At 34.2% G+C, this 72,089-nt stretch overlaps 5 protein-coding genes, 1 long non-coding RNA gene and 1 pseudogene across 6 annotated transcripts in view; 3 read left to right on the top strand and 4 right to left on the bottom strand.

Annotated features, from left to right (window-relative positions):
* Positions 1-2,626, bottom strand: part of LOC132607016 (transcription factor ORG2-like) — a 7,898-nt gene extending 5,272 nt beyond the window's left edge. Inside the window, exon 1 of the mRNA XM_060320799.1 lies at positions 2,229-2,626. Coding sequence (XP_060176782.1) covers positions 2,229-2,546 — 318 coding nt within the window. The 5' untranslated portion in view covers positions 2,547-2,626. The remainder of the gene's footprint in view (positions 1-2,228) is intronic.
* Positions 2,627-7,212: 4,586 nt separating this feature from the next.
* Positions 7,213-8,314, bottom strand: LOC132608253 (transcription factor ORG2-like; annotated as a pseudogene).
* Positions 8,315-17,526: 9,212 nt separating this feature from the next.
* Positions 17,527-39,253, top strand: LOC132605379 (uncharacterized). Its single transcript, XR_009569163.1, has 2 exons — positions 17,527-18,367; positions 38,976-39,253. It is a non-coding gene; the product is annotated as an uncharacterized LOC132605379 (long non-coding RNA).
* LOC132605378 (uncharacterized) lies at positions 20,076-21,828 on the bottom strand. The gene is made up of 2 exons (XM_060318544.1): positions 20,500-21,828; positions 20,076-20,401 (listed from the first exon to the last, which is right to left on the bottom strand). The coding sequence occupies exons 1-2, from the start codon at positions 21,392-21,394 to the stop codon at positions 20,370-20,372; spliced, it is 927 nt and encodes a 308-aa protein (XP_060174527.1). The 5' UTR covers positions 21,395-21,828; the 3' UTR covers positions 20,076-20,369.
* Positions 22,571-26,858, bottom strand: LOC132607015 (O-fucosyltransferase 19-like). Its single transcript, XM_060320798.1, has 8 exons — positions 26,122-26,858; positions 25,059-25,131; positions 24,889-24,959; positions 24,697-24,785; positions 24,468-24,600; positions 24,042-24,274; positions 23,309-23,785; positions 22,571-23,206 (listed from the first exon to the last, which is right to left on the bottom strand). Exons 1-8 carry the CDS (start codon positions 26,668-26,670, stop codon positions 22,951-22,953), a joined length of 1,881 nt encoding a protein of 626 aa, XP_060176781.1. The 5' UTR covers positions 26,671-26,858; the 3' UTR covers positions 22,571-22,950.
* Positions 39,254-59,200: 19,947 nt separating the features above from the next.
* Positions 59,201-63,310, top strand: LOC132608252 (uncharacterized). Its single transcript, XM_060322307.1, has 3 exons — positions 59,201-59,761; positions 61,409-61,576; positions 61,736-63,310. The coding sequence occupies exons 1-3, from the start codon at positions 59,201-59,203 to the stop codon at positions 63,308-63,310; spliced, it is 2,304 nt and encodes a 767-aa protein (XP_060178290.1).
* Positions 63,311-66,197: 2,887 nt separating this feature from the next.
* Positions 66,198-72,089, top strand: part of LOC132607013 (protein DEFECTIVE IN EXINE FORMATION 1-like) — an 8,444-nt gene continuing 2,552 nt past the window's right edge. Inside the window, exons 1-8 of the mRNA XM_060320795.1 lie at positions 66,198-66,487; positions 67,795-67,905; positions 68,367-68,449; positions 68,685-68,802; positions 68,884-69,041; positions 69,719-70,293; positions 70,385-70,455; positions 71,222-71,478. Coding sequence (XP_060176778.1) covers positions 66,354-66,487; positions 67,795-67,905; positions 68,367-68,449; positions 68,685-68,802; positions 68,884-69,041; positions 69,719-70,293; positions 70,385-70,455; positions 71,222-71,478 — 1,507 coding nt within the window. The 5' untranslated portion in view covers positions 66,198-66,353. The remainder of the gene's footprint in view (positions 66,488-67,794; positions 67,906-68,366; positions 68,450-68,684; positions 68,803-68,883; positions 69,042-69,718; positions 70,294-70,384; positions 70,456-71,221; positions 71,479-72,089) is intronic.

Here is a 72,089-nt window from a genome sequence, read left to right as displayed (position 1 = left end):
CAATTCCTCCTATTTTAATTCATTGTGATAGCACCGCTGCAATTGGTAGAGTTCAAAACCGTTATTATAACGATAAATCCAGATCTATAAGAAGAAAACACAGTACTGTGAGATCATATTTGACAAGTGGTACCATCAATGTTGATTATGTCAAATCTTGTGATAATCTTGCAGATCCACTAACCAAGGCATTGGCAAGAGAAAAGGTCTGGAGCACATCGAGGGGGATGGGATTGAAGCCCATAAATTCATGAGTCGTATATGAGGAAACCCAATCTGGGGACTAGAGATCCTATAAACAGGTTCAATGGGAAAAACGAATCATATGATGACTTGTTGAGAAAAATGCACTATTTTATTTATTCCCTCCCTATGGTGTAAGTGCATTATTCTGTAACAATTTGTGGAGGTTGAGTTTATAAACTCTTAATGAAACTCTGTAGCTCGTATGAGTGGGGTGTTAATTTACAGAAGCACTCTTGACAGATTTCACCTATGTGAGTGTGGAAGTAGGCCGCTTTCTATGAGAATTGGGCTCATTCTCAAAAGCACTCATGAAAAATGGGATAGCACAAGGCCGTAATGTGCTGGCTATTAAAGCTCATGTCAACACCTTGATTATATGTGTAAGCGGTAATTCTTTATTTCCCTAAAGCAGTCATAGTTCAAGTCTGAGGCCACTACGGCTCTGGAGTAAAGATTATTGTTTTGCTAAGTGGAGGTTCAATGTAGAGCACACCTTCATTATGCATATTAATCTACCTTCAACTGATAAACTCTCTTATGTTAATATTAAAATGAGTGGGGGATTGTTAGGTTTTGAGCATTTTAATATTGCAAATATCTTTCACATTTTGTCCAAATTCCTCACATGTTTTGTGCCTTGCCATGCAATTTTATTTTCATTTGGGTAGCCACAAACGTTGACCATATCTTTCACATTTTTTGTGAAAAAAAATGTGAAGACCATGGTAGCCACCATATGAACATATTTGGTCTTAGTTTCACATTGTTTTGTAGTATAAAATGTGACAATGTTTTTCACATTTTTTGTTGATCATGATTTTCACATTTGTGTTGACCATGATTTTCACATTTTTTGTTGAACATGTTTTTCACATTTTCATCCATTATAAAAGGATGAATTATGATTCACCAATTTATACATTCAAGAAAAAAATAAGTTCAATCCTTAACTTGTGGGTGTAGAGAGGAAACGTGAGGAAAGTGAAAAATAAAAGAGTTTATTAGTTGAAGGAAGGTGTTCTTTTGGTGGAGCTTTGGACTCAACATCTTGTCCAGAGTTCGTTGAGTTATACGACGTGTTCGGACTGTTGTATCCTGGAGGGGACAAGTCAGAAAGATTACTGCTGGACCGGTAAATTTGCTGCAGTGGGCTTGAATCTCCTTAAAGAGAGCGAGATATCCGCGCCTCAGCCATAAAAAAATTTTATTACTTCATTGCTATTTTTCAATTGTAATTGTAATTTCACTGCAAGATCACCAACAGTTATGTTGGGTGAAAACAATCTAAATATACTCTTAACATGGTGTGATATTGGTCAAATATGCACGGTTTTTTCCAAAAGGTATCAATCACATCATTAAGAGTATCATACATATACTCCATAACTTATTCTTTTTTTTACAAGCTATCAATGTGAGATTTTGTTCGCACACTCTCCCCTAGAACTAAGTTCCACATGCCCATCACCAAGATTTATGGCTTAATTTGGAATTCACTGTGTACCACCCATATCATCTGAGTATTTATGATCACCAAAGCCCGCATGCTTCTTTTCGTGTGTAGGCATTTATAAGCTACGGGTAAAGGTAAGTAACCTGACCCGTACACGAGCAAAGGCAATAAGTCGGGCCTCACGGCACTATTCTGCCAATTTCATAAGTCGGGCCTCACGCCACTATTCTGCCAATTTCATACTCGTCTCATTGAACCATTGGCGCTACGATACTAGTTATCGGGCGCTAACACGACCTAAAGACACTTTTAATAAGATGTGATATTATCCATTTTTGAACCAAAACTGCACAATTTTCCCCAAAAGACATCACACCATTAAGAATATCCTTCAGCTTATATATACCTTTTTTTCTTTGGATTAGTTTGAACCCTACTATTATAAAAATGTCACAATTCCCTTGTTCCTTTTCTCCTGTAACATCCAAATAAACAAAAAAAAAAAAATGAACAATTGAAAAAATCATACCGTATGTTCAGAAGCTGGAAGCAAAGAACGAAGAGAAGAATATAAGCTATTGATTTTTCTTCTCCTATCACGCTCACTTGCATTATGATTAAGCTTCTTCACCGTCTGATCAGGTTGATAATAATTATCATCACCTATAATAATCTGATGATCAAATTTGTTTGAGGAATCACAGTGTTGAAGACTTTTTTGAGATGTTGAATCTGATGTTTCTAAAGCAGTAGTGTTTAGTTGTTGGCTCATAATTAGATCCTCTAATTGCCAGCCATAGTTATAATTAGAAATCAAAGGAGAAGATGAAGAAGAAATGGCTAGCATTATTTGCTAATTAATACTTTGTAGACTAATTAATTTTCTGCTTTACTAATTTCTAATCAAGACAATGTTGTAACATGACATTTATAATGAGAATCAATATCAATAGCTTCGATCAGGACATACCTCATCATAACAGTGAAATAAACTTATGTTAAGTTATTTTAATTGTGTTTAGTCATTTTCTTTATTTCTTATAAAAATAACAAGCAATATAGTACTTGTGTAATTCCATGGACAACGTTTATTTGCATAAAATATGCATACACTTGTAATGCGCAATGCGTGTGGAAAGCATGGCATGCACGAGCCTTATGTGGGATTTCACTTATAAGCTCGAGTATCAAGTGGCCATTACACGTGTAAGTACCATGACAAACTCAATGTATATCTAGTTAAAAAATATTAGATTTTCTTTTGTTGTGTTTGTACTTATTGTCACAAAAAAGTAGTGATAGTGATATTCTACATCTGCTGAATTAAATTAATTCATGAATCCGTCTTCAAACTTCGACAGAAGTTCTTTTCTCAACTTAATTATGACTATGGTTTAATTTCGTCTGTTTCTTGGATGCTTTTGGAAGTCTCGAGATGACTTGAAAGAATAAATTCTTTCTAGATTTGCTATGTGTTTCCGAAACAAACAATTAATTTATTGACGGGTTAACCACAGGGGAACCGGCAGAGCTGCAACTATTAGGAATGGGCGATAGCCTAAGATTAAAAACGCCGACTATTTATGAAGAACTGGGATCGGAATGCAAATCGATGAGATAAGCCTAATAAAGATTTTAAGTACTTCAAATCTATGTTGCTCGGGCTCTCTAAAATTGATATCGTACCCGTGTTGAATTCTCCAAAAATATATTACTTTTTGAGTATTCGACAAGCACCCGCCGATAAATTGAAGAGTCTGAGCACATAGCTTCACATTATGATGACTGGCATACTCCACTTACCTACACAAAGTATAGGGTTGTGACAATCATTAAGTCAACTGCCATTAGAGGGAAAAAGAAGAGGCCGGAACCAAAAGGCACTAAAATGCTGAAAATAAACCAAATGGGTGCTCCTTTCCACAGTATACCAAAAGGGGTATAACGTGGAGGGGCCAACGTTATACCCAAAAAAAAAAAAAATCACCCTGTCAGACTTAAAAAAAATAAAAATAATAACGTTTTACAAAAATCAATTCTTGTAAAACGTTGGCTGGCCAACGTCTTACAACAATTAAATTTTGTAAAACGTTGGCTGGCCAAGGTCTTACAAGAATTGATTTTTGTTAGGCCAGCCAACGTTTTACAAAAATAGTTTGTAAAATGTTGGCGAGTCCAGAACCAAAAAATCCCTAAAAAAGTGGGGTTGAACCAAAATACCTCAAAAAAAAAATTGTGATGAAAATACCTTTAACGCAGTGTTTTACTGCGTTATAGAACCAGTAAAAAAAAATTGGTCAACTTTTTTTTTTTTTTGCAACACTTAGTGTTTTTTTCAATATTTTGACCAACGATTAGTCGTGTGTCAAGACTCCGAAACGTCAATATTTAATATAGAACATGATATTTTTTTCTGCGTACAATAATGTAGGTTCAATACATCAAGGATACGTAAACGTTCGAATCGTCATTTTAGGGGTTGAAAAGGTGCCCGAAGTAAGTTTTGTTTGAAAACTTTAGGTTTAAGTGTTCTATTTTTATAAGGTTATTTTAGTCAACTTTATATGTCGAGAAAATTAGTCAGCTTTATTTTGAAAAATTGAAACCACAAAAGTGAAATTGACGTTCACAGCTACATTGCCACGGGATTTTTGCATTGAAATCTATTGCGTATCATCATATTATAAGTAAAGAAAACTAAAAACTTCACGGCAATTTGGGGGAAAATTGAAATTGAATAGGATAACAGGTGTTTTTTTTTTTAAATCGGCTCGGCCAAATCGCCTTGCAGCCATTTGTCCGCGTAGATCTCGAAAAAATATGCAAGATAAAATAAAATCGCGTAAACGGACATCCGAGCGCAAAGTTATGACGATCTAAAGTTTGACCACATTACAACTAGCTTTTCTCCCTGTATTTTTTAAATACGTTTTTATCTAATTGAATTAGATTTATATTCAAAATAAAGTTATGTCTTGATTAAAAAATAACACGCTTAAATCAGAACATTAAAAAATAAAACACTTAAACCTAAAGTTTCCAAACAAAACTTACTTCGGATACCATTTCAACGCCTAAAACGACGATCCAAACGTTTACGTATCCTTGATGTATTGAGCGTACATTATAGTACACAGAAAAAACATCAGGTTCTATATAAAATATTGACATTTCGAAGTCTTAACCCACGACTAATCGTTGGTCAAAGTATGGAAAAAAATACTAAGTGTTGCAAAAAAAAAAAAAAGATTTATTAAAATAAAATGTTGCGATCTTTTTATGGAAAAAAAAACACTAAGTGTTCCTTAAGTGTGTTATTTTTTAATGCGTAACTTTATTTCGAATATGTTGCAAAAAAAAATCGCGTAAATCGGACGTCCGAGCGCAAAAAATCGCGTATCTGTCTAATGTCGTGGACTGAGGAACAATTTGCAATATATATATATATATATATATATATATATATATATATATATATATATATATATATATATATATATATATATATATATATATATATATATATATATAAGTAAAACGTGGACTGATCCACGTTTTACTTATAAATATATATTTTTTTTCTGATAGTTTGAAAAAAAAAATTTGGGTATAACGTTGGCCTCTCCACGTTATACCCCTTTTGGTATATTGTGGAAAGGGGCACCCTATTTGATTTATTTTGAGCATTTTAATGCCTTTTTGACTCCGGACTAGAAAAAGAAACTGCCATTATATATTATTTCTAGTCCCTAAAGAGACAAAAGTACTTGAAGTACACTCATAGAGCAGTATCAAGTTATGCTGCAAAGGCCAAATTAAAGGGTCCGCTCCCAAATTCCAGGAAAGATAAGGAATCCAAATATCACAACAGTAAAAGGCCATGATCTTCCAACTTATTTTATGAGAGTGACAATCTTCTTTTTTGTAATCAATTTAGAGCCTTTTCTTCATCTGAATGACTCTATATATGTAGTAGCTCAATGTGATACAGTGAAAAAAATAAAGGAATAAATAAATCATCTCGATGGCTGAAAGTATTCTTTTACATCTCAAAAAGGCCAGTGAGTTTGGCACGAGACAATTAATTGTCACTACCCAAGTTCATAGCATATGTTGTCTGTTTTGGGCTAAACAGATCTCATTGATTTGTTCATCGGGCTGCGCCATCATCGAGCCTAAAAAGCTCGCGTATAACACGTGTACATGTGAATTTGTTTTGTCCTTATAAAGCTCTTTACTTCCCTCTCTCCCATTCAGATATGAAATTCGTGTAAGGTGTCATGTACAACTTGGCCCTTCTTTAGGATTTTACCGACCTACAAACCTTTCAGTTCTTCTCTTTGACTCGGCCTCATCGGCGCGCTTTCCGTTGGGCGTCACAAAATCTCTATTCTCAATGCTTAAATACGAGACCTCTGGTTAAGTGTGGTAAAAACAAGACCATCAAATTAAGAGGAAATAGCATTTCGCTTAGTGGATGTGATATTTCAAGATAGAGAAACTAACACCCAAATTAAAGTGAAAGAAATATACAAAATCCGTAATTATAACTAGAACAAGTGAACAACTGAAAGAAAATAGAAAGGGAGTGCAAATGACTAAAAGTCCAAAGCGTTTTAAACCTTGCTAATTAATATGAATAGTCAACATGCCTATGATTACAAGATATTGCCTGTCTTGAAAATGAAGGCATTCACAATAACACGGAAAATAAAATAAAAAAAGCATTTTCATTTTCTGCTGATCCTAACCTACGAAAACAAGATGGGGGCCAAGAAAAAGTGCGAATACAACGTCTTTGTTATAATTAGAGCTAGAAATTCATTATAATAATCTGTCATCTTTCTCAAAATATGTTGAAAGCTTGTCTCTTAACATGTCAACTTCAACTACCATTGTTCCTTCAACCTGATAGACCAAACGGAAAAAAACACCAATTACAACTTTGAAGATAAATATGAACAAAAACTAAAAAATATATGGAGATTTTAACATGCACGGTTCGTTCGATAAGTCTATACTGTTAATTAAGAAATTATTAAGTTGCTTAATTAGTATCTGTGGAACTTAAAAAACATAGAAAGTACGTAGTTTTATTTTAAGAGTTACAAGCTCATGCCCTTTTTGGATTCTACTCGAGGTATTTTATAAATGAAAATTACCTTTTCCCCTCACCCCTCACTCACCACAAAAATATAAAAAAGATAAGCATAAAATCCTATGTTGGAACTAGAAAGTAAACTAAAGAACAATATATATTAGGGTTAACGAAGAAAGAGAAGAAGTATTTTCATTTGATATTTTATATTTTGTCTAGTAGCAAGACAAAAATTATAATATAAACAAGACAAAAATTATAATATAAAAATAATTGCATATTATTGGTAAATTTTGATATTGGTACTTGTAATACTTTACTACGCAATAATTAAAATGTAAAACTTTGTTATATTTTAATTATTTGTTAAACTTATACTACCAACAAATATGGAGTAACAATATCTGAATAATACCTAAAAATGCAAGGTATGAAAGACCCTATCTTCAAAAGTTTCAAAAGAAGATGCATTTAATAGAACAAGTCCTTCATCCTCTAATTCTAATATAGCCTCACCAATTGAACCTTTATTGATCTTCAAAGTAGATATTTGAAACACTATTTCTTTTTCAGCTATTTGACTTGCTGAAATAACCAACGAAGAGCTCTCAATTCCACCTCTTCTTCTATTTTGCTTGTTAAAATCAGCTGAATTTTCTTTACTGGAAATAGTGCTTATGTAATTTCTTCTTTCTTCTGAATCAATCTTTCCACTTCACTTTGTATCTCTGGTATGTACTTGAGAATTCTTGCTATTGTTGATGGAATACTTAGTTTTTTCTGTGAGCATCAAAAAATGATGAAGTAATTAGTGAACATAATAGTTAAATTGATGAGGAAAAAAGAGAGGAAAAGTTTAGGGTATTTATATATAGTATTTACAAAATGTTAAGACTTCATATATTTTTCAAGAACTTACTAGTTACTATGATATTTTTGCCAAAATTTAAATCAACCCGTGTTTTGTTAAACTAAATTTGATTATAATTCAAGTCTCTATTTTTTTCTAACTTCAAATTCTCTTTTTTCACTCCCAAAAAAATGAAAAACTATAGGTTGAATTTAAATTTAAATAAAAAAGACATACGGTATGTTCCGTAGCAAGAAGCAAAGAACGAAGAGAAGAATATAAGCTATTGATTTTTCTTCTTCGATCACGTTCACTAGCATTGTGATTAAGCTTCTTAACCATCTGATCAGGTTGATTATGTTAATCACCACCGTTAATAATCTGATCAAATTTATTTGAATCAGAATGCTGAAGGCTTTTTTGTGATGATGATGATGAATGAAGGCCAATAGCTGAATTATCTGAAGTTTCTATGGGATTGTAATTTATTTGTTGGCTTATTGGATCCTCCAAAAGCCAACCAAAATTATTATTATTTGTAGAAGACATAGGAGGAGAGGAAGAAATGGCTAGCATTTTGCTAATTAATAATCTAGGGACTTTAATCGTCTGCTTAACTTGATGTTGCTATGAATAAAAGAAAGGCACTCTCCAGGTTGGAGATGACTAAAAAAAAAAAATCGTCTGCTTAACTAATTTGTAAGGCAATGTTAACATGATGTTGATGTTGACAATATATACCAATGTCTTTCAGCAGGTGACACCTGTCAGCATAATACTCACATAAATGAATGTTTAATCACTTTAATTATATGAGATTATTAAAAAAATGGGTTAACAACATTTAGGTCCCTCAATTATTGGTAAATTCTAATTTTGATAATTGTGATATTTGATTAAGCACATTTAACCTTCATTGAACTGAAATGTGCACTTTTGATCCATTTGCTTGTAAATTTCACAAATTACAATAATTACTAGTCATTCCACCACTTAATTACTCATGTATTATGTTAATCTTGTATTGTTACTCATAGTTAATGGTAATATAATTTTTAAAGTAGTTCAAATACGTCATACTTCTTATATAAAGGACTAAAAACACATATTTCAAATAATTAAAGGTGAAAGGTTCTTTATCAAATGTCACGAGGTTCAAAGTTAGAATTTACCAAAACTTCTATTATCCCTTTCATCATTAATATACAAATGGCAATATTTATTAAAAAATGTAAAAATTGTAAGGCGTGCGGAATCCAATGGCATGCACGAGCCTCAATTAGATTTCACATATAAACTCGAGTTATTAGTGGCAATGTCACGCGTAATCACGTTTAATTAATTAATTATGCCACCTCTAGCTATTTGAGGTTAAAAGATTATACAAGCTTCTTCAAGTTGATTGAAGATCCATAGTATCAAAGAATATGCTACAAGTTGTTTTATTTTCTTATTCTTACATAGTGTGAAGTTACTAAAATAAGATGCTTTGGAGTAGTGGTCCATGGTTCGATTCAATTAATTATTTCAAGAAATTTATAGTATACCGACTTTTCAGCTACTATATTGTGCATAATTGGATTAGTCTTTTTCAAGCTGTCTTAATCATTTTGGTTTCTCTTCCGACTAATTTGTGATACTATATTATTTTGGAAACGTTCAAATATTAACACTAGTGTTGCTAGGATTCTCATTTGTTTCCTGAAAATTATAAACTTTCAATTCTCATGTTAAGAAATATTTGATGGAAATGAGCAACACTAACTTTCAGATATACCTACTCTTTAAAAAGAAAATATTTTTTTGTCACGTCATTTTCGGCTAAACATTTCTATAACTTATGACTGCTGTTTACATTATTTCTTTTAATTTTTTGTAAAAATATAGTGTTGAGACAATCATTGATTAAGTCAACTGCCATTATATTTTACTTTATTTCTAGTCCCAGAATATTAATGAAGTACAGTCTCATAGAACAGAATCAAAATTATTCAAGCGGCAAAGGATCTTCCCAAATTCCAGGAAATTAGATAAGGAATCCAACTATCACATATGTAAAAAGGTCATTATTTGCAAAATTCTATCAGAATGATAATCTTATTTTATATAATCAAATTTATGAGACATTTCTTCCTCTAGAATGACTATGCTAAGCAGTTTTTGATAGGCGGAAGTATGAAACAAAGTCTTTTAGCTAGAATGAAACCGAGTGAAATCTCTTGAGTTTTTATTTTTTTAGTAAAAATTACAAGAAATAGTGAAAATATTTTCAATTTACTCCTCACTTGAATTAGTATGGTAAGACCTGAACCCTATTACTTGTACTTTTCTTTTGAGAAACTGTCAAGTGGTATTTATCTTATGAAATAACTATAATATTTTTTAATGGGTCCCGACTTGGAATTGAGGCATAATTATTAGTGTTGTTTTTATTATTTTCAAAGAGGTACAGAAGAACTTTTTAATATAACAAATGAAAAGTATTTTGGTGTCATAGAGCTTTTTCCAAGCAAAAAAGTCGCGAGAGCATATAATCTTTTATTACTAAAACCGAAAAGGGTTATATTTGCCCCCTGCTATTAAAAATAAGTTATGTTTGTCGTATTAAAATAAATATATTCCTACAATTATATTTTAGAGCTATACTTATCGCTCACCCATTAAAACTAGCTATTTATCCATTACTGTTAACACATCATTTTCAGCTTTAAAAAGCCACGTTTCATGCTCTTACAGTCAGCCCCATTTTTAATCCTAAATCGGCCCGACCCACTTTTTTACCCACACTCAAGCACTGTCATTTCTCTTTCTATTCTGAAGATTTCGTTGAGCCTGCAAAATCAATTGGTGGTCCAAAGCTCCCTAATCTATCTTCTCCGACGATTCCTTCATCTTGTTCTTATGCAACAAAATCAAGTTTTATTAGATATATAATTTACTAAATAAGTATAAGGTATAATTCATTTAATTATTTCTATTTATTAAATATTTTTTGAGAATTGAGCAGTATTATAAAGACCCACTTCTTTAATGTTATGGATGTGGTAGAAAACAGTTGTCCACTTTTAATCTTAAATTCCTAAAGTGACAATTATTTTGAGTTATAATGATAGTTGAAATTGATGGAGGGAGTATTTATATTTGTTGGGAGGCGGGTAGATATATATGTTGATCTGTATTTCTTGAAAAGTTGAATAAAGAAAAGGATACATTAAAAATAATGAAATTAAATCTCACATAATTTCAGTTATATAATTACCTCTTTGGCATGATTTAAAAAATAATGTAGTGAAGTGTCTTACTTTTAATTCTGGATTGTCTCAAAATCGTGCTATTTCATTCCGTTTTCAACGTTCTATTATAATGGTGGAACTCTATTTACTCTTTAGGGCGAGGGATAAATATATATCATGATTTTTTATTATTATATATGTAGTGAACTCTATAAAAATGGAGTTATTGTATTTTTTATTTTATTTTTTGGTTCAACAAGAGCATGACACTTGATTTTTTAAAGCTGAAAATGAAGTACTAGTTTTAACGGGTAAAGAGTAAATATAGCTCCAAAGTATGACTGTAGGGGTATATTTGTTGAAAAAAGTATAACGGATGATAAATATAGTCCATTTTCAATAGTAGAGCGGCAAATATGACCCTTTTCCGTTATCAAAATGTCAAAAAAAAATTTGAAAGAAATCTTTTTGGATTATTTGTAGAGGTATTCATTCTTGGGAGCATAACCTATATATACATAAGAATAGGGTATATTTACACAATATGACGATACTTTTCAGTTTACAAAACATACCAATAGATTTCTTACAAAACATATACGAAAATTTTCGCTCAAGGCTTAAAATTTTCGCTCAAAATTTTATGTGTGAAAAGTGTATATCTCGCTCAAAGCTTAAAATTTTCGCCTAGAATTTTGTGTATGAAATGTGTATATCTCACTTAAGGCTTAAAAATTTCATTCAAATTTTCGTGTATGAATAGTGAAATAGGTATGAAATATGTATATCTCGCTTAAGAATTGGAATTTCGCTCATATGTTTATGTATAATTTTTGGTTAGATTATATACAACTTTCATACAATATTCATGCAAATTTAATACAACAACAAGAACATAGGAAACTTTAAAAAACAATTTTCTAAAACATAAGTCATGATTCTACCATCATTCATACAGTTTTATGCTTTACATAATTCACGATTCTACCATTATTCATACAATTCATTACCCAATCTCCTAAGAACTAAACTCAATAAGGAAGGAGAACGAGGGCAGAACTTAATATCACATGGGCAGAACTTATGCACTAGTTGAATTGAAATTCAAATCAGACAGGTTTATAGAAGAAAATAAGGGGAAAATGACAGAGAATGGGTCAGGCATTAATTTACCAAGGTCTTGGTGGTGAAGAAGATCAGGAAGAAGAAAATATTGAAAAAGTAAAATAATAGAAGCCGTCATCGTAGTCGCTATCAGAGAAATCTTCATCGTCATCGAAGACCATTAGAAATCTTGAATTCACTTAAGTAGGGTTTTCTGAAGCTCTCAATCATCGGAGGAGAACGAGGGATGGAAGGAATTTTTAGGTTTAGAGGGATTGGAATTTCAGCCCATAATAAAGGGAAAAGGGTGGGCTTCTATTTTTTTTTTCTTGAAGATCTAGTATGTTTTGTAATTAAGTTGGTATATTTTGTAAATAAAGAAAAGTATCCTTATGTCTTGTAATGTAAGACCTTAACAAGTAGAGGTGTCAAAATGGACTGGCCCAGCCCAAATCAACCCAGCCCTAAAGGGCCAAAGAATTAAATGGGTTAGGACGGGCTGACCCTTTTAGTTGAAGGGCCTGCAAAATGGCAGCCCAACTCAACCCTAAGTGATTTCAGTCTTCCGAGATAACATTTTCTAAGTGATTTTTGGTACAATTTGAAATTGAAACTTTTGCAATATCAAACAGAATCTTCTACCACCCATTCTTGCGCAAATCCATATCATAGAAGAAGAAAAAATTCAAGAGAACAAATATAAATTATTATTTTTGATCACTAATTGAGATCACGTTCAAAAGAAATTAAACATAATATAAATTCTAAGACTAAAAAGTAATTCTCGAGTTTCTAATTTACTACTTAATGGTAAGCACATTCTTTTTTCTTATTACTTTTTATCTTTTTTTTTTTTTTTAAATTTACTTATATTTTTTAAAAAATTAATTAATTTATTATTCTTTTCTGGCCTCAAGGACTGGTTTCAGCCCAACCCTTGAGGCTGGCGGGCCAAGAAGGCTGGGCTTTTGAGCCGTACTTCTATACGGGCCAAAGAAATCTTACCCCAACCCTACTTAAATAAAGGGTTGGGTTAGGCCGACCTCGCGAGCCAAGCTCATATTGACAACTCTATTAACAAGTATTACTATGCCATTTTCCCTTGATTTTTAAGGAGGATTCAGGGGCCCAAATAGCCCCAATATCTCATTTGTTGGAAAAGCCTCCAGATTTCAGTTTCCACATTTAATTTCTGAGATCCAACATTGGTTGGAGAAGCCTCCAACTAGGCCCAATAGTGCATTAGTAGATAAATTGATTTCTAATAGTTCCTCTCAAATGTCACAGAAAGGTTCAAACATATGATTTAGCATCTTAAGGATTTCTTTCTTTGGTTTCAATCATATCAGGAAAGATAAAAAAACATACTCTAAAGTGAGGCTAGTGTTTGACTAATAACATATGTAAAAGAAATTTGAAAAACGTGGTAAATTATCACTCTAAGCTTGGCTGGTTCTCAAGAGATTACCTCCTTATTTCAAATTAAACCACAAAGCTGAGGTGTCAAATGGGCATGTTGAACTGAATTTAGGCAAGTTAAAGCGGTTGATTCAATAAATGGAGTGGTCATCACCTATATTACTTCGGCTGAAATGAGATTTGTCAAGAAGAACTAAACAATGAGGCATAGTTCAACCCGTCCAACTATTATCAAGTTTTAGTTTCCTTCTTTGTTTTCTTGTGATTTGTTTAATTAGCTAACAAAAGTTTCATTCTTTAAGGATATATCTAGCATATCAGACCAAAAAGCTTTTCTTTGAAATATTTTGACAAGCTCTTTATGGATCGATTTCGGCTATATATTTACATTGAATAAGCCCAACTTTTGGATGAACTGACTTGAGTGTCCAAATTTGTCCCGCATAAATATATGCTCATGTCGACTTGCCTATTACTTGGGCAATGTTGGGCAAGTCACACTTTCATATTCACTATTGTCATCCATGTCTCTTTCTCCACGCCGATGGAAAAAACTTATAGTAACACTTAATATTTGCACCAAATCACAGTGATTTACAATAGTTACATAATTTACAATAGTTACATAATTATTTAGGTTAAAATACACACTATTAATTAATCGTGACTAACAAAATACAGTAAGTAATAGCGGTGCATGTAAAAAACAACCATGTTATTATTTTTATGGTTTTTGATGTAGTCACCGAATACAACTTGTCACCTGCTGCTCTTTTAATTCATGTAGAGACATAATTTTCTTAAGCTTTAATAATAGTAAGCTTGATAAACACCTTCAACTTGCATTACTACAAGAATTTCCTAAGCTATAATGATGGTAAAGCTTAATTACTATTCTCTCCGTCCACTTTTACTTATTCACTATACTAAAAATATATATTCATGTTTTTATTCAATTTAGAAAATCAAGAAATAATTTATTATTGTATACTTATTTTATTCTTATTATTAAGTATAAGTACTATAGTTATTTCCAACACATAACAAGTAGGGATGATATAACAAAATTAACATTTTATTTATTGCTAACATGGACCGAGGGAGTAATACAGACTCTTTATTGCACCACTACAAGAAAGTATGTTGACTTTTAAAAATGTCACAGTGTATTAAAAGCCTTTAAAAGGCACTAATTCTTTATTTGATTATCAGCATTGATTAGGAGTCATGTCACACTTTCTCCTCAACAAAGTAAATTTAGTGACCCCACTAAATTGTAGACAAATATAAAAGGATAAGTTTGATTCTCGTGACAACTCGACAGTGAAAGAATCTAAACGTGGAGTAATTCAACAAAAAATTTATTTACTAAACCAAAAGATCTATCCACAATAAGGATAAGTTTGAGTTTAATAGTATATTTTTCCTTTCGAAATTATAGGTTCGTTGTCTAAATAAGACAACTTTTATAAAAGAGTCGTTTGTCGTTGTATTAGATAAATAATATTTGCCTTTGAGCATAATATTCAAAACTATAATTATATACTTCCACGTGGTAATGTCTAGATAATTCTTCGTCAAGGCGAAATACAATTTGCCTTCTTTTTAAATATCAAAAATTAAAATTACTCCTCCACTACTAGGTGTAAAATTATTTTCCTTTGAGCATAATATTCAAAACTATAATTATATACTTCCACGTGGTAATGTCTAGACAATTCTTCGTTAAGGTGAAATCCAATTTGCCTTCTTTTTAAACATCAAAAATTAAAATTACTCCTCCTCTACTAGGTGTAAAATTATTTTCAGAAAAACCGTCCTTTTTTCTCTAAGAAATGAACTTATAATTTAACTTATATACACACTGATTGTGTAAAGAAATTCTAACTAACGTGTGTAAACTAAGCCATAACGAGCTGTTCAAGTGATCACTCGATCGTCATACACTTCTTCTCTTCGTTGACCTTTGCCAATATTTTAGTTCCTCAGAGCCAAAGATATTTGAGATCAGAATAATTCAAAATAAACTTTACCAATTCGGTAAGATCAGAATAATTCAAAATAAACTTTACCAATTCGGTAATATTGATTCGTAAAAAAAAAACAATGATGAGTAAGTAAGGAGACAAGGTGAATAAAAATCACACAAAGTTTTTTTGAGGATATAATGCTGGAAAAAAGTGAATAGTATCTCAAAATATATAGCAAGAGTTTCATACGCTAAATCTGATTTTTTTTTCACAATACAAAAAGTCATTCATTTTAGGCCAAACCCATCGGGAGACACTTGTGTTTGACAACATCTTTAATTAGACATCCCAACTTAGGGGCGTTCCTATTGAACACTCAGACTACATCAAATTTGTTCCAATTAAACACTTTTTTGACAATCAACTAAAATTATAAAGTGTGTATAATTCACTCGCGGTGACGTGACATGATGACTAATTAAAATAGGACATGTGACATTTGGCTCCAAAATAATAATTAAAAAATAAATTATAAGAAAAATTATTTTTCAGTAAAATAAAAAAATAAAAAATATATTTACCAAACCCCACAACCACTTACCCAACCCCTCCGTCCCCCAAAGCCTCCCGCCGGCATCGTCTCCTCTTAAACCCAATTTCTTCTTTCTCTCTTTTGTTTTTTGTTGTTATTAGATTTGATTATTTCTTTTGTTTTTGGTTGTTATTAGTTTTTTCTTTAAAATTTTAATCTGAGATTTTTTATTTCTCAATTGAATCCAGCCACCTATAGTCGCTTCCTTTCCGTCGTTGTCCATCCTCTATTAATTTTCTTTTGATTTTGAGCTTGAGGAAATAGTTGGGGGAAAAGGGGAAGAAGAAGAGAAAAAATAAAATGAAAACTGACTAAATAAAGCTACTCACACGTCATTAGCGTGTATCACACTCACCATGCCAAGTCAACGAAAAGTGTCTAAATGACACATTTTGGCCCTACTTCAAGTGTTTAAATGGAGCAAAGAACACTTGATCTGTTCAAGTGAAAATCTTGATGATCACGTGGGCCATCGATGGGTTTGGTATCTTGATGACCACGTGGGGCCATCGATGGTTTGGCCATTCATTTTAATTTGTGCTTGAACATTTCTCTGACCGAAAAGCAATAGCGATGACTATGATCCCTCTTGTGCGTAAGATAGACATGAGTGTCTTTAACACGTCTCAAATTTCGTTACTTACTAGTGTAAGCTATTAAAAGCATTAGTAAATTTATAAAAAACGTAGCTGAGATATAGTGGAACCAGCTCTAAAAGCTCAATGGTTGTTTGACTTTACATGTTAATAAGATGGTGCATGACCTAAGTTACTGCATAAATGAAACAAATTGGGATAAGTCCAAAATGGTAACAAAGGAGTTCAATTGCATCATAAACGAAACCTGTCGAGGGAACAATTGTTCTAACAGCAGATATAGTATGAAGGATCTGCAAGCCACTCACAACTGGATACATGTTAGGGGCTTTTGCAGATCTGCAAACCACGCACACGCCACATTCATATATGAAGGACTTGTTTTAAGAATGAGTTTTAAGTTCTCTGTTGCACTGGTGTAAAAATATTTACACAATCAAGTTACTTACAAGATAGTTATAATTAAATTTCTTTTATAAAGAATTAACCGATAACCTGGTAAAAACAGTAACTAACCAACTATCAAAGGCTAAAACTACACTAAAAGTGTAAAAAATCTTACACTGTCATACAGCTTAAATCCTACGAGGGAACAATCTCAGTGACTATCAAAACGTTTTTGCTAGGTTATTGAACTTACCAGAACCGCTAAACGTAATAGAGGACTTGAAACTTCAGTAAACGTCGTAACAGAAACATGTGACTTGTTTACATTTACTGTAGGATCAAACATCAATTGCAGCAATTACAGTACTACCTTAAATACTTTTGACTGGAATCATCGCACAAAAGTGGAAACACACTGGCCTGTGAATCTTCTCTAATCTCAGCAGTACCTTATATTTGATGGATGAGTTTGGTTTAGTACCAAAATCTGTTGGGATCAGGTATGCTTTGCAGGTTCAGCGATAAGAAAGCATTATCAGCTTAAAGAAAATGCCGGGCTTGCTTCCATCAGTTTAGCTCCTTGGGATGGTCATTTCTATTTTTAGTAATAGCATATTGTTTCTTTAGTATGTATGTTGAGTACGTTATAAAGGAACCAGAAAAGGTCCCATTTTCTGCTATAATCGTACATGATAGCTTTCTGTCTGTATCAACTTATCAGGGGATGTCCGGCTAGCTTTCTATGTCTTACAGCTCTAGCAGGGTCATATCCAACTTCGGTCCTATACTCAGTGTTTTTGTGGGATGCAAGAAAATGAGAAATGAAAAATGAAGTAGCAATTAGAAGTGTACACTTTCTAAAATGTTAAACTTTTAGATGTGACAATCACACAATTTAACGTGGTATCGAAGCAGATTATAGTGAAGCAATTAAAAGTTTATCCTAGGCTTTTAGATGAAATGATCACACAATTCAACAAAAGTTGAAAACAATTTTTGTGCATCTTATGTAACATTTCAAAAAAAAAAATATATATAAAAAAAAAAAATATATATATATATATATATATATTAACGTATTTTCAAGCACAAGTCTATGGTAATCTCCCTGTTTTCTTAACATTTCAAGATTGTTTCCCAATAGAGATATGCTGAAGCTTATGTTTCTTTCATTCTTCTCCGTCAATATCGCATTATCCAGTGAGAAATGATAATGCTTGATGATTTTCGACTCCAACAGTTCTATCTACAAACTTCTTAGCAGCAACAACAACAACAACAACCCAGTGAAATCCCACATCGTGGGGTCTGGGGAGGGTAGAGTGTACGCAGACCTTACTCCTACCAAGGTAGGACGGCTGTTTCCGAAAGACCCTCGGCTCAATAAAAGCATAAAAGCATAAAAAGAAGTCAGATAAGGTTAAAAGATTCGAATAAGAGATTAGAGATTCAAAGCGATATGGAAATGCAATAATGCAAGCGGCACAGGAAATAACAGATAATAGCAGAAATCGGAGCAGATAACACAGGATAATCAAAGCACAGAAAATAACAGATAATAGCAGAAATCTGAGCACAAGAAACTATATTGCAATAGTGCGACTAAATAAGAACGGATAACGAGATTATCTACTAGCCTTCTACCCTAATTTGGGTCCTCCAAACCCTCCTATCTAAGGTCATGTCCTTGGTAAGCTATAGTTGCGCCATGTCGTGCCTAATTACCTCTCCCCAATACTTCTTCGGCCTACCCCTACCTCGTCTGAAACCATCCATGGCCAACCTCTCACACCTCCGCACTAGGGCATCTGTGTCTCTCCTCTTCACATGCCCAAACCATCTCAATCTCGCTTCTCGCATCTTGTCTTCCACCGAGGCCACCCCCACCTTATCCCGAATATCCTCATTCCTAATCCTGTCACTCCTGGTGTGGCCACACATCCATCTCAACATTCTCATCTCGGCAACTTTCATCTTTTGAACGTGAGAGATCTTAACTGGCCAACACTTCGCCCCATACAGCATAGTCGGTCTAACCACCACTTTGTAGAACTTGCCTTTAAGTTTTGGTGGCACCTTCTTGTCACATAGCACTCCGGAAGCAAGCCTCCATTTCATCCACCCTGCCCCAATACGATGTGTGACATCATCATCAATCTCCCCGCTGCCTTGCATAATAGACCCAATGTACTTGAAACTACTTTTCTTCTGGATGACCTGGGTACCAAGCCTTACTTCCAAGTCAGCCTCCTGAGGTGCTTCACTGAACTTACACTCTAAGTACTCTGTCTTGGTCCTACTTAGCTTAAACCCTTTAAACTCCAGAGTATGTCTCCAACACTCCAGCTTAGCGTTAACTCCGCTACGAGTCTCGTCAATCAGGACTATGTCGTCCGCGAAAAGCATACACCATGGCACCTCACCTTGAATTTGCCGTGTCAATCCATCCATCACCAAGGCAAATAAAAACGGACTAAGAGCTGATCCTTGATGCAACCCCATCACAACTGGAAAGTGCTCTGAGTCTCCTCCTACTGTCCTCACCCTGGTTTTGGCTCCCTCATACATGTCCTTGATCACCCTAATGTACGCGACAGGTACACTTTTAGCCTCCAAGCATTTCCATAGGATCTGTCTTGGAACTTTGTCATAAGCCTTTTCTAGGTCGATGAATACCATGTGTAAGTCCCTCTTCCTCTCCCTATACTACTCCACCAACCTTCTCATAAGATGGATGACTTCTGTAGTTGAACGTCCCGGCATGAATCCAAACTGGTTTTCTGAAATAGACACACCTCTCCTCACCCTCATCTCCACCACCTTTTCCCACACTTTCATAGTATGGCTTAACAGCTTGATACCTCTATAGTTGTTGCAACTTTGGATATCTCCCTTATTCTTGTATAGAGGGATCATTACACTCGCCCTCCATTCTTCGGGCATCAATGTCGTCTTAAAGATGACATTAAACAACCTAGTCAGGCACTCCAAACCTGTCGGGTCCGTGCTCTTCCAGAATTCCCTCGGAATCTCATCAGGTCCGGTCGCTCTTCCCCTGCGCATCCTACGAACAGCACCCTTAACCTCGTCAACCTTAATACTCCTGAAATAGCCAAAATCGCGACGCCTTCCTATATGTTCTAAATCACCCAACACAATGTCTCTGTCCCCTTCTTCATTCAAGAGTTTGGAGAAGTATGACTGCCATCTCCGTCTAATGAGAGTCCCCTCTAGCAATACTTTTCCATGCTCGTCCTTGATGCATTTTACTTGATCCACATCACGTGCCTTTCTCTCCCTCGCCTTGGCTAGCCTGAACAATTTCTGGTCCCCTCCTTTCTCTTCTAGTTCAGCATACATGCGTTCAAAAGCTGTCGTTTTTGCCGTCGAAACCGCCAACTTCGCCTCCTTCCTCGCCATCTTATAAAGTTCTGTATTCGTCCACTTCTCCACCTCATTCGTGCTTTCTATCAACTTCGCATACGCCACCTTCTTTGCTTCCACCTTCCCTTGAACTTCTCCATTCCACCACCAGTCCCCTTGATGCTGACCACGACTACCTGGCGAGACCCCCAACACTTCCCTTGCTACCACCCTAATGCAACTAGCCGTCTTATCCCACATACTGGTCGCATCCCCACTACTATCCCAGGCCCCCATATTCTTCAATTTCGCTCCCATCTCCAGGGCACTAATAGTGGTCAAACTCCCCCATCTGATCCTAGGTCGGTCCTCCACGACCCTCTTCTTCCTCGTCATCTTGATCGCTAAATCCATCACCAAGAGCTTATGTCGGGTTGTAAGATACTCGCTCGGAATGACCTTACAATCCTTACACAGACCTTTATCATCCTTCCTAAGGAGTAAAAAGTCTATTTGAGTCTTAGCCACCGAACTACGGAAGGTTACCAAGTGTTCCTCCTTCTTTGGAAAACTCGAATTGGCTATCACCAACCCAAAAGCTCTTGCAAAATCCAAAAGTGAGACTCCTCCTCCATTCCTGTCCCCGAAGCCAAAGCCTCCATACACATCATCATAACCTCCCGAAATAGGTCTGATGTGTCCATTGAAATCACCTCCCACGAATAGCTTCTCAGTAGGCGGTATGCCTCCCACTAATTCGTCCAAATCCTCCCAAAAGCGCCTCTTCTCCTCGTCCCCTAAGCCCGCTTGCGGCGCATATACACTAATAATGTTCAAAGTGAGTCCTTCAACGACCACCTTAATCGACATCATCCTATCAGTGACTCTCCTAACCTCTACCACCTGATCCCTTAATTCACTATCTACTAAAATGCCCACTCCATTTCTATACTTCGACCTACTAGAGAACCACAGCTTATACCCGTCTACCTCCTTAGCTTTAGGACCTACCCATTTGGTCTCTTGGATACAAGCTATATTAATCTTCCTCTTCTTAAGAATCTTAACTAGCTCTATGGACATCCCCGTTAACGTTCCAATGTTCCAAGATCCTACTCTCAACCTAGACGCTCCTTTAACCCACTTACCCCTCCTAACCCTCGCCCCCGTCCCCGAACGAGAACATGACCCTAGTCTACCATCACTAAGCAAAGCCACGAAAATGAGTATGAACTAATAAACTATTCAAAAGTCTAAAGTTAGCAAAAAAATGTAACTACAAGTGTATGGACAAATAATGAATATGGCAACCGGAGGTACCAACTCCAGTTGAAATGAACCTGATCGCCGCCGGAAAACACTGTTCAACGTCCGAGTACTGTTCACTGTTCACTGCCGGAGTCACTGTTTACTGCCGGAGTTACTGTTCACTGTTCACTGTCGGAATTATTCTCACAGAGACCTGAAACAGGAGCAGAGAAGAGGGGGAACAAGAAAAGAAAAAGAAAAAAGAAAGAAAAAAAAAAGGGCTGGCCGGAAAATGGTGCCGGAAAAAGTCTCCGGCGATGACGTAGCTGTGTTCTGGCAGCGCCAGGAGCAGCTAAAAAAGGGGAAAAGGAGAAGAGAAGAAGAAGAAGAAGAAGAGGAGAAGAGAAGAGGAGAAGAAGAAAAGGAAAGAGGGAAAAAGTAGATCTGGCCGGAAAAGTGGCCGGCGTTACCTGGTCGCCAGAGTTACCTGGGCAATGGTGCGGTCTGGTCGCCTGACGGGATGGCGGGTGGGGTGGGAGGAGGGAGGAGGGAGGAGGGAGGAGATATTACTGTTAGAGAGTTGAATCAGAGGAGAGAGAAAACAGAGGAGAGAGGAGAGAAACTGAGTAGTAAATCTACAAACTTCTTAGCATAGTAAGATATAGATTTTGATAAGTAACAAGTTAAAATACATATTGTTAAAGAGAAAACTACTAATATGGTCCTTTTACATATCAACTTATGTGGTCCTTTTACATATCACCAAAAGGGTAAGAACTAATCATCCGTATTTAGGTTTGCTTGGTTTTGGCTCCTCGTGTACAATTCACCACACACAATGAGGTTCTCTAAATAGTTAAAGATATAAAGAGTTTTTTTATATTATATAAAATTTAGGAATAAGAAATACTATCGATGCATGATTTTAGCAATGGGATAATGCAAACAGTTCACCAAGTAAAATTTTCAATCCATAATAGAATGAGAAGGAAAAGATGACAAATACGAAGATGAAGAAAGACTTGTATAATAATTTCCGTGATATGTTACATGTGAATCTGTGGAAATCCTAATAAATAAACTAATTACAAAAACCAACTCAGAATAAATAAAAAAATGACTAAAACTTTACAATTCTATACTGCACAGAAAAGAATGATTTGAGTGCCTGCGTTGCATCTGCCTCTTTTTGTTCGTCTTATAAGCTAACCATCTCTGCTTCCAAAGTTGCTTGCTGGCTTAAGATTAATTCATCAAAGTAATTCATATGGTGAAAGTCCTCTTTGATTCTGCTTGCTGCCTAATATACTAAAAGGCATAATCGGCCGAAATCTTGGCAGCCCTTTGAATAATATAGTAGATCAAATACCGGCATTTGTCTAATGTACAACCTATCTTTGTGCAGCAGCCTTCAAACTCGGTCTCTTTTTAATTTGCTGCTTGCTCACTTCCATCAAAGGTCTATCACAAATACAACCTGGAAAAGGATTTGCGTAGAAGTTCTCTTCTAATCTTGGTGATTCTCCTGCTTCTCTAAGGTAAGGAGCTCCTAATCTGTTGGAATGTAACGCCTTGACCTCAAAAGTGAACTCTTCCCAAGAGATCGCCCGCTTATCCAACAAATCAATTAATCTCACAATATTGAGTCTGAAATGAAGAGAAATACCAAATAAAATTGTTAGTTTGCGCAAATCCTAAATAATTTAAGTGATGACAAAGGAAGTATAACAATCTTAAGATAATAGTAACCTGTCGGGGCTTATGGTCTTTCGAAATCCTTCGAACCTTCTATGCCCTTGCACGGCCTTTGCCATATTTCCATCATACGTATAAACAAAGACATCACTTTCAAGGGCTACGAGATAATCTAAGGCAGCAAGACGGTTTTGATAATGCCTAAAAGCCTCCAATTCTTCCTTTGTTGTAATAGTTGAGTGAGAGACAACATTGGGATACTCTGTCCGAAACGCATCCATGCTGTTTTTGCCATATATTTCCCCTGCGACAATATATATCCTCGTCGTGGAGGGATAGCCCATTGCTTTAAGAAACAAGGCAGCCTCCCTTGGCGACATAGGGCAGCCCCCTTGAAGTCGCTTCTCATTGCCGTCTATCTCTTTCTCTTTCCAGTGCTTCACTTGATACCTCATAAAACGAAGTTCTTCAGCCTCTCGAGCAGTCAAATTGTTGCTGCAGCCAGTAAAGGCTAACATGTCCTTTTCATATCTGCAAACATGATAAGTACAGTAAGACCTCTTTATAACAGTCATTCTCTATAAAACATTTCACTATAACAACCATGTTTCCTGTGGAACCGATCGGTCTTGTTATGTTATATTATATGTTTCCTACAACAGCATTTTGCTATAGCAGTCAAAAAAATCTCGGAATGACCGACGCTGTTATAGAGAGGTTCGACTGTACTTGCACAAAAATGAATGGTTGAGAAATTGGCCAAAGGATGACATGTTAGAGAGATTACCTTAAGTGGAGAGCAATGTACGGTTCACCATTGTCTCGAAGTCTATCCACCAACTTCTTTCCAAGCTCCTCGATCTCATTTGTGTACCCTATAGCCTCATAATTTGCTCGACAACGAAGCCTCTGAATAGATGATGCCAAGCCATTGTTAGCAAGCCTTGAATCTGTATGAGTAAATTGTATCACCTTGTGCTTCCTTAGCAAAGGAAGAACCTCTCCTCTGTAGTAACTAGCCTGCAAAAAGAGACAAAATTTTAATTCCAGCAAACAAAAAGTTATAACTTGCTAATAGTAGTTCTAATCTATGTTGTTCGGACTCTTCAAAGTGCGTATCGGATCCTGCTGAAGTAGTGCATTTTTGGAGGATACAACACAGATGCGGCACCATTTTTGGAGAGTTCGAGCAACATAGGTTCTGTTTACAAACCTTTGACCAAGAGACGGGTGCCTTTTGAATGGGGTTCACAGCTGCATATTTTGGCGGCAAAGATTCAACAATCTCAATGTCATCCTTTAAAACGTCAATGAAGCGTCTCCAGTCAAAAATATCTTTAAAGTCACTGCAAGAAACAGAAACAGATTAGAACTAAAACTAAAAGGCTCCTAGGAATGTCATTCTTAAACCTCAACTTATCAGAAGAACTATATTATTGTACCTAGGATCTGTCCAAAAGGATTCATGATCAAGAGAAGGAAGAACCAGTGAAGCATTCAGAATTTTTGCAATAGCCACCATATCACATATCTGCAGTAATCCAACAACAATGATTATCGTAAACCACAGCTTCTCATCAGTGGGAAAATAATTCCAAATATAAGTATACATAGAGCTTAAAGCCTCCACTCACCCCAGTTCTCATCTGGTTTAATCCTCCATTGGCATGAACCAGGATATATCCATTGGTCAATGAGGCCGTTCCTAAAATAATTCCAAATATAAGTATACAAAATTGGAATGGAACTGGTCCAAATGGAGGAAGTGGATATTAAGGAATCAAAATCTAAAAACTTGACATACTTATTCGATTCCTAGGCCGATCAATGCATTTGTAGTAAGTATCACTAGGTGGCTTCATCCATATTTCTGGTACCTGTCCAAAACATCCAATATTGAACTAGTGCTTTAGATATGTCAATCAAGCCAATAAATCGCGAGAAAGCGAAAGGAGAAAACCGTCTTCTACTCAATGCAAAACATTGTCCATAAACTATCAACTTGAAATAGAGTAGTAATGTAGGTTCTGAATTAAAATTTACTGAAAAAGCTAAATAGAGAACAAATACTTGAACTACAAAAAGTCTATATCTTATTTAATTAGCCAAAAATAAAGTAATATCCAAGATACTTTTGGACCACAATGGACACAAATCATTAAGCCACACTTGCAGTCAACATTCCCCTAAATATTTATACGAGTTACGCCGTAGCTCGTAACTACTGAATTCACAATTAAATATTTATACATGTTCAATGGACACTAATCATTAAGCCACAGTTGCAGTCAACATTCCCCTAAAAGCCAGTTAGTCATTGCCCACATACAACCTTCAAGCTTTGTTGCTGCCTACTACTTCCATCCTTTCGGCTAATAAATGATAAGAGACATAAGCGGAGCCAGTATTTAAAGTGTTTTCGTAACTTGCTACCGACGCCGTAGCTCGTAACTACTGGATTCACAATTAAATATTTATACATATTTAATGGCTTTCCTAAATATAAATACACAGTCTAAGCAAAAACTATTGGATTCGTACAAACCCGTACCTAATACTAATATTGTACCTCCGCCCTGATCAGAGAGCATGCCAAACCTCATTTTATCCATAGGGAAGTTAAAGTATGGAAAGTAAAATTTAACCTAAAGTTTCACCTTAAAAATTACTACTACTTAAAATCACTTTTTTAATAAGATTCATATCAAGCTCTAGACTTCCTAAGATTGTAAGGAAAAAAGCAAAGGTTTTTCAGTTCCATTCTCTGGAAAATGGACTGCATATGAACAGCAAATGTAGGTAATATTTCACTTAGAAGGAAAAAATGGAAAATTAAAGAGATAAAGAAGTGATTTTGCACAACTTACAGGTAACTCTTTCATCTGTCGCTTTTGCACAACACCAGAAGAAGAAACAGAGGTCTCTGTTTCTGAAACAACTTTTTGAGCATTAATCCAATCATTCTTTAAATTCTGAAGAACAAAAAGTCCATTCTCTTTTCCATTTACATCATCAACATTACCATTATTCATCATAATAGAAAACTTCAAAAACACAGATATCACCACCAATACCAACAATAACCCAAATATCGTACGACCAATATTCTTTCTTGATCCTAAACATGCCATAATTGTACAAAAACTCAATAACCATTCTTCTACTCTAAAAACCATACTTTCTGGCACCCATTTACTCGCTAACAAATATCGTATTATCGTATTATGATGACGATGATAATTAATAATATTTGTATTATTATGATCACCATAATAATCAAAACCGATTTGTAAATGATCTGATAATTTTTCTTGGTCGTTGTTTATGGCGTCTGCCACCTGGCGGCGGTGGTGGATGGTGGGTCCCACTCTAGGACTACCGTTGGCAGAATTGGTGGCGGTGCCACCGGTTGACATTTTAACGTACGATACTCTAAAAACAGAATAAAAAGAAAGTCAAAGAAAACAGAGAATTATGGGTCTAATGAGAGAATTATGAAACGTAGGTTTCTTGGTGTATATTTGTTGTTGTTGTTGTCTATGGAAGATTTTGGTGAGGGGAGGGGTGTTTGCCGATTGTAGAAGCAGTTCTAACGCTTTTCTCAAATATATATGGAGTATATGTAAGTTACATTCATGTCTCAATATACTTACCATCATCTATCTCGACAAAATATAGTAATTTTTTAATAAGTCAAACTTTTTAAATTAAGCTAAATATGTACAAATTGTAAGGAAAAAAGAGAAAATTTTATAACGAATCATGTCAGCATCTTATTAAAGGCAAATTAAATGAAAATTAAATATAGAGTGTAATTTTTATTTAATTTGCCTCTAATAAAGAGTGTAAGTACTAGCAAAGGTGTGTTGCGGCGGATGGGCTGCTTTTCCCTTACATTTTTTTGTGCTGATTGCCCTTCAAAAGCACTAGTCTTTAATTTTTACCCTTCGCCTAATACCTCAAGTTTCTGGGTTCGAACCCACGCTCACTAAAAAAAAAAAGATGAATTTGGCAAGGCTGAGATTTGGATTCGCAATGCAGATGCAAAACTCTAACCTTAGGCAGAATATGCAAAACAGCATGTGGAGTTTTGCATGCAAAACTCTTCCTGTAGGAAGATTTTGCAAAACTCTACCTCACATGCAAAACTCTGCCTATGGGTAGAGTTTAGCATTCAGGGATAAGTCAAACTCTGCCTGAAGGTAGCAAAGTTTTGTCTTCTAGGCAGATAGATATTTGCCTGTGAAACTCTGTCTTGCGAATCCAAACTCTACCTTGCAATTTTGTATTTTTGACTGAACGGGGATTCGAACCCGAAACCAAGAGGTTTTAACGAATGGCAAAAATTAAAGACCACTAAATTAATGGACAAAAACTAAAGACCACCCCAGAATAAGGACATTCCTGTGAATTACCCTTTACATTAACAAGAGGTTTCGAGTTTGAGCCCTGGTTATGAAAAAATTCTTGATAAGGAGCACTTCTCCCCGAATGAGGCCCTACGCGGATCCGAATATAATCGGACTTCAATACGGAAAATGAACACCGGGTGGGAAACCAAATAACAAAAAAATAAAGAGTGTAAGTTATATAATGCAGTATAACTGAACCAAAAAAAAAAAAATACAATCGAATAAACACAACTGAATTTTAAAAAAATAAAAAAAAATAAACACAGCTGAATCACTTATAAAATAGTTACAGACAAATATTTATGATATGTACTAGTTTAACGTACGCGCTTTGCGCGTGACCAAAACGTGTACCTCATTTGACAGCAAACACTACAGAAAAAATGGACTTAGCTACGAATTTTGTTGCTAAATTGCTTTTTAGCTATGAGCAATTGATGCTGACAAATCATCTTACTGTTCTAAAAGTCGCAAACTGTGACTTCTACAATGAACTGCAACATGTCAACACAACTTTTCAAAGTATTGATGTTAAACTATCACAATCTGCACAAAATTTGAGGTGATCTCTTGTTCGTCAGTTCTGACTCTGATAACAATCAATTAAAATTAATCTGTACTGATGTATAATTCATATATAATGTTAAAAGTTATTAACTACCATGAATAAAGAAAGCCAGAAATAAGAACCAAAACATCTCTCAAAGCAATCCTCATTCAACGACATATATGATACATTCATACTTTAATTTTCAAATTTTCTATCGAAGATGATAGAAAATCATAATTTCAGAGTGAATAAAAGTTTGTCTGGTCCCAAATATATACTATGACTCATAATTTGCGTTGGTGTCCACTGTCCAACAACTTTTCAAAATTCTTGTTGAAATAAACATGTCGTTTTATTCGTTATATAGTTAAACAAAATTACTTATGTATTATTTGTTGTATGGTGAAATTATGTTTTTTTTTTTTAATTAACTAAAGGTCATAAATTAAAAAAAGGAGGAGAGACTTCTCTTCCTTTCGTTCTGATGGTGTGTTTAGTGAAAAGTGGTTGTTCATCACATAAATTTTTTTTGCAAGTTGGTTTGTGTTTCATAGACATGAGCAAGCAAGAGTTGAGAAAGCGTGTTATATTGTGGTGCTGGCAGATCAGAGACAATGCCATATTAACCCGATGCTCCAATCCTCAAAACGCCTGGCTTTCAAAGGAATCAAAATTACTATAGCCAACACTCTCTAATGCCAAGGCCATGAAAGCTGCTTTATCTGACTCCATGATCTCTACGGAATCCATTTACGATGATTGCTCTAAGGGCGGGGTGTTTGGTCCCGGAGGTTTAAGAGGATTTCTAGACAGATTCCAGACTCGTGGCTCAATAAACCTCACTAAATTCATCTTGGATCAAGCTGTAATTTTAGGCACATAATTCAAATAAGGAAAGGTTTAATAATCAAATTGTAATGGATTTTTAAGTTTAGGGTATAGAATATTCATGTATTATAAGATTGAATAATTAAAATTTTAGTTATTGTACATGCTGGCTCATATTTTTTTTCCACTGAGATAGATATATGGAACTAATCTTTAAGACATAATTCGCGTGATCAAGAAGATTAAATTACCTCAAACAGGACTGATGTTCCGTGAATGCGATAATAATTGATAAAAAACCCGAAACGCACAAAAGAAAAAATGTACCACACATATTATAATTAAATCAAACGAACGTGCAAGTCGAAGTATTTACCAAAATCCCGACAAATTAGTCTCATTACAATGCACAAAATGCACCACATAATTATACAAAGAGAAACATCCATAATCAAAACCCGAACAAAGCTCTAGCCCTCATATCCCAAAGCACAACCATCATTAACCATTATGCAGGAAAAAAAAAAGGGAACAGCAAAAACGAAAGGATAAAACTACGACATGCTGGCATAATTTAGTTTCAATTGAGATAAATAAGCGAAATTAATCTCTGAGAGATAATTCTTGTACTAAAGAAATTAAATAATGTATAAAATTGTAATAACATTGCGTGTGTATTGCATCAGAATGAGGCAACAATGTAAACATCTTCCTTTATATAGAAAGTCAAAGGCAGTTCAAATTATGTTTTCTTGATTTCTTGTCATTGTGAAATTTGTATGAATGTAGGATTTGAAGAATACGTAGGATATGAAGTTTAATATTCGAATTCAAAGTTCTTCCGTAACATAAATAAGGAAAAATTTAATAATCGCAATTTTAATTAATTTTGAAGTCCTAAATATTAAGAAAATAAATAATGAATTCTTTTACTTTTTCAAAAATAAAATATTTTCCAAAGTAAAAAAAAAATCCAAAAATAACGGTGAGTATTATCCATAAACAGATGAATAGAAAAATATCATAGAATAATTAATTGCCGAACCAAAGGGTAGTAGTAATTATTGCCGTGGCTTCTTTTTTTTTTTTTTTTTTTGTAAGAAAAATAATAATTATAATTCAACATATCTAGCATTCCATGTTTGACTTGGACTCTAAAACTTTTCCTTAGGCGAACATAGTTTTTTACCTCAATTCAAAGTCTTAATTTTAGGACTTCTTACCTAATCCAAATAAGGAAATATTGAAAAACTGAAATTTTAGTTGATTTTAAGTTCTAAATATTAGGATAATAATTAAATTACAATATTACACATTTATTTAATGAGAAAAATAGTAAATGACAGTTTCGTCTGTTGTGGGGTCTTTTAATGAAGGGCAAAAAGTTCAATCAACATTTCTAAGGCCTTTCGTGCTTTTAATGAAGAGAAAAACTGGATAAATATAACGCTTTATAATTTGAACATAAGAAAACAATCCTCTGAGACTTTTTATGTGCAAAAATAAAACTAAACAAATTTATAAATAATAGTAATAAATTAATTGACCATTAACATGTAATTGGCTTGTTAAATTACACAAAAATGTAAAGAATTACTAAATACTACTTTATCTGTTTCATTCTACATGACAATAATTTTAAGAAAGGGAAAAAGACTTTCAACTCAGGCCACATGTAATTATTAGCTTTTAACCTAAATATACTATGACATTTTTATGATTACAAGAGCCAGTCATTAAAAGCAAAATTTAGGTTTATATTAAGGAATTTTGAAATATAAAAGATTGTTAGTTTTTTGGAGTATCATATAAAATAGAATAAAGAGGATAGAGAATGTCATTTTATGTGTCTTATTAGTTTAATCGGTACGAAGTTTAAGAATGTAGAAAAGATTTTTCAATCTTATAATTTTAAATTAAAAGTATGTATAATAAAATAAAAATATCTTTTAAATCTTATGATCTTAAATACATCATGATATTTTATAGGGGAGTAATTATTTTCTGATATATAAGAAAATTAAAAAGATGAAAATAGAAACAAAAAAAAATAAAAAGAATTAAATCACCGGACGTCACATCAACCGACGGCTTAATCTTATGGGAGAAAGTAGTACGTGAGGATCGGTTAACAAAAGATTGCATCAAAAACGTTGTATATCCTTTTGTCTGAAAATGGCCCCTTTTGGAAAGTGAACGTGATCTCTCTATCCAAGTGACGTATTATGATTTGCTTTTATCTTCATCGGGATCGTTTGGTAGAAGGTATAAGCTGAGATATTCCAGCACTAATTTTTATATCATGTTTGGTACAAGGTATAAATTTATCTCATAAGCTGAGATATTCCAGCACTAATTTTTATATCATGTTTGGTACAAGGTATAAATTTATCCTGGGATAAATTTATACCTTGTACCAAACATGGTACAAAAATTAGTGCTGAGATATCCCAGCTTATACCTTCTTATCCCACTTACACTGAGATTATTTTATACCATATTTTAGATGGTATAAAATAATCCCACTAGATGGGATAAATTAGTCCCGGAATTATAATTCCGAGATAATTTCGACTATCTACCAAACGACCACTAATAGTAGTAAATATAGAAGTTTGAAACTAAGCAAGACAAACGTGCAGGCTGGTTCTTGAGTTCTAAGTTTTGGGCTTTAATTTTCTTTTGTCTCATTTTCTGCTTGGTACTTTGGAGGAGAATGATTGATTTTGCTTGTTGGAGGTGATAAAAGGTTATACCTTGAATATCCCACAAAAACATAGTTCTTGCAGTGAGGAAATTCACATGAATAATGCTACCGGCAGTTGCATTTTTTGGATAATAGAGTCGTGAAGAAATTTATGTCTAAAGAAAAGGTACAGAAAAGTATGCCACACAGTTTTTGTTTCACATAATAAGTAGTAATACATGTATTGTTAGCACTTGGAAGTCCCTGGGTACTTAGAAGGAATTAACAATGTGTGACGAGAGGCAAATTCAAAGATTTTAAGGACTAAATTTTTTGTTGGTTTACTAAGTTATTTTTTTTTTTAATTTTTGTAAATATACAAGATTCGGGCTAAAATTACTAGATTCTATCGAAATCACAACTTTATTGTGAGATCCGCTAATTGTATGACTATCTATTTCATTTAATATACTGTTATAACTCCTCTCTTTTTTTAGGTATATATATTCCAACAAAACAGTAGTAATACCTTTTCTATATTAAAAATGTCTAACTTTTAATATAATTAACTTCTTATTTTACTCTTTATAGTAAATAACATGCTCTTATATATATTTATAGAAATGTCATGATATGTTTAAGATCGCACGTTCATCAAGGAGGTCAATATCTACTAGATAGACATACAAAATTAACCTTTTATATACAAAATAAATTTTCGATGAAGAACCGGGGTTCATTTGAAACCCTTCCGCCCCTCTGATTCCGTCACTGTGCATGTTTAAAGCTTTATAAAATGAAAATGGACTATATTTGTGCATCCAATAATGTTTTTGTCATTAATAGATACTTATGTTTGCTTGTATTTTGAGTATTCATGAAGTTAGAGCCCAATGAACAAAAAGAAAAGAGGATTTTTCTTAATTTGTCACCTGGTAGCCGTGCTAGCTTCTGCTAAGTCACTCAAAGTGAATCAATCATAATACGTGTGGAAACATTGAGACATAGTTTCTAGCTAAGGATTTTTTAAGAGAATTTCCACCCGTAACTTCGTTTCTTATGGGGTAATATCTCCTTTCTTTTTCTTTCTTAGGAAAATTTGGATTGCATTTGAACTATTTTAATCAGTGGATATCTTTTTCTAATCTTCACTTAATTTTCCAAAGTATGGCTCTTTCTATTAATGCGAATTTCGTATAAAACACCATCCAAAGAGCCGAAGGAAAAAAAAAAAGTATATTTCAAGGTTGTTTCTCTATTTCAGCATCATTATTAATTTCCTTCTCTATTTATTCACTAAAGAAAAAAAAATATAAAGAGCACATATCGTTTTTCGCAGCTTGAGCCTTGAGCAATTCCGGACGTTGCGAAATGCTCTACTACAGTATGAAAAAACTTGTTAAAAAGGATAAATCAAGCGTTATAAGAAAAACTGAAAAACGATTTTTACACAATTAGACATTCCGTTGAAAACTAATTAGCTCGTCAAAAAAATTCTATTAGGATTAAACTCGAGAAAAAAAGAAGATGTTATTTGACAGGCACTACCAAATATGTTATATTGAGCAAGTTTTCGATTGAAATATACTAACCAGTAAAGTTGTTGAATGTGACTGATATTCTTAGTACTTCAGACGTACAGAAGTGAGACTCGGTAGAGTTCTTTATCAAATGAACTATATTGTGATCTAAACTAGACTCAACATAATGCTTTCTTGGCAATAATACACAAAATTCATCTTTCCTAACAAATTAAGATTACAATAGAAGGGATGATCAGCGGAATGTGCTTAATATGCTTCCAAATAGTTTAGTGTTCCAACGGGAATTTGTTGATGTTAAAAATTATTCAACTTTGAAGGTTCCTCAACATGTTAGTAACATATACATGATTACATTTATAAAATGCGCGACCTTTTCAATATGTAAGATGTTATGCTTCTTCTTTTTTCGTACTTTATCCGCAATTTGAGTTTATTTTTTCATGTCATTTTACTTTACTACATTACCTTTGAAGGACTTACCTAGTATTCTAACTCAAGTAGAAGACCTTTTCAAGGAGTTTACTGATATTTGTATCACAACTTGGAAAAGAAAATGAAAGAAAACTTAATGCACGCAGCCTCCTCTTTTGTCATCTATTGCAAGGTGCAAACTCTTTTCTAGTGTCGGCCTCTCATTGGATTCAAGTACGTTTACATTGTTAAATAAATTATCGAAGTCAAATGCTCCTATTTCACAAAATTTTGAGTTCGCCCAATTTTGACCAGTTATTTCGTTGCAATATACACTATAATACAACAAAAATAACTACATTTCAATTCCTAACAAATTGAGATTTTATATTCATGGTATATTATGTACTAATTTTCATTATCCACCCATTTGTTCATGACATATATATGTGACTAATGTGAGTCTACTGGAGCTGCTCATTTAAATCAGCCAAGATTTTGACTGGATACAAAATGTGATAGTATTTTAAATTTTGGTAGATTCAAATTGCAACCCAACCCAAAATCTAAGAAATTAATGGTAATTTATTTTGCGCTAAGTTTGTGCTATAGAGATTTGAACTTGAACCTAAAGGTAAATTTGGAACATCCTAAATCAATGAATCAACCTCTAATCTTGTGCTCAGGGGATTCAAAATTTATATATGTACATATAAAATAAAATATTACCTTATACAGTGTAATTTTTTGCTGAGGAGGTTCGGGTGAACACCCTCGCCGCTACATACCGCCCCTGCATGGCTAGTACAAGGGATCAGCTAAAACCTGTATTAAGTTTGTACAATCTGTTTGCATTAATGGCACAAATTGAGATTCCGAATCTTATTTTGTTTTAAGTTGATTTTGAGGACCATTGACTCAATAGTGAATAGGTCGTTTGAGAAATATTTGGCATTTGGGATATTGTCATATTGAGGATCACTTGAACTGCTCTCTGTTTCTGCATGAAAATGTACATTTGATCGAACCTTGTTAATCTTTGTCTTTTTTTTTTCTTACTTCTTTTGCTTTATGTATGATTATTGTGGTCTACCCTAACTATCAGGAAAACCCAAGTGTACACTTAATACGTCGTAACAGTTGACGTCCATCGGTGGAAGTTCTATCCGGCTTAACCTTCGATTATAATTGACTTATTGCTATTGAACATACACTTATTTAACCCTAACTCAATATTATTGTTTAACCTTAAAATGGAGAACAATTAAATTTATGCGTGATGCCAAAGATATGTGACTAAATTCAATTTGAGATTAAATTGCGAGATAAGCCAATAAGTAAATAATGAAGCAGATCTGACCAAATATTAATTATGTTTGGCCTCGGGTATAGAAACCGAGGTCGATACCCTCTGTCGAGTACTTACACGATGAATAATAAAGATGAACTTAGTATTCCTCGGATTTTCAATCTTCCTTCATCAGGGCGTGACTATTTACTATTAAGAAAAACCTTCCACGAATATGGCTCACGTCCCATTATTGACTCAAGGTGAAGATCAGTCTTCGTTCACGCCATCAACAGGAGCCACTGGTTCTGATAGGGAGCTAGAATCTCTTGCTGTTGGTATTCTCCCGTCGGGTTTTATTTATACGAATGACTGTAAAATTCTTCACCATTTCGATTCGGTGGAGAACTTTAGATCTTGTATCGATGATGGCGCCATTACCGCAGTCAGGGAAGATTGCAACTTAGGCGCAGATGTTGACGTCCACCCTGTTGGGGATGGTGTTAAAATAAATCACCATATTGTCAGTTACATGTTGTCGTACACGTATTCTTTTGCCATAGGGTTCACTCTCCCTGTTCATCGAGTGATCGAGGACTTTTGTCGTTGGTATCGGATATGTATCGAGCAGATCGCCCCACAGGTTTGGAGACTTGTGTATTGTATTGAGAAGTTGGCTAATGTAGCCGGAGTCTCCTTCAACCTTGACCATTTGCTTCACACATATATACCTCGGGTGATCCGACGGGAAATTGTTCATATGGTTCCCAGGAGAAGTCGAAGCCTGATCGACCCCGAAGACGATTATGATCGAGGGTGGCTTCATCGGCTTGTGATGATACGCACAACTCAACTTCACCGTCCATCGTCAGCCGATTTTCCTGAGGTGTGGAATCCTTCACCAAATCCAGTTGAACCCGAGCTTGTTACGGCTATTTTTGAATGGGTGATTGTCCTTCTCCGAGCTTCTCGTAGCGTAGGCCGTTCTTGGAGAAGGATGGCACCCGAAGGGTGGAAAGGCAAAGACCACGGTAATTTCTTAATTTGATCATTTCGACCCTCATTTTCCTGTATTATGTCTCAACCCAATGTATTTGATTTTCAGGACTTCAGACGAGGAGGGCTTTTAAGGGAAAGCTGATAGCCGAAGATATTGTTCGGGGAAGAAGAGCATCTGCGCCATCGAGGGCACCTGGGCGCAGAGAGACGGGAAGCTTCCCAGTTAGGCATTCGGGGGTTGGATCTCGGGTTTGAACCCGTCATATCATGGAGAAACGTCGGGAAATGCCTTTTGGCGAAACTCCACCAACAATAGTGCTTGATGAAGAAGATCTACCGGGGCCAAATATCCCCGATTCATCCGCCATTGGTGCAAGTCATGGGGATATCTAATCGGTATCACGCGTCATCGCCGCATCTCGTGGAATAGCCTAAAGATCTCAACCTTCGACTTGCTAGGTCGGTTAAGGGTGTTGCTGTTTTACTTTCGTTTTCCAATTAGTAGCCATAGAGTAGGACTTCTCCCGTTTTCCTATTATGTTGATGTATCCGACATAGTCTGAATCTTTGTATATGTCCTTGCAATATTCGATCAATAATCAATTGCTCTATAATTCACAAAAAATCGAAATGTTTTGCTACCGGCTGCCATGTTCGAACATTTTATTTTTAAAACTCGATCGTAATTAGTTAGAGACCACATCTTTTGCGACCGATACGGAAGCTTTACTTAATCATAGTGGTATTCGTGTGAGAGCCTAACCTAGGTCTCATCGGAGGGCCGACCTGCTTAAGTACGATCTGTTGATCGAGTGGTCATCCTGGTTCCTTCTCGCGTACGCTTCCCATGGTTAGACACGATCAAGGTCACATCCGTCTGACATCGGCACGTGTCTATAAAAGCAAGTTTTCCCTTTCATTTTTCACTTTCTGACTTTTACCAAAGAGAGTTTTACCTTCGTGTGCTTTGGATACGTTGATCCTCATATCTTCAAACCTTCATACCTTCATATTTTCATATCTTTATATCTCCTTATCACTCTTCTACCCAATCTTCAAACCTTCATTCAAACCTTCTTATCTTCATACTTCCGAAATGACGAGCAAATCTTCAAAGGCCAAAAACCGGTGAGACCTCCCCGGCTCCAAAACCGAAGCCAGTACTGACTGACTTCATTCCTCAAGATTGCTCGACCATCAGGGATTTCAAGATCGAGAAACCCTCTCAATAAGGGGATCGAGGTGTCGAAATATCGGCCTATTTGTGCACGATACCCCAGAGTAAACTCGAGCAGGTCAAGGTAGATTGCGGGTGGAAGGGTAAAGAGGTCATTATTCCTGACCAGGATGAAGCCATAACAACTTACGTGGAAGGGTATTTAAGTGTTTATACCTATCCTTTCACATTTAGCACACTCGATCCCGTGGTAGTGGATTTCTGCGAGGCCGGAACCAAAATAACCGGAAAAAAAAAAGGTATGAACCAAAATACCCCAGGAAAAAAAATGAGTACAAAAGTACCTTTAACACATGATTTTCATGCGTTAAAGGACTTAACGCGGACGGAGCCGTTAAGTCCTTTAACGCATGAAAATCATGCGTTAAAGGTGTCTCTCTTTTTTGGCAAATTTCTCTCACCTTTAACGCATGATTTTCATGCGTTAAAGGTCTCCCTTTTAAAAAAAAAATCTTTCTTTCTTTTCTTTCTTTCTTTCTTTCTTTCTTTCTTTCTTCCTTTCTTTCACACTTTTTTACATACTTTAGACATAGATTAATCATGCTTTGAGACTCCAAAACTTGAATATTTTATATAGAACCCTATTTATTTTTGTGCGATTAATAAGGTAGGCTCAACACATCAAGGATACACAAAACTTCGGATTGTCGTTTTGGTGATTGAAAAGTGCTCGAAGTCCATTTTTGTCTGAAGACTTGTTGTCATTAGCTTTAAGTTATTTATGTTTTAGGGTTATACATTATTTTTATATTAATACGTAACTTTATTTTGACAATTTCACAAATAAATAAATTAACAATAAATAAAAAATTAACAAATTAATAATCCATAATCAATTAACAAATATTAATTCACAATCAATTATTTCTGTGTTTTTTTTTTTTTTTTTTGCATTATCCCCTTCAACACCCAACTAATTGGGGTCCGCAAGTTAAATAACTTCAAAAGTGGATTTGGGTACCAAAATAATCCATTAACGAATAACGAACAATAAGTTAAATCCTGAATAACGAATAATAAACTAAATCCCGAATAACGAACAATAAACTAAATCCTGAATAACAAACGATAAGCTAAATCCTTAGTTTTAGATTGAACATCATTAACAGAATTTCCGAAAAGGATTAGTTAGTTAACATAATTTTTTGATGAAAGATTAGTTAGTTAATATAAAATTTTGTTCGTTATTACTTTAACTAGATGAATTAAGTAAATTATAATCGACAATACAATATCATGGATTATTCAAAATAACTAATTAAATCCTCCATAACTTATCCTAGTTAAGTAAGTTCTAATTAGAGATTTTTTTTAGTTAATTTCAAGAATAATGAATAATTTAGTATTTACAAATACGACACCTCCATGGATCTCCGTTAATTATTTGTTAATTATGGCATTGTTAATATTTGTTAATTATGTCATTGTTAATATATTTATTTCTGAAATTGTTTTTCCCATGTTATTTACTTGTTTATCCCATGTCAATCGTTAAATAAATTAGTTCATTTTTTTACTAATAATATCTTCTCAACGCTGAGGTTTGATCCATGGTGGATGAGATTAAAAAAAGTCAAAAGCCAAAGGCTTTACCACCATGCCAAGTTCGTTAAAGTAACAATGTACAACAACAACAACCCAATGAAATCCCACATCGTGGGGTCTGGGAAGGGTAGAGTGTACGCAGACCTTACTCCTACCAAGGTAGGACGGCTGTTTCCGAAAGACCCTTGGCTCAATAAAAGCATAAAAAGAAGTCAGATAAGGTTAAGAGATTCGGATAAGAGATTCAAAGCGATATGGAAATGAAATAATGCAAGCGACACAGATAACACAGGATAATCAAAGCACAGGAAATAACAGATAATAGCAGAAATCGGAGCAGATAACACAGGATAATCAAAGCACAGGAAATAACAGATAATAACAGAAATCGGAGCACAAGAAATTATATTGCAATAATGTGACTACTAATAAGAACGGATAACGAGACTATCTACTAGCCTTCTACCCTAATTTGGGTCCTCCAAACCCTCCTATCTAAGGTCATGTCCTCGGTAAGCTGTAGTTGTGTCATGTCGTGTCTAATTACCTCTCCTCAATACTTCTTCGGCCTACCCCTACCAAAGTAACAATGTAGACACTTTTTATTATTTTGTAAGTTCACTAATGCTATCTAACTTGTTTTCTTAAATTGAATTTGGAACCTTGAAATTGACATTGAAAACATCATTATCACGGGATTATGGAATTGAAATATATTTTTCGCCATTAGATTTAAAAAAGAAATAAATGAAAATTGCACACTAATTTAGGGGGAAATTGAAATTGAATGGGATAACTAACGTTTTTCGAAAATTTGGGGCGGCTGAACAGCCTTGCGGCAGTTCAGACGCATAAATCTAGAAAAAATACCCAAAATAATAAAAAAATCGCATCAAATGGACATCCGAGCATAAATTTATCACCATTTAAAATTTCACCAACTTACAAATAAATTAGTGCGCAAAAGGTTTTTTAATGGGTTATTTTGGTACCCAAATCCACTTTTTGGGTTATTTAAGTTGCAGACTCCAATTAGTTGGGGGTTGAAGGGTATATCGCAAAAAAAAAAAAAAAAAACTACACATAAATAATTGATCATGAATTGATAATTTGTTAATTGATTATAAAAATAAAGTTATAATCACTAAAAATAAAGTTACGCATTAATATAAAAATAATGTGTAACCCTAAAACATAAATAACTTAAAGCTAATGACAACAAGTCTTCAAACAAAAATGGACTTCGAGCACTTTTCAACCACTAAAACGACAATCCGAAGTTTTGTGTATCCTTGATGTGTTGAGCCTACCTTATTAATCGCACAAAAATAAATAGGGTTCTATATAAAATATTCAAGTTTTGGAGTCTCGAAGCAAGATTAATCTATGTCTAAAGTATGTAAAAAAGTGTGAAAGAAAGGAAGAAAGAAATAAAGAAAAGAAAGAAAGAATTTTTTTTTTTAAAAAGGGAGACCTTTAACGCATGAAAATCATGCGTTAAAGGTGAGAGAAATTTGCCAAAAAAAAGTACACCTTTAACGCATGATTTTCATGCGTTAAAGGACTTAACGGCTCTATCCGCGTTAAAGGTACTTTTGTACCCATTTTTTTTCCTGGGGTATTTTGGTTCATACCCTTTTTGTTTTGGGTTATTTTGGTTCCGGTATGACATTACCCTCGGCCAAATTCATTCGTCATTTTGGAGGATTGTTGTGCTCCTCTATTATTTCACTTCGTCTTGCATGCCATGTTGAATCCGTTGAGGACCCAAATTGCCGGCACGATCTGATCTAGTAGTCCCAGCTGTTCGATGACTCTCCATCGGATGATATTAGTCGATCTACTTGGATCAATTAGCACACGTTTGATTCTAAACTTATTGACAAGGACGGATATTACCAGTGCGTCGTTATGCAGCTGGGCGATGCCTTCCATGTCCTCGTAATTGGACGAGATGGAACCATCGGGGTTATCACTCCGGATACGCTTTTCCCTTATTATGGAAATTTTGGTCCGTTTTACGATCGGCCCAATGGGAACGTCAGTTCCTCCCATGATCATGTGTATCACCTGCTGAGGCTCTTCCGGCCTATCCTGCTTGTTGGAGTCCAGGTTCTTGAAATGAGTTTTTTCTCATTCACTTAGGAATTCTCGAAGGTGTCCCAAATTGAACAGTCGAGCAATCTCCTCTCTCAGCTGCCGACAATTTTCGGTTCGATGGTCGTGAGTGTGATGATACTTACAAATAAGACTTTTATCCCGCTTCTCTGGATAAGATTGGATTGGCCTTGGATGTCTTGTTTCTTTGTTTCAGGTAACGGCCGCCGCTATGGTTGCTATATCGATGCAAAAATTATACTCGGATAACCTTGGAGTTTCTCTGTTTTTCGGGGCTCTATCGACAACATTTCTGTTTATCAATCCTTGGCTACTTTGGCCTCGATCATTCCTTTAATCATTCCTCTTATCATTCTTGCCTGATTCGCTGTTGCGCCCGTTTCCCCTTCGATCGAGTGGGTAAGGTTGTACCTGTCATATGATGATCTGGAATCCCGATCTACCGCTCTCTTCAATCGATTACTCTCTTTACTAGAATGCCATGATACCGAAACGGCCCTCAGTATCTTATCATCTTCGACCCCGATCTTCGACTTTTACCTGTTGTGTATATCAGCCCAGGCGATCGCCGGGTACTCTATCAGATTTTGCTTTAGCTCCATAGATGTGATCGAGCTCCTTGAATTGAGCTCTTGGGTGAAAGCTTGAACGGCCCAATCATCTGTGACTGGACGTAAGTCCATGCGCTCCATTTGAAATCGAGCCACAAACTCGCGGAGGGTCTCGTCATCTCGTTGCTTGACGTTGAACAAGTCTGATTTTCGCATTTCGACCTTAATGGCCCCGGCATGGGCCTTGACGAAAGCATCAGCGAGCATGGAAAATGAATCAATTGAATGCTCGGGCAAGTTATGATAACAAATTATCGCCCCCTTTGACAGGGTTTCCCCAAATTTCTTAAGTAGCACTGATTCCCTTTCGTCATCGGAGAGATCATTGCCCTTAATAGCACATGTACATGTAGTCACATGTTCATTTGGGTCCGTCGTCCCATTATACTTCGGGATATTGGGCATGCGAAATCTCTTAGGGATTTTCATCGGTACCGCACTCGGCGAAAATGGCATTTGAACAAATTTTTTCGAATCCGGTCCCTTCAACACTGGTGGAGCCCCCAGAATCTGATCGACCCTCGAGTTGTAGTTCTCCACCTTCTTGTCGTTCGCCTCTATCTTCTTTTCGCCGGACTCGACTCGTTTTGTCAATTCTTTGAGCATTCTTATCAATTCGCTGCTTTGCTCAGGGTGGTTCTCGTTACCCCGTGGGACGTTTCTTTCTTCCGTATCCTGGGTCTACTCTGATAGGGCAATGTCTGGTGCCTGGCTCCGGTTCTGTAATTGCGCTATGATCTCTTGATGGGCCTGTAACTGAGCCATAGCTATGTCTAACTGGTTTTGGAGCTGTTGCAGCATGGCTCCGTTATTCTCGTCGGCTGGTACGTTGCCTACCGATGATCCGACTTGAACAGGATTAACGGGGGGCGCGTTGTTATTTGGTACGCCCCCATCGTTATGCTCGTGATGGCTTGGTTCGACTTGGAAGTTGATGGAATGGGAATCCGACATTTCTGGTGTACCTGAAATCAAACCTTAAAGAACAAGTGTAAAATATCGAGTGTAACCTGAATGTTGTATTGAACCGCCACTACTATCGCTGGCCCCACGGTGGGCGCCAAACTGTTTAACCTTAAAATGGAGAACAATTAAATTTATGCGTGATGCCAAAGATATGTGACTAAATTCAATTCAAGATTAAATTGTGAGATAAGCCAATAAGTAAATAAAGATGCAGATCTGACCAAATATTAATTATGTCTGGCCTCAGGTATAGAAACCGAGGTCGATACCCTCTGTCGAGTACTTACACGTTGAATAATAAAGATGAACTTAGGAACAAATGGGAATGGTTTCAAATGATTCTTATTGTTTTTTGATATGAACTCTTTCTCTCTTTTTATTGCCAACCCCCTACAATGGATGGGAACCTCCTCTTTATATAGTAGAAGAGTCCCAACCCTAGTACAATTCTGAATAAAGGAAAGAAATCTGGTGATAGATATTGTCGAGATCAACGCCGAAATATCCGGTTGAGGGCGGATATTTCAGTCTTCTTCTTATGGCGGTTAACCACCCTTCCTTTAACGCCTCATCCCAGATCGAGCTCGAAGCCTCGTTCCTGATGAGCTGGTCATATCATGCTCGAGCATAACGATGACAACGGAAAACCGAGCATGTCCGTATCCTCGGTTTTACCCGTATACAATTATACTCCTCTGTCTCAAGTTATGTGGTACTTTTCGCTTTTCAAGATTCAAACTGCATGAACTTTGACCACCATTTTAAGATATATTTTTTCGCCAAATTGATATGAGAAAAGTTGCAACTCATAGTACTTTTCGTATAGTTTTCAAATATATAAATTTAAATGTTAAAATATTGAGTTAATCTTATCCAATTTTGCTTCAAAGTTTAGTTAAATTGACTCGCGAAAAGCAAAAAGTGTCACATAAATTGAGACAGTGGGAGTAATTTATATTTGCTTAATTGTGTCTTAATCACTGCTGTCCATTTAATATCTTACAAAAATCTCATTAATATAATGTTGTACGATCGTCGGATCTATGGACCATAGCGGTGCTCGACAAATCGCTTACTTAAATGATATATGTTCTGTCAGGAAAAAAGTTATGATTAAGTAGGCTTTCATCGAGGTTTTAAGTTTTAACAAGAAAATACATCCGAAATATGGCACTTGTCATTTGAACGTTCATTGGAATATGAAAATATAATATATGTCTTCTTATTCAGTGGCGACTACTGATTTTGGGGGTTGGATTTCATGTTTGACTAGTTCTAGAAGGACACATGTCCAATTAATAAATAATTCATGTATCCTTCAAGCTAAGAGTAGTCTCAACAACATGTTTCAAAGGATAATGGACTACCATAAACAACATCATACGCGATGTGAGTCCACAATATGGTTTTTATTAGCAGTCATGAAAGAATCATTTATGTTTTTAATTTATCATATGTATATGCATATATGTTCGTTTTGGGATTTTTAAATTTTATATATTGGCTTCCTAGATCTAAGCAAGAGGATCTGTATGAAACAAAATGAAAACATAAAGTACGTGGTTAAGTGTCGGGGCAAAACAAAATTCGTCTGAAGCCAGAAACTCTGCACAATTTTTTTTATTTTTTTTTTCAATTTCTCCTCCTTTTTTTTTCTTTTTTCTTTCAGAGAAGTGAGACAATTTGACATGTTTGGAAATCAAGTCAAAGGAATAAAAAATCATGTTATGGTCGGAGGGAATTCCCAATTATTACCAAAATGAGAATAAAATATAAGAAGGATATTGGCAGATTCCTCGGGCATTTTTGCACTTGTCGTTATTCTCGTCCTTAAACTATAATAATTCAATCATGGACAAACTCACCAACAAAATATTTTAAAATACTAGTCGTTTAATTATCAGAGGCATGTCGTAATCCTAAGTTTTTATGAATAATTAAATGTTGAAAAGCAGACTTAAACCGGTATCTGCCATATGTCATTATCGAAAAACATTTTATTTTGATGACGAGTAATATTGATTTTGTCCAAGTGTCAAAAGTCCATCCAATTTCGTGCAATTATCCTGTTAGATGAAATTGGATGGAGTAAAAGTTATATTGTGAAATGATGTAGGACTCTGACTTGAGCTGTTCGATTTGAATCCTGACAAGGGAACCTCAACCAATTTTGTCCAACTTATTCACCCAAGATCAGTAAATTTTAAGTGCAAAGATTGATATTGTTCCATACTAGCTAATTGTTTCGGATTCAATAAACATGACGAGAAAAAAGAAGATACTAATTAAAATCCGATGGTTGAATTGGTTTCATAAATTTGACGTTGGATTAATTCTACTTTTATTTTATATATCTAGTGTTATGAACTTATGATCGTGTATATAGCTCTTAAAATGTACTATCAATTTGCATTCTCCATCGAAGAACATTTAAGGTTTTTGTCACAAAATTGATCACTATTTGCACGCTCACTTTCACTAGCTAATTACAATCCTCCTCCTTTCAAATCAGAGCAAAAGCGCTACGCGGTGAACTAAACTGATAGGTTGAGTTAGAGTTAAAAGGCCGAATACATCGACTGTCCCTTAAATTTATCAACAAAATTTTATGTAGACACTCGAACTATAGCCTGTTTCAACTAAGCACATGAACAAATGATAAATTGTTCTTATTAAACACTTCCGATTCAAATTTTGGAAAAGTTTTTGCCCATGTTCTCAAGCACCTATTACGTAGATAAGTTAACCAATAAATATATCACCTCCTTTAATTAACATCAACGTCAATTGAAACATCCCTAAGAATATTTTACGGCTTATTGAGGCTAAAGTGATAAATTTTATGTAGATTAACTTATCTATGTAATAGGAGCTTGAGAACATGGTCAGAAAATGAAACAAGCCCAAGCCTTTACTTTATTTAACAGCAATTCTAGGCACATCAACTAATGGTGCGTAAACAAAATTAACTAATAATTTATAGCCTTCTCTTTTGTTTTTATAGCCCAATTTGGTAATCCAAAAAATCACAAAACATCCGCTCATACCGAGTCATTTTTTGCGTGGATTGTCCTTCAAAGGCGCTGGTCTTTAATTTTTTTTCAGAGATTATCCTCCTTTGGGCTAGAAGATAAGATTTATGCAGTCCATAGAAAAAGAAAAAGAAGAAAGTATTCTGAAGCCCTTCTACTTTACCAAGTCAAAAGTTTAAGCTGGGACACCACGTCGATTAACTTTGCGTTCCGCCATCACATATTCCACTTCCTTCGACAAGGAAGTCGGAAGAGTAAGGGCAACAAGTGATTGAGTTCAGTAGTTCCTCATAAAAAATTATTGACTGACGAGATATAGTAATATGGAGAAGAAACAATTCTTTCAAGCACCGACAGAACCGGAAGCGCCCCTTCTTTTTCAAATTTGTTGGTCTTTAATTTTTGTCATTCGTTTAAAAATTGATTGAAAATATTCCGAGGTTCTTGGTTCGAACCCCTATTCAGTAAAATAAAAAAATAAAAAGAAGAATTTCGTAAGGCAAGGCTTTCGCGAAACCTTTGCCTTAAGGCCTACCTTTTGCCCGAATATGCCTAATTTTGCTATGAAACTACGCCTTGCTTTTTTTTTTTTTTACTGAGCCGGGGTTCGAACCCAGAACCTCGGAGTATTAGGCGAAGGCTGAAATTAAAGACCAGCAATTTGAGGCCAAAAATTAAAGACCACCCCCGAATAAAGACAATCGTGCAAATTGTCCGTAATTCAGGCATTAAGCCCAATTCTAATATTCCTCAACGTTTTGACCCCCAAAATGAAAAGTTTGACATAGATTTTCTTTTGGACTTACTGCATTTAAACCACTCTGTCCTTTAGGTTAGTGTTTAAAACATAGCCAAGATTGATCTTCAGGGTAGTGGTTCAATTGTAAAAGTTCGAATTTCAAGAGGCTATTCTGCAGCTATAGTTGTTGAACTCCATATGCAAAATATTGTCCTAAAGTCAAATTTGTGGCCTCAAGTTTGCATTGCAGCAAAAAGTGTGGTTGAGTCATATGGAATGATCATTGTAAGAGGTAGTAATAAGCATTGGCATTTGGCAAAGTCAATTATATAATAGGTTTAGATCAATGGATATGAAAAATAATATTCCCAGAAATAGACAAAATAAGCATTGGCGGATTTTATTGTTACAGCAAGATCGCAAATGGTGGCTATGTTTTAAACAGCAGCCCTAAAAGTACCTAGTGTCATTTACACTTTCAGGGAAATCTATATGGTGTGGCAAACACTAGTAGGTAATTATATTTAGTAGCTATAGTTTAGATTAATTACATTCTATAGCTAAGAGTAATATATTAAATACAATTAATGGCTACATATACATTTAAAGTAAAACATTTTATTATTATTATTTATAAAAATAATTATCTTAACTGTTTCTACTGCTCAGCCGATGGACCGCCGCCGGAGCTCCGGCCACCAACCAACAACAACCAGATCTGATAGCCTTGCTGGAAACGCCGACAGAGAGCTTCGATGAACCAACCAGAGCAGCGGCAAAACCACGACGGAGAGCTCCGATGAACCGACAGATCTGACCGACAGCGGCATCCAACTAGCGGCGGTGAAAATCACTACTGGGAGCTCATACACCGCCAACCAACAACCACAACCACCCCTCAATGTCGTGGCCACCGTCGCCGCCAGATCTGGTGGCAGTTCATAAACCAGATCTGGCAGACTGAAATATTTGTTACGCCGGCGCTTTCGCCGGTGTTTTCGCTGGCAGTGACGGTGACAATATCCATGTTAATATTTTGTTTGGTTTCGCCGGATCTAGTGGTGGTCGAGGCGGCGGCGGTGAAGCTCTGAGTCTGCAAATTTAGCCGGAACTAGTGGTTGGTGTTGGTATTCACGAATACGACGATTGTATTCACTTTTTTGAGCTTTTTTAGATTGTATTCATTTTTTTTTTATGGTGTATTTGTTAATTTTTGGTGTATCTATGTTTTTATGTATTTAGTATTTGGGGGTGTATTTTGAAGGATATTTTTTTGCATACAATCGATTTTAAATATAACAAAGTGAACACAGTGTAAAAGTAGCTACAAATGAATACAGTTGAATTGAATACATTTGACTTGAATACAGTTTAGTTAAATACATCTGACTTGAATACATCGAAATGTGACTTGAATACAGTGAAATTTGACTTGAATATATTGAAATTTGACTCAGCCGAATTTTGAATACAATCTACTGTAGCGCGTTGAATTTTGAATACAATCTACTGTAGCGCGTGAATACAATCTACTGTAGTTACGAAATGTAATTAGCAAAAGTATAGCTATGCCTAAAAAAAACCCCAAAATATAGTCATTTTTGTAAATTGCCCTTCTTTCAATCACTAAACTGGCATAAAATATACAGAAAACGGTCATATTTACCCTTGTGCTTTGAGAAATTATTATATTATATATTTACCCACGGTTTGAGTTACACCCCCGTCGTTACCCTTTGGATCACAATTGCCCCTCTCCTAACCGACCTCTCGGACTCACCTTCTGAATGGATTTATGTGGAGTCTATATGTTGATACTCGGTTATTCAACCAGTAGTATAGCCCGGGCCCAAAAGTTATTATGTGTGAGCAATCTTCCAAAGCCCTATCTGTTACATAATTTCCAAATTTTTGTGCTAAGACAATCGCCAATATATATTTTTGTCCCATATTTTTGGGATTCCAATTAATATAAATTGTAAGTTATTTATGAAATAAATCTTGTGATAAAAATAATAATTAAATTAAGCTTATAATGAAATAGAGGGCATACCTCTTGAATCTGAGATTTTTTTCCCACGTAAGATAGAAGACACGTGTAATGTGGAGTAAACAAGTTATCCCTTTAGTAGCTTTTAATTAATGTTTGGACATGGTTTTGCTTTTGCTTACAACAGAACTTTATTGTTCATTGTTGTTTAAAATTTTGATTGAAGCCTTTGATTAAGTTTTCCCCTTTTAATTTCATATTAACTTTCTTTCTACCTCTGTTATTTTCTTATTAGTTAACTTATCCGTGCTTCGCGCGGTTGAACACATGTTCTATAAATTTTCTTGACATAAAGGGATACAAAAATATATATAATAGAAATCTTAAATAATAGACATACAATAAAAGACATACATATAAAAAGTATTGAAAGATAAAATCAAATGTGTGAGAATATGCTAAAGCAGCCAAGGATGTGAATAACCTTTTTCTATTTGCCTCTTTAATCATAAAAAAATGAAAACAAATTATAAAACATGTCACAATATTAACCTATCTATTAAATGTCAAATCAAGAAAAACTACGTCTTGTTATCTTTAAGTGGAGCAAAAAGTTAGTTTTTCTATTTGCCATAAATTTTGATATATTAATTATGGCTAACATAATAATAATAATAATAATAATCAATTATTATTATTATTATTATTATTATTATTATTATTATTGTCTAACATATTTCAACCTTTTAAAAATTTGTAAAACTATTTTCGTTTATTTTTCTTTCAAAACCCAAATAAAGAACTATATATCAGTATTTGCACTAAATCTCAAACAATGAAATTACGTTTTACTGTTATCCATTGACATCAAGAAAAAACAATCAGTCTATCATTGTTGGCATGATTAGTCGCTTGCTGGCAGAACTAACCCCGACAATAACTGTGTCCTTCGACAATAGAATTATTTCTGAAAACCTCCAAACCAGTTAATAAAGTTTGCTATAATAGTAAAAAAATTGTTATTTGTTCATTAATTGAGAAAATAAAAAATGTTGGGAGAGTTTAAGCTTGTGAATAATTTGACTAAAATTATATACATTAACCTAAAAATTATCAACAATCTTTGTGTCTCTTTTGTAAACATCCAAATCTACCGAATAGAAAAATAAATACTCAAATTTTTAAATTCATTTATCTGTACTCGGTTGTTATCCAACAATTGACACGAAAAAATTCAACTGATCTCTTTTGTGTATCTACTTAATGTGGTGTAGATGATGTCCAACTAATGTTAATTGCTTCCTACTCAAACGGAATGCGATTACGTTAATGGAGTCTTCAACACGATTAAAGTGATTACGGGATTCAAGCTAATTCATGATAAAATTCACATATAGCTCTTTTTAGCTCATGTAATTGAAAAATAGCCATTGTCCTGAAATTGAGAAAGATACATAAAAGCCCCCTTAAATTATGATCTTTTTTTCAAAAAGACACTTAAATTTAGTGGGAGTCCTAATACCCCGTACACCAATATGAAGTTAAATTATTGGACCCTTTTGAGGCCACCTGGCATAGAGAGTATGTATCATTATCTTAAGGAGCGTGAAAGACAAAAAAAAAAAAAAAAAAAAAAAAAAAGGGAATTTTACACTGTATGCCAATTATGACAAAATATTTACCCGTTTTAGCCCATCTTTTTTTAATTACCTGTCATAGCCATTTTTTTCCTCTTTAGTTTTTCACTAGTCTTATACTTATTATACACTTTCCTACAGTAGGTGTATAAAGTTGTATATTGTTGTATAAAGGTGAATATTCAAGTTGGGCCATAAAATGTTGGGCTGTAGGTTTGTAATTTAAAATATGGGCTATGACTATGTAATTTTGACCCATAAATTGTTTATAAGTGAAATTTCCCCCCCAAAAAAAAATACTATTAAAAATTATTTTTTGCAACATTTTTTATTAAATGTATTTTTATTACTTTTTTTTCTTTTCAGTTTAAATTTTCCCATTTTTCTTTTTTTCTTTTTTCTTCTTTTTATTTCTTCTTCTCCTTTAACTGAAGAGCTCATTGCAACAGCTCTTCCATTTCAATTTTTTTATTTCTTTTTCTTTCTCTTGCTTTATTCTTCTCTTTTGAAATTGGTCAGATAAATATTTTCTCTTCTATTTTACTCCGCCAAACCAGTCAACTCTTTACCATCAAATACACCATAATTTCATATTCTCTTTTCCTTTAATTTGCTGATACAAATTAAAAATAAAAAAATAAAAAAAGAAGAAGAAGGAAGATATAGGGGAAGGGTTAAAATCAATGATTATTCTGTAATGGGTTTCTATTATATGTGATATAAAAATGAAAGGAGAATGGTGATGGTAAAGATGGAGGAAAGAGAAAGAGCAAAAAAGAAAAAGGAAAAAGAAAGAAAAGAAAAAAAATGTTTTTAACGAAAAATTGACACGTGTCACGTAATGATTGGTGCATGAAAATACATTTTTTCTTAAATTGAATTTGACCGCAAAAGGGTATAATAGTACTCCTTCCGTTTCAATTTATATGAACCCATTTGACTGGACACGACATTTAAGAAAGAGGGTAGATTTTTGAAATTTATGGTTCAACAATAAGCTTTGAAAATTTGTGTGGTTCATAAAGTGAATTTGTTTTCAAATTAGGAAAGAAGTCATTCATTTTGGCATGGACTAAAAAGAAAATAAATTCAAACAAATTGAAATAGAAGGAGTATTACTTTGAAATTATTTAAGTGGTATTAGGACCCCCACAAAGTTCCGATGTCTTTTTGATAAAAAGGATATAGTTGAGGAGATAGGTTATTTTTCAAAAACATGATCAAAAAGTGGTTGGCGTGCGATATTTTTACCTAATTCGATTGGATGGCCGAATACGCATTTGGTGTCAATGATTGACGGGGCCCAATGACACTTTTGATGGCTCAAGGTCCAATTGCATATCCAGTCCAATCTGAGTCTTAAATTTTGGTGCTAACTAACGGGCAATTCTTCTTTTGGGGTGGTCTTTAAATTTTGCCCCTCATATTTGAAATCTTTAAATTTTGTCCTTCGGCTAAATCCCATGGGTTCCAGGTTCGAACCCCCATACAGTCAAAATTTAAAAAAAAAAAATCTCAAGGCAGAGTTTAAATTTCGCTATGCCCCCATCGGCATACACTTGTGAAGGAATTACCAAAGTTATGCCGGACCCGGCATACTTATGCCTTATGGGCAGACTTGGCATAAGTATACCGGGTCCGACATAACTTTGGTAATTCCTTCACAAGTTTATGCCGGGTCCGGCATAAAAGTTTGCCCATTAAAAGTATGCCCCCACCGGCATAAACTTGTGAAGGAATTATCAAAGTTATGCCGGACCCGGCATACTTATACCTTATGGGCAGACTTGGCATAAGTATGCCGGGTCCGGCATAACTTTGATAATTCCTTCACAAGTTTATGCCGGTGGGGGCATACTTTTAATGGGCAAACTTTTATAGTATGCCACATAAGGCGGAATTTTTCCGTAAGGCATAACTAAAAGTTTTCCTTATAAGGCAAAGTCTATACCTTAAGAAAAAGTTCTGCATACTTTTGGTTATGCCTTAATTAAAAGTCTGCCCCATAAGGCATAGTTCCTTAAGGAAAAGTTTTGCCCCATAAGGCATAACTAAACTATACCTTAAGGAAAAGTTATGCCCCCTCCGGCATAACTTTAGTTTTTCCTTAAGGACTTTATGCCGGATACGGCATACACACACCCCCCCCCCAGCCCTGCCTTGCGAAATTATTTTTTTATTTTATGCCTGAGCGAGGATTCGAACCCAGAACCTTAGGTATCCAAGCGAAGGGCAAAATTTAAAGACCACAAATATGAGGGGCAAAATTTAAAGACCACCCCAAAAGAAGGGCAATCCGTGCAAAAAAAAAGCTAACTAACGGGCAATTCGCGCGATGGTCCCTATTTTGGGGTGGTATTTAACTTTTGTCCTCAAATTGTTGGTCTTTAATTTTTATTCTTCGCTTAAAAATTGGCCGAAAATATCTCGAGGTTATGGGTTCGAATCCCAACTCAATTAAAAAAAAAATCGCAAGGCAAAGGTTTTTCCTTATAAGGCAGAACTTAGTGTTGCCTTAAGGCAAAAGTTATACCTATTTTTCCCTTAAGGTATGACTTTTGCCTTAAGTCATAACTAAGTTCTGCTTTATAAGACATAATTTGCCTTTAAGGCATAACTAAATTCTGTCTTACAAGGCAGAATTTTCGCGAAACCTTTTTTTTGTTTTTTGAAATACTGAGTCACGATTTTATTGCTAAACCTTGTCTTGCAAATTTTAATTTTTTGACTGAGCTGCGATTCTAATCCAGAACCTCGAGATATTTTTGACTACTTTTTTAAGCAAAAGGCAAAAATTAAAGATAACAATCTGTGGGTCAAAACTTAAAGACCAACGCCTATGAAGGGGAATCGGCGCAAAAAAAAAAAAAAATGCTAACTAAAAATAACTATTTTTAATGTTCTAAAAAATGAGACATTTTCCGAATAATTAAGTAGGACCAATTCCTACTATGACAATTCATTTTGAATACAAAGTCATGAGCACCACGTGCTATAAATAAGTTACATTTTAAAATTTAGATAAAAAAAGACAATAAAATCAATCACCATTGTCTTTTAGTTTTGATATAACACTCCTTTCATATGTTGCTACTTTGCTCCAATTTAAAAGGAAAAGCTGACCGAAATTGGAAAAGATGAAAAAAGAAGGAGGAGCTATCTCTTTCTAGTTTCTACTAGCAAACGTAATTGAAATCTAAGAGAAAATCTACTTTGTCCCTTGAAATGTCTTATATATTATTGTTTACCCGAGAAATCAAAGATTGGTTCACATCAAACAGATATGAATACGATTTGGTAATGTCATGGAAGATTTTTACATATTAATAAGATTAAAATGTCCTTTAAATTTTAATATGACATGCAAAACATGATTAATGGCTCCATTTTCTACTTTCCACAGTTACACTCTTGGCTAGTACCTACTGTCTACAGAAAAATATCTTATTCTGTTTTCCAGTGGAATTCTGCATTTTATCTAGAACTATAGTTGGTTAGCTTTTCACTTTGACAGGATTCTATAATATAGGACTTGGTTCCTCTTTATTTTTTTCAGTTTTTTTTTCTTTTTCAAAAGGGGACTTGGTTCCTCTAGTCAGAGAAAAATTACACGTTTGACAACTATCATTAGCTTCAGTAAACATATTTGGCCCCACTATTTATCCCTTTTATTTTTTTATTTCCAATTTGGTGTCAAGTACATCGTATTGGGACCCGGTTAATTTGAATTCGGGTAAGACTCCCTAATAGATTTTTTTTTCATATCAAAACTCAACCCCAAGACCTCTAATTATGGGTGGAGGAATCAATTCATCCCACCACATCCTTTATTGGTATTTCACCCCTTTGTTGGTCGATCAGATTTGTTTGTTAATTATCATGTCTCTCCAAGTTCGACACTTTTAACTTCTTTTTTAGGTCAAAGTATGCAAGATATATTACATTTTCACCCCACTGAAGACTAATTAATAGTATAAACTATATCCAAGAGGAGGCTTAATTAATTAAAAGAATAGATTTAACAAAACTACTTTTTATTTATTTTATGAACGTGATTAGCATCTCCAGGATAAACCAACTCGTTTGATCTTCGTATCTACAATTCTACATCACATTCAGAGTTGATCCACGCATGCAAATAGTAAGACAAAAAAACAACTTCAAAAAAACCAAAACAAAACAAACAAACAGACACAGTGGGCTAAATGGTTTATTGAGACAGATTGATTTTTGAAGACAAATAAACATTAGAAATAAAATGCAGTAATGCACCATACAATGTAGAAAAAATTAGGTAAATTCATGCGATAACCATAAATAAAGAAATTATAGAACTGGCCCTTTAAATAACATGTTATAATATATAGACAGATCTAGATATGCATGCATTTTGCACTTAATTAGACTCTATTGTAAATAAAATTGTTGATTAAACATGAGAAAATTGAACACTCTAAAGATGTGTTCGATCGGTATGAAGAAAAATATTTTCTAGGAAAATAAATTAGTTTCTTACTTATTTTTGTAGTTGGTATTCAAGCAAAATTTTTTATCCCCAAAGTGTTTGTATATCTAGACAAATACTATAGGAGGTGCGAGGTGAGATGAGGGCTATGAGGGTGGGGTAAAGATGGGGTGTGTTGGAGGGTGTGGATAACACAATCAAAGTCATTTTCCTCATTTTTAAGCAATTTATTTCCTAGAGAAAAAAATCAAAAATTTTGAAGCAAATTTTTTCCTCCGCACCGAACACACCCATTAGACACTCATTTTTTCCGTGTGATTCAAAAATTAAATTAAGCAAATTTGTTTTGGCCAATTATCGTAGGGTGGCTAGTGCACCTCTCGGTCATTTTATGAAATTGTTGAGGTTAACCGGAAAAAGCCAGCTCAATATCATCAGCAGAAAAATCTAGTATTATATTCCATTTGACTTGCATTATTTACCTTGTAGGCTTGTAAGGCTTTGGAATAATTAACTCATCAGTTGCTAAGGGTACAATATTAATCGAACTGGACAAAACACGTTTGTGAGACAGGAACATACAGTGGTTCCGCTATAAATAAAAAAATAATTACGAAAAAGGATTATCAATATTAAATCCTAATATATTCTCAAAAAATATAGAAAGGGGATATGGCATTTTATTAATTTAAGCATAACATTGTTTTCTAGTCTAGTCTTGAAATTCCACACTCCTTACATGTGTTCGTATTTCGCTCCAATTTAAAGATAGAAAAAAACTCTCATTCTACTAGTAAAAGTAATTGACATGTCAGTACGTAACCTCTTTGAAAACGTTTTATTACTTGCTCGGAAAAAATCAAATATTCGTGGCATCAAAAAGATGTGATATGTTTTTTTTTCTTTAAAAGGATATGCAAGATATTAAAATAGCCATGATTTTTAGAGTACTGATTTCACTTTTTGGCCTTTTTATCCAAAGTGGCCCCTCTTTTAGTAACTGTTGAAACGTACTTATTATATCTTCTATTACTCCCTCAGTCCAATTTGTTTGATATTATTTTTTTATTAAATGTTGGCCTTAAATGTTTTCTAAAAAATCCGTATATTTAAATATTTAAAAATAATCAACTTTAAATCTTAAATGTTACCCTTTGTTAGAAGGTTTTATAATCATATAAATATCATGATATATTTTAAATTACACGTTTTATTTTTTTTAATTAATTTTTTAAGTTTCATGCGGAATCAAACTATATGTATAAAACAAATTGGAACTGAGTGAGCACTTCTTATTACTTAGTACTTCTCTCTCTCCCCCTTTTATAAGGTTTCGTACGGAGTTGTATAACATATAGGAGTATAAAAGTTTGTGAGTTTCTATTTTCGCTTTTAGAGGATACTAAATTGATATTTAGTTCCTCTAGTGTGGGAGTGGGCATGCTTGGCCAATAATTTGGCGACCATTCCTTTCTAGGTCAAAAAATAAGTCCACGTTGTTTCTTTAATAACGTCTCCTTTTCGAAGTTGTTAGACACTCACATCTCATGCAAAATATATAGTTTTAAAACATATATCCAACATGCGACGTGATTATTAATTTAAAATATTAATTTATTAAAAAAGTTAACTTGTCAGTTTCCAATCCAACTTGCTTGATCGTGTATCTTCGTAACATTCAATGAGCCGAGGATATCAAATGGACGAGTTACACTGAATTTGGACTAGTTAAAAGTATTGAGTTGATCAATAGGTGGCTAAATAATGGGTCATAGTCTAACTAAACCAACTCTTATTATGTTTTAATTTCTTAGTTCTCTTTTTTTATAATTTATTAAACTATCTAATATTATGACTATATATAACATATCAAATAAAAAAATATTTTGACAAGATTTTCATCGATCAATTTGGAATATATATCTGTCCAACTTTTCGATGTAATAAATCAATAAATAAACGGGCTGGACATATCATGTTTTTATGAGCTAAATGGTTCAATGTTCTTGCGTGTCTGGAAATAATTAGAATTTTCAGGTACTAAAAAAAAGAAAAAACACATACACTCATTTTTCGCGTGGCTAGTTCAGAATTAAATAAGCAAATGTCAGCAAGGAACTTATTCCATTTGACTTGCATTATTTACTTTTTATGGGTTCACTAGGGTAAGAAAACCAAACTGGAGAAAACGCGTTTGTAAAATAGGAACTAATCAGTATTTAATGCATAAAATGGTTTCATTATAAAGGAAAAAAGAAAGAAAAATAAAAAAGATGGGCATCACACATCCAAATGCAATAAACAGGAAACCGCGCAGGTCGTGAAAGACCATATTGCTTTTAATTTCTTTTCCCAAATTCATATGGAAAATAGGTTTTATCTCTTTCTTTTTCCCTATTAAGTAAACCTAATCCTTATATTAGTAGGGTTTGATACTTATAAATAAAACTAGACAGTTTAAGTCCAAAGTGAATCATCTAGAAAAATAGAGTGATAAATTAAGCAAACCACAACGATCAATAACAAAAAGAAGAAGAGAGAATAATTGCAATGGCGTTCTCTCATGATTATATGGCGATATTGTCGCATGCAGAAGCTCTAAAAAAAGAATTGGCCAAGCAAGTTAGATGGGTAGAAGGAGATGGGGAATTTTTGAAGAATCGGATAACATTCTTGAGGAATCAGAAAGCTAATACTAAGAATCCATCTATTTCTCCAACATCATGTAACCTTAACTTGTGTTGTCCAATATTTAGCCGAGATAAGCATGAGACCTCATATAAGGGAAACTATTATTATGTTAACAGGCAGAAATACATTAATAGTTACAAGTTGAGCAATAATGAAAGTGCAATTCAAAAAATCAAGAAGTGGCTCAATTTCAAAGAGAAGAAGATGACCAGCAGAATACGTTTTATTACTTGTTTTCTTCCCTTTTAGGGTTTCGTACGTAGTTTGTGAGGTTTTCTTTTTCTTTTCAATTTAGCTTTTAAGGATACTCTATTTATTGTACGTTGTTCCTCTAGTGTGGGAGATCGCATGCTTGATCAATAATTTTCTAGGTCAAAAAATAAGTCCACGTTGTTTCTTTTCTTTAATAACATGTCCTTCCAACTTCCCAGTTGTTGGATACTATTAAACTATGTAATAACATATTCAACAGGCGGCGTGATTACTAATTTATTTAAGATAATATATTAACAAAATAAACTAGTCATGATTTTGCTATCCAGCTTGCTATATCGTCGTACCTTCATCACGTTAAATGTTCTTTTGTGTGTGTGGAAATATCAGATTTTTGAACGATTAAAAAAACTGACAGAGATTCATTTTTTACATGGTGAGTTCCAGAATTAAATTAAGTAAATGTTTTGGTCAATTGTTGCGTGTATACTGCACCTCTGTGCCATTTCATGAATTTGTTGAAGTTTAACCCGAAATGTCAGCTGATTATCATCAGCAATTAACCTATTCCATTTGACTTACATAATTTACTTTTTAAGGGTTAGCTATATAGGGCAAGAAAACCAAACTGGAGAAAGCACGTTTGTAAAATAGGAATCATTATTTAATGCATAAAATGGTTCCACTATAAGTTATAAACAGAAAAACAAAAAAGAATGCATCACACAACTAGATCCTAATCTCAAAACGAAAAGGATGGATATGACGATTTACTTATTCCACAATGCAATGTAGGATATGAGCCAATTAATGCATATAGCTTAATGCAAACGCAAAATGACTTTGTAAACCTAGTTTATTTAGTTACAAAATGTTAATTAATGAGCAAGATTACAAGATATACATATGCCTTTTGCTTTTCACATTTATTCTTTCTAGGCACCATGACAAAATGATCTAATAGTGCTTGTATCATAAGAAAAAATATAGAAATACTTATCTCTGCACCCAATATTTGTACCAAAACGAGCAATTTATCCTTATTATAGAGTGAGTGAGTGACTAACTGAAGTGGAAAAAAACAATTAACTATAATTAAATAATTAAAGTTTATATAAAAGAGGCATTGTCTTGCCAGTATTAATTTAATACAAAAAATGCGTGTAGGTAAATCTTTATTTGCCAAATTGATGGATTAATTACTATAGACGATCGCAAATTAAATTGTACTATAAATTAGAAGGAATTTCATTAATATAATCATAGACATTTACAAAAATTAGAGCTAATTACATGACATTTGCAAAACATTATCCAAGTGATATTAATCCTATAACGGGTCAAAAGAGACTATATGGCTTGTCTCTGGTGTCCTCTAGAGAAATAGCAAATACAGTACTTTATTAAGCTTACAAGAAATACGGAATACGGAAAACATATACAAGCTTGCTTGTAAGAAGTCTAGATTGTATAAGATCTGAGGAAAATTCTTACGTAGTACAATGGGACCCCTTGCAATTTTTTTTAATCTATTAATGCGTTATGAGAGTGTTATTAAAAAATAATGGGTAACGTAACGAATCATGACTTAGTACTTGCATTTTCAACACGTTTTCAACATCGTACTTCCATATTCCATACCGGAAATATGGAATATAAATATAAGGAACAGATATTAAGCTTACTAGTGAAAGTCTAGATTCTATAAGATCTAAGGAAAATTCTTATCGTATAGTACTATAGGACCCCTTATATATAATTTTTTAAAACCATCAATGTGTTACGAGAGGGTATATTAATTCATTAATAATGGGTAACATATCACGACTTAGTACTTGCATTTTCACACGTTTTCTACTTCACATTTCCATATTCATCCTAATTTTCTAGCCCTACAAATACCCCTCTTCGACTCATTTCTAACTTGACTATAATTAACTTCATTTCCTCTCTTCCCTCAACAATCCACAAAGTAAGTAACAACATGACAGCAACCATCGTGTCTGGGGCGGAGCACAACCGCATTATGTGGCGGATGAGGCTACATTCAGCACTTAGGACTGTGTTAGCATACAGTATAATTGGCTGTTCCACTCTTTATGGACCATCTTGGTTAAAAAAACTAGCAGCATTTCCAGCATTTTCATACGTAATAGCCACTCTCGTCACTAGCGACTCGACACTAGGTGACACATTGAGTGGCTGTTGGCATGCAATTCTCGCCACGGTTCAAACCACACCGCTTTCCATGCTTGGCATATGGATAGAAGCCAAAGCCAATGGGTCCGATAGGTTGTCGCCCATGGCGTCTGCCCTGGCATTGGCGGTATGTTCGTTGTTGATGGCTCTAATAGAATGTACACATATTAGGTGCAAGAAGATTGCTTTTGGGCAGTTAGTGCTTGTGTTTGCTGATGGTGTTATTTGTGGAGTGCATACGAGTGCTGTTGTTCATCCTCTTCGTGTTGCATATAGCACAGTCCTTGGAATTGTTGCTTCTCTTCTTGCTTTATCGCTTCCTTATCCGAGACTAGCTTACTTTGAGGTCAGTATTGGCTAAAACAATTCAAAGATAATTTTAACATGTTGTGATATTGTTCGCTTTGAACCAAACACGCATATTTTTCTCAAAAGGCCCACACCATTAAGAGTATCCAACAGTTGATAATAGTCGATTTTTTTTTCTCTTCTACTTTCCATATGGACTTTGTTCACACACAAACCCAACAATTAATCAGATGTATGAGTATATTTTACTTTTCTTTAAGTGCATATTAACATGTTGTAGCAGATAACCCGTCGTATTTTCTAAGTTATGAATCCCACTTATTATGGACGATTATCAATATTTATCTTTTAAGTGATCACATAGTATTGTAATACTTTACATTAGCTATGCATAAAAGTTAAACTTTATTCTTTTACGTCCTATTTGTATATGTCTGGATCGGATAATGCAACTATTTTGTTTAATGAGGAAGTACTTCAAAAATTGTAGGACTACAGGGTAATTAATCTTATTACTTTGATAACATCTTTTGGATCTCACTCAAATTAACACTTTCTATATAATGTATCCTTAAAGAACATATATTTAAACATAACTGAATTTTGAATGTATATGTGCAGAGGCGGGGCAAGAATTTGAGGTCTGGAGGTTTGAAATTTTAAGATAGGACAACGACCTCAAGCTAATGTATAACAACTAAGGGCATCTCAATAAAATTAATGGCCTAAAGCTAAATTATAATCCGAGACCTTAACTATATACACATACATAAAAAGAAAAAAAAATCTAGTCTTGCCTGTTTTTTTATTTTATAATTGTTGCATTTACTTCACATAGTAACATTATTATTAATATTTATAGTAGTGAGAATTAATTCAAGTTAATAAGATGTTAGCCATGTGTTTTACATACATTACCTTAGATATTGTTGTAAAAACTTTATTTAATAATATGAAGATTTTGAGTAATTTAATTCAAAGTTCTAAAATATTTCTCTTAAAAAGTAGATAGTTTTTTCCCTTCTTTTATTATATAAATTTTGTACTTCTTTATACAATCTTCAATATTGTCTAAGAAAAAATAAAATCATAAAATTCATCAGTAAAAAGTATTTAATATATTTTGAAAATCTAATTTTGGGTTTGGCTTTGTGAAAGAAAGCAATGAAAAAGAATTGTAGCAACAAGTATTGGGAGAATTCAGTTTGCTTTTTGCTTATTGATTTGTCAATTTTATATTTTGTTTTTAAAATATAAAGTGTTAAAAGAAATTATGTATAATATTTTGTATGATAGCAAAAAGTTACCCTTAAAGGAAAAGAACTGCACGAGTTCAATTTATACGTTCTTCTAATTTTAAAAAGTGAATTAAAAGAGAATCTTGCTTATTATAACAAAAAAACGAAAAAACATAGGCACTGGTGGTGTTTCGAACCCACATTTCTGGAAAGAGACAGCTTCGTTAGCCTCTGCATTATCACTAAATCATCCACTTATTTGTGTATGTGGGTTCGCAAGTAAATAATATAACCTTTACTGTTTTTTTATAGTAAAAATATAGGGTCTACACAAAAGCTATTGGGTTCGCCCGAACCCCTCCTTTAACATTGCAGCTCCGCTCCTGTATATGTGTTGAAAGCAATATGAAGTTGTAGCCTTATTTCTTTCTTTGTAAATCTATCAGGTCAGGAAGCTACACCAATTATATGCTGAAAACTCAAAAGAGAGAGTGGAAGTATATTCAAGGGCAATCACTTCCCAAGACAATGTCATTGCAGTTGAACTATTGTCCAAAGCCAAGCTCCTTGCTCAAACAGGAGCCAAGCTTCTCCAAACCATCAAACTTTTGAAGGTAAGATAACTTATTAATTGGACTTAGTATATATGTAGTAGCTTTTACTTATCTTTTCGCTTTACCCCTATTTATGGATAAAATGGGTTCTTTTTAATAATCATTTGATATGTGTAACTCACTGACCCGAAAAATCATTATTTTATACTTCTTGTGCAGGGAGGTCTAATGTGGGAAACGCCTTGGATCAGATTCTTCAAATCTTGTTCAGAAGTTCCAGGAGACAATGAAATCCAAAACATGGAAATAACCATAAGAGGAATGGAAATCGCCCTAACTTCATGTCCTTCATTTTCCACTGGCCTGGTGAACGAAGAGTTAAAGCACGCATTACAACATACATCTGAGCAAATTAGTCTTAAATCAGAGCAGTCCACTCATCAAGAAACAAAAGGATCAGACTTTGCCAATGAAGCCCTTTTTCTTCATAATGCCACCAAATCTCCAACAAAAACAAGCCTGCCTGAATTTTTCTTCTTATCTTGTGCAAAAATGCTGATCACTAATTCACCCCTATCACATAACCATGATTCAAAAAGAGTCTGCCATAACATCTGGATGAAAATTATACCAAGAAAAGTAACATTGGTGTTTGCATTTAAGTGTTCTGTTTCTTTAGGCCTAGCTATGTGGCTAGGTCTGTTATTTGACAAAGAAAATGGTTTTTGGGCAGGGTTAACAGTAGCCAGTTGCTTAGCACAAGGCGAAGTAGCAACATTTACTCTTGCTAATTCATCGGCACAAGGAATTTCATTTGGATCAATCTATGGAGTCTTAGGGTGTTCTGTTTTCAAAAGTATCGATAACTTAAGATTCTTAGCCCTTCTCCCTTGGATTATTTTCAGCAGTTTCTTAAAACATAGCCGGATGTATGGCCAAGCAGGAGGTATATCAGCACTATTGGGCGCGGTTATGATCTTAGGACGACAAAATTATGGCCCTACTAATGATTTTGCCATCATAAGACTAACAGAAACTTTTATTGGATTGTCTTGTTTCATTGTGGTACAGTTTTTATTGAGCCCGAAACGAGCAGCCAATCTTGCTAGGAATCAATTGTATTGCACACTGGACATTCTCAAAGAGTGCATGAACCAAATAGTGCAAAAAGACCAGCAAAAATTGAAGGGATTAATGGGAAAACAGAGGAAATTAAAATCCCATATTTTGGACTTGCAAAGACTTTGTCACAATGCAAAAATAGAGCCTGATTTTTGGTTTCTTCCTTTTAATGCAACATGCTACAAGAAGCTACAAGGTTCTCTTTCAAAAATGGCCACTTTATTTTACTTCATGGTCTACAGTATCAACAGCATGTCACATGATTGCAAAGAGGTCCAAGAATGTATAAATGATGAATTGGAGCATTTGAAGGAAACTGCAATTTTGGGGTTAAGTACATTTCTTGATAAGCCTAGTTTGATTAAGTTGTTCCCAGATGATGATCAAGAGGATAAAATACTTAATGATCTTGAAGAGGGGAAATCAACATACCCAAAGTTAAGTAATTTGGTTAAACAAAGTGATCAAAAAGCAGAAAGAGGATCAAGTTTTTTCCTTGAGAGATCAAAAGAGGTGATTGATGGAATGTTGAGTAGCCAAGGAAAGGAGGAGCTAAAAGGAAAGTCAATTATTTCATTATATGCTCTTGGATTTTGTATAACCAGCATGTTGAAGGAGATCAAAGATGTTAAAGTGGCTATGAAGGAATTGACACAATGGGAAAGTTCTTGAAAGCCATACAATTTTCAGTACTGAAGAGCTGGAAATTTCACAGGGTAGTCTTAAAGCATAACAGCAAAAAATTGATTAAATTTTTATGTATAGGTATCCCAAGTAGAAACTTTGGTTAAATTTTTATTTTAAAGTTAGAGAGAGCATATTACATTGGATAGTCCGTTCTTTGATCAAGCTAAATCGGTAAATTCTTGCATTGACTTGTTTCTTTCTCTCATTTTTGCGTTGAGTCACTTGGTAAATTTTTGCAAACTCTAACACAAACGCCTAGACAAGAGCCTTATGGACAATAAATACTTAAGAACTGAATTGTCGACAAAATAATACAAAGCAATTTTCCGTTGCTTTCCGTTGATGTTTTGCTATACTCTTATTTCTTTATTTTATAGTACCAATCAAATTAGACACTCTTATAATATTCCATGTCTTTATAAATTAACTGCAAATTGCACTGTCAAGACGACATACCAATGATTTTTATTTATTATTATCGATATGAGAAAGCAAAGAATTCATAACATGTGTCTAATTTTTTTTTTAAAAAAACCTGTCCTAATTTAGAAAAACAAACTCGAGATGTCACTTCTTGGCAATACTTGCACATCAACCAATAAGAGAATTTGATGTTATAGCATGAACTATAAAACAAATCAAATTATTATTTCTGCAGTAAACAAATCAAACATATTATATTTTCTCCAGGGTCTTATACAGAGTTAATTAAAAATTCCAAGTATGAATCTTGAGTATGGAAAGGATTTTAATAAAGAGCATTTCTCCTAATAGATCTAATAAAGTGTAAATATCGGTTAATCGAGATCCTAATGTAAATGCAAGTATTGGGATGAATATCAAAAAAATACCTACTAATTAACGCCAACTAGGTTATTTCTGGAATTTGATTGGTTTCGGTAATTAACAGAAACAGGGGCCATTTATTGACGGCATAAAGTACTAATAAAACCGTGATGTACTCCTACTAAACAGTCCCCCGTCTCAAATTATTTGTGGTTATTAAAAATAGTTGTGTCAAATTATTTATCGTTTTAGAAATTCAACACATAATTGATAATTCTTTCTCTATTTTGACCTCAGTAGAATTCTATAATTACCTCGGTAAAATTGGTGAAGTAAGGTCTAGACTCCTTGCTTGTATTATTCAACATTGAAGATTTTTATTTTATTATTAATAAAAGGCAGTTATCTAGTCATATAAATTTGTCAAAAAAAGAATTTGTCATTAAGGAGATACTCCCTCCGTTTCATAATAAATATTTTTTTAGCTTATGCACACCCCTTAAGAAATTGCTCATACTTAGAAAATTAGAAGTGTTTTTACTAACCTGGCCCTAATTAAATGCCTAGAAAGAAAAGCTACTTAATGATTCTTGATTATGTAAATAAGGATAATTTTGAAAGAATAAGATCAATTTCTTCTTAAAATACTAAAACACCACTTATTTTGAAACAACATGAAAAGCCTAAAACATCATTTATTTAGGAGCGGAGGAAGTAATAGATAAATAGAGTAAAAAAGAGATATTATAACTTACACCATAAATAAGAATAAAGTTAGTCAAATATCCTTTGCTAGTAAAAATTAGTAATTCCCTAAAAGGTCACTCATGTTTTGACAATTATCTCCTAATATCACTTTTGTTTCTCTTAGGATTAGAAAATCACTCAACTATACCCATTTTCCTCAAAAAATACTAATATTATAAAACCCTCATTCTCTTTTAGCTGACATTCCATGTCACATTCATTTTTTTTAATAATAAACTTATGAAATAATTTCAAAAACCTCCCTTCAAGTTTGCCTTTATAATACTTAATTCCCTTTACGCTAGCTTCCCTTGTTTTGATCTTTTGTAATCAAACTAATTTTAAATACTAAAATTATTATGTTGCTAATATACCCTTTTGTAACCTTATTTATAATGTTTAAAATTTTGACGATAATAGTTTCTCATTGATCGTAAGATTTTTCCTAATTTATAACTATTTAATTTTATAGGTAAAGTGTTATTTTTTTTTGTGCTTGAAAATTTTAATATCGAACACTAAAACATGAAATTCAACAACTGTGATATGAAAATTTATTAGAAAAGCTTAGACTTCATACTGCTTCATTAATTATTTTTAAAGTGTCACGTTGTATATACGGTTTCCAACCCTTTTTCATAGATATAATTATGCTCCTTCTACCAAAAAAAAAAAAGTAGTATAAAATTTATTGCAGTTATACAACTATAAAAATTTAAAAAATAGATTATTCATCTCACCCTCTAAATACTAAAAACGTGATGTGCTCCTTTTAGCTCAAATATTGTTATTATAACATGATTATAAGAACAAAGAGAAATATTACCGTAACACTAAAATTTAGGATTTCTCATAGTGATATTACATTAACACTAGAGTTTAGGATTTCTTATTTAGATATAAGATAGTTTTGAATTTTTAGCCTAATTATTAATATAAAAATCCTAACAATTTTAGGGGAGAGAATTGTTACGAAACATTGTTCACATAATTAAGTTATAAAAGGATAAATTTGAAATAAATAGATTTCTAATTATATAAACAAGTTTGGTTACAACAATTGAAATGAGGGATGTTAATGTAAACATCTCAAAACACAACGGAAAAGTGTTATCAAGACAAATTAGGAGGGAGGTCTTTGAAATTATTCCATAAATTTATTATTAAATAATAAAATTTTAATGTGATATAATATGTCAACTAGGAGAGAATGAGAGTTTTGTAATGTTTAATTTTTTTGAGAAAAATAGAGATAATTGAATGATATTTGAATCTTAAAAGAAATAAAAGTGATACGTATTAAAAGACAATTGCCAAAAAAAAAAAAAAAGACCTTTCCGGGAATTAACTCTAAAAATTAAAGGGATAATGTTTTCGGCCGGAGCTTAACAGAATTAGCAAAGACTGTATCAAAATTGATTCCTAAATTCACTTGTTGTGCCCACTGTGAAAACTTCATTTCTTTGTCTTTAGATTTTTAGCAGTGTGATCTGAAATGAAAGCTAGGGTATTTGTACTGTGTTTGGTCCTATATTTGGGGTTTGTGAAATGTGAAGAAGAGACGATAATAATAAAGAACAAATTTCGAGAAAGAGAAGCCACTGATGATTCCCTCGCTTATCCCAATTTGTATGTTTCCATAATTCCATTTGTCCTTTTTGAGCTGTTTTGATTTTGCATAACTTCTTAATTCACGATGTTACTTAGACCTTGCAACTGACTCCTTGACAATTTTCTCCTTTTTTTTTTCGGTGAAAAAAACACCTAAAGTATTACCACCTTTTTTACGAGTTTGCTACTGAACTATAAAGTGTTTTCGTTTCCTGCCTGAACTATAAATTGTTTGCATTTTCTGAATTATAAAGTGTTTGCATTTTCTACCTGAACTATAAAGTGTTTGCGTTACCTGCCTGAACTATAAAGTGTTTTCGTTTCCTGCCTGAACTATAAATTGTTTGCATTTCCTGAACTATAAAGTGTTTGCGTTTCCTGCTTGAACTATAAAGTGTTTGCGTTTCCTGCCTGAACTATAAATTGTTTGCATTTCCTGAATTATAAAGTGTTTGCATTTCCTACCTGAACTATAAAGTGTTTACATTTTCTACCTGAACTATCACCAACTATTTATCAGAACACACCTCAAAATTAATGAGTCAGCTGCCACGTGGATGAAATTTTATTGGCAAATTAAGTTGTCACGCGCCTTTTGGCGATTGTATTCAAACACTTGATCTAGTCAACTTCGAGGTGTATTTTGATAAATAGTTGGTGATAGTTTAGACAGGAAATGCAAACACTTTGTAGTTCAGGTAAGAAACGAAAATACTTTATAGTTTAGGCAGGAAATCCAAACACTTTATAGGTCAAGTAGGAAACTCAAACACCTGATAGTTCAGGTTTAAGAGTCCACAATCATGAGAACTACTGAAATTTTGATTATAACTGACTTTTTAACCATTATTTTAACATTTTCTTCTCTTACTGTTACTAAATTAATACTTTATCTGTTTTAATCTACATGACACTCTTTCCATTTTGGAAGGTTCAAAATGTTTCATACCATTCTAGTTGTAGTCGAGCTGCAGAACTTCTAAGAATTCAAATACATTAAGTTATTCAATGTTTAAAATTTGATTTGATGTTTTTCTTTGTCAAACTAACTTTCAACTGTAAGCATATTATTTTCTTCCATTACCACTAATTAAGTTAAAACAAATACCTTAAACTTTATGTCCAATCAAACACCGTCATATAAATTGAGATGGAAGGAGTATATAAGTCAAATGAACATCTTAAACTCCGTTGCTAGTCAAACTTCCTAGTAAAATAGGACGGAGGAAGTACCAGTCACATATTCTTTCAGTTTCAGTGGCTTTTACACAAAGGGTAAATGTCGCAAAGATCTTAATATTGCTTTTGGTGTTTGCTGCTGGCAGAGATGAGGATGAATTGTTGAATACACAATGCCCTCAGCATTTGGAGCTAAGATGGCAGACAGAAGTTAGTTCCAGTGTATATGCTTCCCCCTTGATTGCTGATATTAACAGGTAATGTGATAGAAACTTCTTCTTTTGGTTTGTAATTCGTTTGCTTTTACACTGCCCTTGTGCGTGATGACTGCCTTCAGTGAGTGCTATCTGTTGTTTACTGTCAGAACTACTTGTTTCCATATATCAAGAGAATAATAATAACAAAAAAAAAGTATGAATGATATGGACGCAACTATTTTATTAAAAGTAATCAAAGAGATAACGTGTATCCTAATATAAATTTGTTGATGAAAAAAAATATTTGTTGATGAAAATGGGTGGTCTTTCAATAAGTTGAATAACTATGTCTTCAAGACCTTCTCCCTGATTATTGCAGGGAAAAGTTACAAGTATAATAGTTATGTGTGACATTCAACAAAATTATATGCAGTTGCTTATTTTCGAACTGGAGTATCTTTTTTTGTTTTCTTTTTCCTAAATTTATACATTTCGGCTATGTTTCTGGATCTTTACTACAGTGATGGAAAGCTTGAGGTGGTAGTTCCCTCTTTTGTTCATTACTTGGAAGTTCTGGAAGGTTCTGATGGAGATAAAGTTCCAGGTATGATTTGTGGAAAGCTAGTTATAAGAATAAATGCAAACTTATGACGAGCTACAGAACGCCTCACATCCTGCTGGTATATAAGTTGAATGCCTAGATGTGATTTTATAAACTATGAAACAACAAAATTCGCCTTAAAATTAAAAGATTATCTATACGAATAATAATGAGGTTTGAGCAGGTTATGTATAATTCTGATGGCATCTCTACAAATTTTTTAATTTCACATCATCAGGATGGCCAGCATTCCATCAATCAACTGTTCATTCCACTCCTTTCCTGTATGACATTGACAAGGATGGGGTGAGGGAGATAGGTTTGGCCACTTATAATGGTGAGGTGCTCTTTTTCAGGTATGCGTACAGCATATTTTCTAACAGTTCCCTTGTTGAGACATTTTCTGTATTTAGTATGACCTTGTTAGATTTACATAGGGTCTCAGGATACTTGATGTCTGATAAATTGGAGATTCCTCGGCTGAGAGTTAAAAAAGATTGGCATGTGGGTTTGAAACAGGACCCGGTGGACCGTTCTCATCCAGATGTCCATGATGACCAACTCGTACAGGAGGCTGTCATGGACTCCATAGCCCGTGAGTTATTTCCTCTTACATTTTACTTTTCATAGTCACTTTGTTTCCTCTTAATAATTCCTGCTTGTTTATTTTATGTGCTACCAAGCTGCCGCAGCATAGGTAATTTTTCTTAAATGTGTTGTGACACTTGTCGTAGATCTATAGAACCATGAATTGGAAATTTTCCTAATGTTCTATAAGTTAATCTTTTGTTACGAAGGTCCAGATAAATTACTGCTAATTATTCTTGATTGCACAGTACTGTATTAATTTACCTGTTTTTTGTAGGGTCTATTACTCGAATACTTCTGTTATAATTTGGCACCTTAGTCTATATGTTTCTCAGCATGGTGCACTTAATCCTATGTTGCCAGTTGCCACTCAACTTTTTTCACCTATTTTCCAATTCTACTAATTCGTTTTGTGCTTTATAGTATTTCAACTGTTTCTCTCTGGGACTCCAGCCATTTTGCATCTACATAGATTTTGACTTGCTACTGGGGAAAGACTTATTTTTCTAAATAATTATCTCAATATGTCAAGAGAGATGCTCTTAATTTATATTTTGTTTTGTTTATTTGGTGATGTTAGGTTCTGATGATAACCTCTTTCTTCTAGACGTGGAATGCTATATGCTGACCTTCATCAATTGCATTTTATTTATATCATATCTTTAATTCAAAAATTTCCCTTAGGTCACAATGCATCTACTCATGGAGGCGACCATTCAAAGTCTACTGCATCAGAAGTTAACACTGAAACCCATTCTGTTAAAAAAGAAGTCAACCACGATGCATCTAATGCTTCAATATCTTTGCCGTCAGAAGTCTCGTCTAACACATCAAATTCATCTAATTTAGAGGACCAAAAGGGGAAGAATGATGGTCTAGTTGGTGCAGAAGTTAAAGTGACTAACTTGAACAATATTACTCTGAGTTCTAATGATGAGAAACTCAGCAATTTGGAGAATGGAACAAGTAAGGGGAGAAGGCTTCTTGAAGACAATGTCTTGAGTAGATCGGAAGGAAGTGGTTCTGGATCCAAAGATGTTAGAGCTGCAACTGTGGAAAATGAAGAAGGTCTGGAAGCGGATGCTGATTCATCGTTTGAGTTATTCCGGGATAATGAGGAGCTGCCTGATGATTATGATTATGACTATGATGATTACCTTGATGATGATGAAAAATGGGAAGGTGAAGATTTTGAGGAAGCAGAACATGAGAAATTGGAGGATTATGTTTATATTGATGCTCATGTTTTATGTACTCCTGTAAGTCTCTTGGAAAGAACAACTTACTTGATTGATGCTTCATAGTCGTTAAATGTCAGGTAATAATTTTTGATGTCCTTGCTTCGTTCAGGTCATTGCTGACATTGACAGTGACGGGGTGTCGGAGATGATTGTTGCAGTATCCTACTTCTTTGACCATGAGTAAGTTTTTTTCTTTTCTCTTTTACCATGGTGCTATTTTGGTTTTACATTGTTTTTCTTGTTTCTCCTTTCTGACTGAAGTGTCTGGTGATTTATTTCCTTGCTCGTTAAATGTTGAAGTCGTTGAATATGGTATGGTGTATGCTATTTAAGACTCACAGAGCATTTCTTTTGGGGCGGAACACCAAGATTCCTCTTGTATCACAGACGCTATTTAAGACATTTGTTGCTGCTATTAAATGGACAGTTGATTGCATTATATAATCTTGAAGTGAGCTTCTTGTTGATTGGATAATGATTACTGCTTCCAGAAAAGGATGTTTACTTGGGTATGTGGATTGTTGTGCTAAATGTTCTACTTGGTTATGTTAATTGGCTGTGTTATACATTTCAGTCCTCATGACATTCCTACCAAATAAATATGGGAGTTGCAATTATTCAAGTCAAGATCTTTTAATTAAATGCTATTTATCTCAGCTATATCAGTTTGACAGGATCTTAGCTTTGATCTTCTTGATGCGCATTACTGTAGGCATCATATATAATATTTTTAAAATGATTGAAATCTCCTCCCTTGTTCTTTGTGAAATAGAGCCCCTTTATTTTCCTCCATTTAAGGACTCTTTTACCTTCTCAAAAAAATAAAAAATAAAAATTGAAGTCCTGAAAAAAGGTCTCTTTTGGTAATAGACAACTGATTAAAACTTTTGGAAGTCAATACAGCACCCAAAAAAAATAAAAAAGCTGATTGATCATAAATTTGCAGGTACTACAACAATCAGGAGCGTTTGAAGGAACTTGGAGACATTGACATAGGAAAATATGTTGCTGGTGGTATTGTTGTTTTCAATCTAGATACCAAGCAAGTTAAATGGACTGCACAGCTGGACTTAAGTACTGATGACAGCAACTTCCGTGCCTATATATATTCTTCTCCTACGGTAATTGATTTGGATGGTGATGGGAATATGGACATTCTAGTTGGGACCTCCTATGGCTTGTTTTATGTGTTGGATCACAATGGTAATCCTCAGTTAAGGTCTTTCGAATCTTATTGTTTAGTTTATTGTGTTGCTGATGTTTGGTTTAAGTCAGTCAATCAATCAGTCGACCACTACACCTCCTTCCTATTATTGGATTCAGCAATATGAATCCCATGCATCCATTATTCAGTCCATTTCAATTCAAAAACTTCAGAAGTAATTTTCAGCTTTTATTATCTACCTTAGCACCATAACTGTTTACCTTATCAATCAAAAAAAAAAAAAAAGCACCATAACTGTTCTTTCCATGTAACCCTCAAGGGTTGGCCTGGTGGTAATTGGCTTGAGCCTTGGGGTTTGCTCCCTTTCAAGGTCTCAAGTTCGAAACCCACTGGGTGCAAACAATTTCTGAGGGCCATCGGACTGGGGTAAAACCCTGAATTACCCGTGGTGCACTTGCGGGAAACTCCTTGCCGAGGGCCTGTGCACCCCCGAGATTAGTCGGGGCTCAAAGAGACCCGGACACCCGGTGCTTAATCAAAAAAAAAAAAAAACTGTTCTTTCCATGTGATCTGAATTATTTTCCCATCATGAGACACACGTCATTGATTTAACACCCTGTCCTGTCATGGTAATTGTAATGCTCTGTAT

The sequence above is a fragment of the Lycium barbarum genome, chromosome 8, assembly GCF_019175385.1.
Source record: "Lycium barbarum isolate Lr01 chromosome 8, ASM1917538v2, whole genome shotgun sequence".
In the NCBI taxonomy this organism is placed as follows: domain Eukaryota; kingdom Viridiplantae; phylum Streptophyta; class Magnoliopsida; order Solanales; family Solanaceae; genus Lycium; species Lycium barbarum.
The sequence above is the reverse complement of the archived record's forward strand: the minus strand, read 5'-3'. Positions and strand labels throughout refer to the sequence as shown.

Excerpts from the sequence above, each read along its gene's own strand:
- LOC132605378 (XM_060318544.1), bottom strand. The coding sequence starts at position 21,394 with ATGTCCATAGAGCTAGTTAAGATTCTTAAGAAGAGGAAGATTAATATA. Across the intron at positions 20,402-20,499 it reads GGTCTCGCCAGGTAGTCGTG|GTGGAGAAGTGGACGAATAC; the intron begins GTCAGCATCAAG and ends AGCACGAATGAG.
- LOC132607015 (XM_060320798.1), bottom strand. The coding sequence starts at position 26,670 with ATGTCAACCGGTGGCACCGCCACCAATTCTGCCAACGGTAGTCCTAGA. Across the intron at positions 24,960-25,058 it reads TCGGCCTAGGAATCGAATAA|GAACGGCCTCATTGACCAAT; the intron begins GTATGTCAAGTT and ends GAATTATTTTAG. Across the intron at positions 24,601-24,696 it reads TCCTTTTGGACAGATCCTAG|TGACTTTAAAGATATTTTTG; the intron begins GTACAATAATAT and ends TGTTTCTTGCAG.
- LOC132608252 (XM_060322307.1), top strand. The coding sequence starts at position 59,201 with ATGACAGCAACCATCGTGTCTGGGGCGGAGCACAACCGCATTATGTGG. Across the intron at positions 59,762-61,408 it reads CGAGACTAGCTTACTTTGAG|GTCAGGAAGCTACACCAATT; the intron begins GTCAGTATTGGC and ends TAAATCTATCAG. Across the intron at positions 61,577-61,735 it reads AAACCATCAAACTTTTGAAG|GGAGGTCTAATGTGGGAAAC; the intron begins GTAAGATAACTT and ends CTTCTTGTGCAG.